A 72,089-nucleotide genomic window follows, 5' to 3' on the forward strand; every position below is an offset into this window, starting at 1 on the left:
CAACTTATTCGAGTTACCTATGAAGTTGCGAAGAGTGTTTTAATGACTAAAGATTGAATCTTTGAATGAAACTACCTCAGTAAAGGTACTTATTTTGTTAGTAGACCTTTTTAATGTATAAAGACTGTATCTTTGAAAGAAAATGAGAGTTTTGAGTTAAACTTATTCACGTTCCCTGTAACGTCCCAAAGAGTGTTTTAATGAGTAAATATTGAATCTTTGAATGTAATTACCTCATTCATGGTAGTTGTTATGTCACTAGGCCTTTTTAATGTACAAAGATTGAATCTTGGAAAGAAAGTGAGAGTTTTGAGTTTAACTTATTCGAGTTACCTATGAAGTCGCGAAGAGTGTTTTAATGAATAAAGATTGAATCTTTGAATGAAAACACCTCAATAAAGGTACCTATTATGTTACTAGACCTTTTTAATGTCTAAAGATTGAATCTTTGGAATAAAATGATAGTTCTGAGTTCAACTTATTCGATTTACCTATGAAGTCGTGAACAGTGTTTTAATGACTAAATAATGAATCTTTGAATGAAAATACCGTAGTAAAGGTACCTATTATGTTACAAGACCTTTTTAATGTATAAAGATTGAATCTTGGAAAGAAAATGACTGTTTTGAGTTAAACTTATTCGAGTTCCCTATGACATCCCGAAGAGTATTTCAACGAGTAAAGATTGAATCTTTGATTGAAATTACTTGAATCAAGGACTTATTTTGTCCCTGGACCTTTTATATATAAAGATTGAATCTTTAAAAAGAAATGAGCGTTATGAGTTGAACCTATCCGAGTTCCCTATGACGCCCCGAATAGTGTTTTAACGCGTAAGGATTGAATCTTTGTATGAAATTACCTCAATAGAGGTACTTATTATGTCACTAGACCTTTTGAATGTATAAAGGTTCAAGCTTTGAAAGAAAATGAGAGTTTTGAGTTAAACATATTCGAGTTCCCTGCGACATCTCGAAGAGAGTTTTAAGGAGTAAATATTGAATCTTTGAATGAAATTACCTCAATCAAGGTACCTATTATGTCACTAGACCTTTTTAATGTATAAAGATTGAATATTTGTAAAGAACTACGAGTTTTGAGTTAAAGTTATTTGAGTTCCCTTTGACGTCACGAAGCGTGTTTTAATGAGTAAAGATTGAAACTTTGAACGAAATTATCTCAATCAATGTACCTATTATGTCAGTAGACCTTTTTAATGTATAAAGATGGAATCTTTGAAAAAAAATGAGAGTATTGAGTTTAACTTATTCGAGTTACCTATGAAGTCGCGAAGAGTGTTTTAATGACCAAAGATTGAATCTTCGAATGAAAATTCCTCAATACAGGAACCTATTTTGTTACTAGATCTTTTTGATGTATAAAGATTGAATCTTTGAAAGAAAATTAGAGTTTTGAGTTAAACTTATTCGAGTTCCTTTTGACATCCCGAAGAGTGTTTTAATGAATAAAGATTGAATCTTTGAATGAAATTACCTCAATCGAGGTACCTATTAAGTCACTAGAAATTTTTATTGTATAAAGATTGAATCTTTGAAAAGAAATGAGAGTTTTGAGTTAAAGTTATTCGAGTTCCCTTTGACGTCACGAAGAGTGTTTTGATGAGAAAAGATTCAATCTTTGAATGAAATTACCTCAATCAAGGTACCTATTCTACCACTAGACCTTTGTAATGTATAAAGATTGAATCTTTGAAAGAAAATGAGTGTTTTGAGTTTAACTTATTCGAGTTACCTATGAAATCGCGAAGAGTGTTTTAATGACTGAAGATGGAATCTTTGAATGAAAAATACCACAATAAAGGTACCAATTCTGTTACTAGACCTTCCCAATGTATAAAGATTGAATCTTTGAAAGAAAATAAGATTTTTGAGTTAAACTTATTCGAGTTCCCTGTAACGTCCCGGAGATTGTCTTAATGAGTAAAGATTGAATCATTGAATGAAATTACCTCAATCAAGATAGCTATTACATCACTAGACCTTTTTTATTTATAAAGATTGACGTTTTGAAAAGAAATGAGTGTTTCGAGTTAAAGTTATTCAAGTTCCCTTTGACGTCACGAAGAGTGTTTTAATGAGTAAAGATTGAATCTTTGAATTAAATTACCTCAATCAAGGTACCTATTCTGTCACTAAACCTTTTTGATGTATAAAGATTGAATCTTTGAAAGAACATGAGGGTTTTGAGTTCAACTTATTCGAGTTACCAATGAAGTTGCGAAGAGTGTTTTAATGACTAAAGATTGAATCTTTGAATGAAAATGCCTCAATAAAGGTACTTATTTTGTTAGTAGACCTTTTTAATTTATAAAGACTGTATGTTTGAAAGAAAATGAGAGTTTTGAGTTAAACTTATTCACGTTCCCTGTAACGTCCCAAAGAGTGTTTTAATGAGTAAATATTGAATCTTTGAATGTAATTACCTCAATCAAGGTAGCTGTTATGTCACTAGGCCTTTTTAATGTACAAAGATTGAATCTTGGATAGAAAGTGAGAGTTTTGAGTTTAACTTATTCGAGTTACCTATGAAGTCGCGAAGAGTGTTTTAATGAATAAAGAATGAATCTTTGAATGAAAACACCTCAATAAAGGTACCTATTATGTTACTAGACCTTTTTAATGTCTAAAGATTGAATCTTTGGAATAAAATGATAGTTCTGAGTTCAACTTATTCGATTTACCTATGAAGTCGTGAACAGTGTTTTAATGACTAAATAATGAATCTTTGAATGAAAATACCGTAGTAAAGGTACCTATTATGTTACAAGACCTTTTTAATGTATAAAGATTGAATTTTGGAAAGAAAATGACTGTTTTGAGTTAAACTTATTCGAGTTCCCTATGACATCCCGAAGAGTATTTCAACGAGTAAAGATTGAATCTTTGATTGAAATTACTTGAATCAAGGGACTTATTTTGTCCCTGGACCTTTTATATATAAAGATTGAATCTTTAAAAAGAAATGAGCGTTATGAGTTGAACCTCTCCGAGTTCCCTATGACGTCCCGAATAGTGTTTTAACGCGTAAGGATTGAATCTTTGTATGAAATTACCTCAATAGAGGTACTTATTATGTCACTAGACCTTTTTAATGTATAAAGGTTCAAGCTTTGAAAGAAAATGAGAGTTTTGAGTTAAACATATTCGAGTTCCCTGCGACGTCTCGAAGTGTGTTTTAAAGAGTAAATATTAAATCTTTGAATGAAATTACGTCAATCAAGGTACCTATTATATCACTAGACCTTTTCAATGTATAAAGATTGAATATTTGTAAAGAACTACGAGTTTCGAGTTAAAGTTATTTGAGTTCCCTTTGACGTCACGAAGCGTGTTTTAATGAGTAAAGATTGAATCTTTGAACGAAATTATCTCAATCAATGTACCTATTATGTCAGTAGACCTTTTTAATGTATAAAGATGGAATCTTTGAAAAAAATGAGAGTATTGAGTTTAACTTATTCGAGTTACCTATGAAGTCGCGAAGAGTGTTTTAATGACCAAAGATTGAATCTTCGAATGAAAATTCCTAAATACAGGAACCTATTATGTTACTAGATCTTTTTGATGTATAAAGAATGAATCTTTGAAAGAAAATTTGAGTTTTGAGTTAAACTTATTCGAGTTCCTTTTGACATCCCGAAGAGTGTTTTAATGAATAAAGATTGAATCTTTGAATGAAATTACCTCAATCGAGGTACCTATTAAGTCACTAGAAATTTTTATTGTATAAAGATTGAATCTTTGAAAAGAAATGAGAGTTTTGAGTTAAAGTTATTCGAGTTCCCTTTGACGTCACGAAGAGTGTTTTAATGAGTAAAGATTGAATCTTTGAATGAAATTACCTCAATCATGGTACCTATTCTACCACTAGACCTTTGTAATGTATAAAGATTGAATCTTTGAAAGAAAATGAGTGTTTTGAGTTTAACTTATTCGAGTTACCTATGAAATCGCGAAGAGTGTTTTAATGACTGAAGATGGAATCTTTGAATGAAAAATACCACAATAAAGGTACCAATTCTGTTACTAGACCTTCCCAATGTATAAAGATTGAATCTTTGAAAGAAAATGTGATTTTTGAGTTAAACTTATTCGAGTTCCCTGTAACATCCCGAAGAGTGTCTTAATGAGTAAAGATTGAATCATTGAATGAAATTACCTGAATCAAGGTAGCTATTACATCACTAGACCATTTTAATTTATAAAGATTGACGTTTTGAAAAGAAATGAGTGTTTCGAGTTAAAGTTATTCAAGTTTCCTTTGACGTCACGAAGAGTGTTTTAATGAGTAAAGATTGAATCTTTGAATGAAATTACCTCAATCAAGGTACCTATTCTGTCACTAAACCTTTTTAATGTATAAAGATTGAATCTTTGAAAGAACATGAGAGTTTTGAGTTCAACTTATTCGAGTTACCTATGAAGTCGCGAAGAGTGTTTTAATGACTAAAGATTGAATCTTTGAATGAAACTACCTCAATAAAGGTACTTATTTTGTTAGTAAACCTTTTTAATGTATAAAGACTGTATCTTTGAAAGAAAATGAGAGTTTTGAGTTAAACTTATTCACGTTCCCTGTAACGTCCCAAAGAGTGTTTGAATGAGTAAATATTGAATCTTTGAATGTAATTACCTCAATCAAGGTAGCTGTTATGTCACTAGGCCTTTTTAATGTACAAAGATTGAATCTTGGAAAGAAAGTGAGAGTTTTGAGTTTAACTTATTCGAGTTACCTATGAAGTCGCGAAGAGTGTTTTAATGAATAAAGATTGAATCTTTGAATGAAAACACCTCAATAAAGGTACCTATTATGTTACTAGACCTTTTTAGTGTCTAAAGATTGAATCTTTGGAATAAAATGATAGTTCTGAGTTCAACTTATTCGATTTACCTATGAAGTCGTGAACAGTGTTTTAATGACTAAATAATGAATCTTTGAATGAAAATACCGTAGTAAAGGTACCTATTATGTTACAAGACCTTTTTAATGTATAAAGATTGAATCTTGGAAAGAAAATGACTGTTTTAAGTTAAACTTATTCGAGTTCCCTATGACATCCCGAAAAGTATTTCAACGAGTAAAGATTGAATATTTGATTGAAATTACTTGAATCAAGGGACTTATTTTGTCCCTGGACCTTTTATATATAAAGATTGAATCTTTAAAAAGAAATGAGCGTTATGAGTTGAACCTATCCGAGTTCCCTATGACGTCCCGAATAGTGTTTTAACACGTAAGGATTGAATCTTTGTATGAAATTACCTCAATGAGGTACTTATTATGTCACTAGACCTTTTTAATGTATAAAGGTTCAAGCTTTGAAAGAAAATGAGAGTTTTGAGTTAAACATATTCGAGTTCCCTGCGACGTCTCGAACAGTGTTTTAAAGAGTAAATATTGAATCTTTGAATGAAATTACCTCAATCAAGGTACCTATTATGTCACTAGACCTTTTTAATGTATTAAGATTGAATATTTGTAAAGAACTACGAGTTTTGAGTTAAAGTTATTTGAGTTCCCTTTGACGTCACGAAGCGTGTTTTAATGAGTAAAGATTGAATCTTTGAACGAAATTATCTCAATCAATGTACCTATTATGTCAGTAGACCTTTTTAATGTATAAAGATGGAATCTTTGAAAAAAATGAGAGTATTGAGTTTAACTTATTCGAGTTACCTATGAAGTCGCGAAGAATGTTTTAATGACCAAAGATTGAATCTTCGAATGAAAATTCCTCAATACAGGAACCTATTATGTTACTAGATCTTTTTGATGTATAAAGATTGAATCTTTGAAAGAAAATTAGAGTTTTGAGTTAAACTTATTCGAGTTCCTTTTGACATCTCGAAGAGTGTTTTAATGAATAAAGATTGAATCTTTGAATGAAATTACCTCAATCGAGGTACCTATTAAGTCACTAGAAATTCTTATTGTATAAAGATTGAATCTTTGAAAAGAAATGAGAGTTTTGAGTTAAAGTTATTCGAGTTCCCTTTGACGTCACGAAGGGTGTTTTAATGAGTAAAGATTGAATCTTTGAATGGAATTACCTCAATCAAGGTACCTATTCTACCACTAAACCTTTGTAATGTATTAAGATTGAATCTTTGAAAGAAAATAAGTGTTTTGAGTTTAACTTATTCGAGTTACCTATGAAATCGCGAAGTGTGTTTAAATGACTGAAGATGGAATCTTTGAATGAAAAATACCACAATAATGGTACCAACTCTGTTACTAGACCTTCCCAATGTATAAAGATTGAATCTTTAAAAGAAAATGAGATTTTTGAGTTAAACTTATTCGAGTTCCCTGTAACGTCCCGAAGAGTGTCTTAATGAGTAAAGATTGAATCATTGAATGAAATTACCTCAATCAAGGTAGCTATTACATCACTAGACCTTTTTAATTTATAAAGATTGACGTTTTGAAAAGAAATGAGTGTTCCGAGTTAAAGTTATTCAAGTTCCCTTTGACGTCACGAAGAGTGTTTTAATGAGTAAAGATTGAATCTTTGAATGAAATTACCTCAATCAAGGTACCTATTCTGTCACTAAACCTTTTTAATGTTTAAAGATTGAATCTTTGAAAGAACATGTGAGTTTTGAGTTCAACTTATTCGAGTTACCTATGAAGTTGCGAAGAGTGTTTTAATGACTAAAGATTGAATCTTTGAATGAAACTACCTCAATAAAGGTACTTATTTTGTTAGTAGACCTTTTTAATGTATAAAGACTGTATCTTTGAAAGAAAATGAGAGTTTTGAGTTAAACTTATTCACGTTCCCTATAACGTCCCAAAGAGTGTTTTAATGAGTAAATATTGAATCTTTGAATGTAATTACCTCAATCAGGGTAGCTATTATGTCACTAGTCCTTTTTAATGTACAAAGATTGAATCTTGGAAAGAAAGTGAGAGTTTTGAGTTTAACTTATTCGAGTTACCTATGAAGTCGCGAAGAGTGTTTTAATGAATAAAGATTGAATCTTTGAATGAAAACACCTCAATAAAGGTACCTATTATGTTACTAGACCTTTTTAATGTCTAAAGATTGAATCTTTGGAATAAAATGATAGTTCTGAGTTCAACTTATTCGATTTACCTATGAAGTCGTGCACAGTGTTTTAATGACTAAATAATGAATCTTTGAATGAAAATACCGTAGTAAAGGTACCTCTTATGTTACAAGACCTTTTTAATATATTAAGATTGAATCTAGGAAAGAAAATGGCTGTTTTGAGTTAAACTTATTCGAGTTCCCAATGACATCCCGAAGAGTATTTCAACCAGTAAAGATTTAATCTTTGATTGAAATTACTTAAATTAAGGGACTTATTTTGTCCCTGGACCTTTTATATATAAAGATTGAATCTTTAAAAAGAAATGAGCGTTATGAGTTAAACCTATCCGAGTTCCCTATGACGTCCCAAATAGTGTTTTAACGCGTAAGGATAGAATCTTTGTGTGAAATTACCTCAATAGAGGTACTTATTATGTCACTGGACCGTTTTAATGTATAAAGGTTCAAGCTTTGAAAGAAAATGAGAGTTTTGAGTTAAACATATTCGAGTTCCCTACGACGTCTCGAAGAGTGTTTTAAAGAGTAAATATTGAATCTTTGAATGAAATTACCTCAATCAAGGTACCTATTATGTCACTAGACCTTTTTAATGTATAAAGATTGAATATTTGTAAAGAACTACGAGTTTTGAGTTAAAGTTATTTGAGTTCCCTTTGACGTCACGAAGCGTGTTTTATTGAGTAAAGATTGAATATTTGAACGAAATTATCTCAATCAACGTACCTATTATGTCAGTAGACCTTTTTAATGTATAAAGATGGAATCTTTGAAAAAAATGAGAGTATTGAGTTTAACTTATTTGAGTTACCTATGAAGTCGCGAAGAGTGTTTTAATGACCAAAAATTGAATCTTTGAATGAAAATTCCTCAATACAGGAACCTATTATGTTACTAGATCTTTTTGATGTATAAAGATTGAATATTTGAAAGAAAATTAGAGTTTTGAGTTAAACTTATTCGAGTTCCTTTTGACATCCCGAAGAGTGTTTTAATGAATAAAGATTGAATCTTTGAATGAAATTCCCTCAATCGAGGTACCTATCAAGTCACTAGAAATTTTTATTGTATAAAGATTGAATCTTTGAAAAGAAATGAGAGTTTTGGGTTAAAGTTATTCGAGTTTCCTTTGACGTCACGAAGAGTGTTTTAATGAGTAAAGATTGAATCTTTGAATGAAATTACCTCAATCAAGGTACCTATTCTACCACTAGACCTTTGTAATGTATAAAGATTGAATCTTTGAAAGAAAATGAGTGTTTTGAGTTTAACTTATTCGAGTTACCCATGAAATCGCGAAGAGTGTTTTAAAGACTGAAGATGGAATCTTTGAATGAAAAATACCACAATAAAGGTACCAATTCTGTTACTAGACCTTCCCAATGTATAAAGATTGAATCTTTGAAAGAAAATGAGATTTTTGAGTTAAACTTATTCGAGTTCCCTGTAACGTCCCGAAGAGTGTCTTAATAAGTAAAGATTGAATCATTGAATGAAATTACCTCAATCAAGGTAGCTATTACATCACTAGACCTTTTTAATTTATAAAGATTGACGTTTTGAAAAGAAATGAGTGTTCCGAGTTAAAGTTATTCAAGTTCCCTTTGACGTCACGAAGAGTGTTTTAATGAGTAAAGATTGAATCTTTGAATTAAATTACCTCAATCAAGGTACTTATTCTGTCACTAAACCTTTTTAATGTATAAAGATTGAATCTTTGAAAGAACATGAGAGTTTTGAGTTCAACTTATTCGAGTTACCTATGAAGTTGCGAAGAGTGTTTTAATGACTAAAGATTGAATCTTCTAATGAAACAACCTCAATAAAGGTACTCATTTTGTTAGTCGACCTTTTTAATGTATAAAGACTGTATCTTTGAAAGAAAATGAGAGTTTTGAGTTAAACTTATTCACGTTCCCTGTAACGTCCCAAAGGGTGTTTTAATGAGTAAATATTGAATCTTTGAATGTAATTACCTCAATCAAGGTAGCTATTATGTCACTAGACCTTTTTAATGTACAAAGATTGAATCTTGGAAAGAAAGTGAGAGTTTTGAGTTTAACTTATTCGAGTTACCTATGAAGTCGCGAAGAGTGTTTTAATGAATAAAGATTGAATCTTTGAATGAAAACACCTCAATAAAGGTACCTATTATGTTACTAGACCTTTTTAATGTCTAAAGATTGAATCTTTGGAATAAAATGATAGTTCTGAGTTTAACTTATTCGATTTACCTATGAAGTCGTGAACAGTGCTTTAATGACTAAATAATGAATCTTTGAATGAAAATACCTTAGTAAAGGTACCTATTATGTTACTAGACCTTTTTAATGTATAAAGATTGAATCTTGGAAAGAAAATGACTGTTTTGAATTAAACTTATTCGAGTTCCCTATGACATCCCGAAGAGTATTTCAACGAGTAAAGATTGAATCTTTGATTGAAATTACTTGAATCAAGGACTTATTTTGTCCCTGGACCTTTTATATATAAAGATTGAATCTTTAAAAAGAAATGAGCGTTATGAGTTGAACCTATCCGAGTTCCCTATGACGCCCCGAATAGTGTTTTAACGCGTAAGGATTGAATCTTTGTATGAAATTACCTCAATAGAGGTACTTATTATGTCACTAGACCTTTTTAATGTATAAAGGTTCAAGCTTTGAAAGAAAATGAGAGTTTTGAGTTAAACATATTCGAGTTCCCTGCGACATCTCGAAGAGAGTTTTAAGGAGTAAATATTGAATCTTTGAATGAAATTACCTCAATCAAGGTACCTATTATGTCACTAGACCTTTTTAATGTATAAAGATTGAATATTTGTAAAGAACTACGAGTTTTGAGTTAAAGTTATTTGAGTTCCCTTTGACGTCACGAAGCGTGTTTTAATGAGTAAAGATTGAATCTTTGAACGAAATTATCTCAATCAATGTACCTATTATGTCAGTAGACCTTTTTAATGTATAAAGATGGAATCTTTGAAAAAAAATGAGAGTATTGAGTTTAACTTATTCGAGTTACCTATGAAGTCGCGAAGAGTGTTTTAATGACCAAAGATTGAATGTTCGAATGAAAATTCCTCAATACAAGAACCTATTTTGTTACTAGATCTTTTTGATGTATAAAGATTGAATCTTTGAAAGAAAATTAGAGTTTTGAGTTAAACTTATTCGAGTTCCTTTTGACATCCCGAAGAGTGTTTTAATGAATAAAGATTGAATCTTTGAATGAAATTACCTCAATCGAGGTACCTATTAAGTCACTAGAAATTTTTATTGTATAAAGATTGAATCTTTGAAAAGAAATGAGAGTTTTGAGTTAAAGTTATTCGAGTTCCCTTTGACGTCACGAAGAGTGTTTTGATGAGTAAATATTCAATCTTTGAATGAAATTACCTCAATCAAGGTACCTATTCTACCACTAGACCTTTGTAATGTATAAAGATTGAATCTTTGAAAGAAAATGAGTGTTTTGAGTTTAACTTATTCGAGTTACCTATGAAATCGCGAAGAGTGTTTTAATGACTGAAGATGGAATCTTTGAATGAAAAATACCACAATAAGGGTACCAATTCTGTTACTAGACCTTCCCAATGTATAAAGATTGAATCTTTGAAAGAAAATGAGATTTTTGAGTTAAACTTATTCGAGTTCCCTGTAACGTCCCGAAGAGTGTCTTAATGAGTAAAGATTAAATCATTGAATGAAATTACCTCAATCAAGGTAGCTATTACATCGCTAGACCTTTTTAATTTATAAAGATTGATGTTTTGAAAAGAAATGAGTGTTTCGAGTTAAAGTTATTCAAGTTCCCTTTGACGTCACGAAGAGTGTTTTAATGAGTAAAGATTGAATCTTTGAATGAAATTACCTCAATCAAGGTACCTATTCTATCACTAAACCTTTTTAATGTATAAAGATTGAATCTTTGAAAGAACATGAGAGTTTTGAGTTCAACTTATTCGAGTTACCTATGAAGTTGCGAAGAGTGTTTTAATGACTAAAGATTGAATCTTTGAATGAAACTACCTCAATAAAGGTACTTATTTTGTTAGTAGACCTTTTTAATGTATAAAGACTGTATCTTTGAAAGAAAATGAGAGTTTTGAGTTAAACTTATTCACGTTCCCTGTAACGTCCCAAAGAGTGTTTTAATGAGTAAATATTGAATCTTTGAATGTAATTACCTCATTCATGGTAGTTGTTATGTCACTAGACCTTTTTAATGTACAAAGATTGAATCTTGGAAAGAAAGTGAGAGTTTTGAGTTTAACTTATTCGAGTTACCTATGAAGTTGCGAAGAGTGTTTTAATGAATAAAGATTGAATCTTTGAATGAAAACACCTCAATAAAGGTACCTATTATGTTACTAGACCTTTTTAATGTCTAAAGATTGAATCTTTGGAATAAAATGATAGTTCTGAGTTCAACTTATTCGATTTACCTATGAAGTCGTGAACAGTGTTTTAATGACTAAATAATGAATCTTTGAATGAAAATACCGTAGTAAAGGTACCTATTATGTTACAAGACCTTTTTAATGTATAAAGATTGAATCTTGGAAAGAAAATGACTGTTTTGAGTTAAACTTATTCGAGTTCCCTATGACATCCCGAAGAGTATTTCAACGAGTAAAGATTGAATCTTTGATTGAAATTACTTGAATCAAGGACTTATTTTGTCCCTGGACCTTTTATATATAAAGATTGAATCTTTAAAAAGAAATGAGCGTTATGAGTTGAACCTATCCGAGTTCCCTATGACGCCCCGAATAGTGTTTTAACGCGTAAGGATTGAATCTTTGTATGAAATTACCTCAATAGAGGTACTTATTATGTCACTAGACCTTTTTAATGTATAAAGGTTCAAGCTTTGAAAGAAAATGAGAGTTTTGAGTTAAACATATTCGAGTTCCCTGCGACATCTCGAAGAGAGTTTTAAGGAGTAAATATTGAATCTTTGAATGAAATTACCTCAATCAAGGTACCTATTATGTCACTAGACCTTTTTAATGTATAAAGATTGAATATTTGTAAAGAACTACGAGTTTTGAGTTAAAGTTATTTGAGTTCCCTTTGACGTCACGAAGCGTGTTTTAATGAGTAAAGATTGAAACTTTGAACGAAATTATCTCAATCAATGTACCTATTATGTCAGTAGACCTTTTTAATGTATAAAGATGGAATCTTTGAAAAAAAATGAGAGTATTGAGTTTAACTTATTCGAGTTACCTATGAAGTCGTGAAGAGTGTTTTAATGACCAAAGATTGAATCTTCGAATGAAAATTCCTCAATACAGGAACCTATTTTGTTACTAGATCTTTTTGATGTATAAAGATTGAATCTTTGAAAGAAAATTAGAGTTTTGAGTTAAACTTATTCGAGTTCCTTTTGACATCCCGAAGAGTGTTTTAATGAATAAAGATTGAATCTTTGAATGAAATTACCTCAATCGAGGTACCTATTAAGTCACTAGAAATTTTTATTGTATAAAGATTGAATCTTTGAAAAGAAATGAGAGTTTTGAGTTAAAGTTATTCGAGTTCCCTTTGACGTCACGAAGAGTGTTTTGATGAGAAAAGATTCAATCTTTGAATGAAATTACCTCAATCAAGGTACCTATTCTACCACTAGACCTTTGTAATGTATAAAGATTGAATCTTTGAAAGAAAATGAGTGTTTTGAGTTTAACTTATTCGAGTTACCTATGAAATCGCGAAGAGTGTTTTAATGACTGAAGATGGAATCTTTGAATGAAAAATACCACAATAAAGGTACCAATTCTGTTACTAGACCTTCCCAATGTATAAAGATTGAATCTTTGAAAGAAAATAAGATTTTTGAGTTAAACTTATTCGAGTTCCCTGTAACGTCCCGGAGATTGTCTTAATGAGTAAAGATTGAATCATTGAATGAAATTACCTCAATCAAGATAGCTATTACATCACTAGACCTTTTTTATTTATAAAGATTGACGTTTTGAAAAGAAATGAGTGTTCCGAGTTAAAGTTATTCAAGTTCCCTTTGACGTCACGAAGAGTGTTTTAATGAGTAAAAATTGAATCTTTGAATGAAATTACCTCAATCAAGGTACCTATTCTGTCACTAAACCTTTTTAATGTAAAAAGATTGAATCTTTGAAAGAACATGAGAGTTTTGAGTTCAACTTATTCGAGTTACCTATGAAGTTGCGAAGAGTGTTTTAATGACTAAAGATGGAATATTTGAATGAAACTACCTCAATAAAGGTACTTATTTTGTTAGTAGACCTTTTTAATGTATAAAGACTGTATCTTTGAAAGAAAATGAGAGTTTTGAGTTAAACTTATTCACGTTCCCTGTAACGTCCCAAAGAGTGTTTTAATGAGTAAATATTGAATCTTTGAATGTACTTACCTCAATCAAGGTAGCTATTATGTCACTAGACCTTTTTAATGTACAAAGATTGAATCTTGGAAAGAAAGTGAGAGTTTTGAGTTTAACTTATTCGAGTTACCTATGAAGTCGCGAAGAGTGTTTTAATGAATAAAGATTGAATCTTTGAATGAAAACACCTCAATAAAGGTACCTATTATGTTACTAGACCTTTTTAATGTGTAAAGATTGAATCTTTGGAATAAAATGATAGTTCTGAGTTCAACTTATTCGATTTACCTATGAAGTCGTGAACAGTGTTTTAATGACTAAATAATGAATCTTTGAATTAAAATACCGTAGTAAAGGTACCTATTATGTTACAAGACCTTTTTAATGTATAAAGATTGAATCTTGGAAAGAAAATGACTGTTTTGAGTTAAACTTATTCGAGTTCCCTATGACATCCCGAAGAGTATTTCAACGAGTAAAGATTGAATCTTTGATTGAAATTACTTGAATCAAGGGACTTATTTTGTCCCTGGACCTCTTATATATAAAGATTGAATCTTTAAAAAGAAATGAGCGTTATGAGTTGAACCTATCCGAGTTCCTTATGACGTCCCGAATAGTGTTTTAACGCGTAAGGATTGAATCTTTGTATGAAATTACCTCAATAGAGGTACTTATTATGTCACTAGACCTTTTTAATGTATAAAGGTTCAAGCTTTGAAAGAAAATGAGAGTTTTGAGTTAAACATATTCGAGTTCCCTGCGACGTCTTGAAGAGTGTTTTAAAGAGTAAATATTGAATCTTTGAATGAAATTACGTCAGTCAAGGTACCTATTATGTCACTAGACCTTTTTAATGTATAAAGATTGAATATTTGTAACGAACTACGAGTTTTGAGTTAAAGTTATTTGAGTTCCCTTTGACGTCACGAAGCGTGTTTTAATGAGTAAAGATTGAATCTTTGAACGAAATTATCTCAATCAATGTACCTATTATGTCAGTAGACCTTTTTAATGTATAAAGATGGAATCTTTGAAAAAAAATGAGAGTATTGAGTTTAACTTATTCGAGTTACCTATGAAGTCGCGAAGAGTGTTTTAATGACCAAAGATTGAATCTTCGAATGAAAATTCCTCAATACAGGAACCTATTATGTTACTAGATCTTTTTGATGTATAAAGATTGAATCTTTGAAAGAAAATTAGAGTTTTGAGTTAAACTTATTCGAGTTCCTTTTGACATCCCGAAGAGTGTTTTAATGAATAAAGATTGAATCTTTGAATGAAATTCCCTCAATCGAGGTACCTATTAAGTCACTAGAAATTTTTATTGTATAAAGATTGAATCTTTGAAAAGAAATGAGAGTTTTGAGTTAAAGTTATTCGAGTTCCCTTTGACGTCACGAAGAGTGTGTTAATGAGTAAAGATTGAATCTTTGAATGAAATTACCTCAATCAAGGTACCTATTCTACCACTAGACCTTTGTAATGTATAAAGATTGAATCTTTGTAAGAAAATGAGTGTTTTGAGTTTAACTTATTCGAGTTACCTATGAAATCGCGAAGAGTGTTTTAATGACTGAAGATGGAATCTTTGAATGAAAAATACCACAATAAAGGTACCAATTCTGTTACTAGACCTTCCCAATGTATAAAGATTGAATCTTTGAAAGAAAATGAGATTTTTGAGTTAAACTTATTCGAGTTCCCTGTAACGTCCCGAAGAGTGTCTTAATGAGTAAAGATTGAATCATTGAATGAAATTACCTTTATCAAGGTAGCTATTACATCACTAGACCTTTTTAATTTATAAAGATTGACGTTTTGAAAAGAAATGAGTGTTCCGAGTTAAAGTTATTCAAGTTCCCTTTGACTTCACGAAGAGTGTTTTAATGAGTAAAGATTGAATCTTTGAATGAAATTACCTCAATCAAGGTACCTATTCTGTCACGAAACCTTTTTAATGTATAAAGATTGAATCTTTGAAAGAACATGAGAGTTTTGACTTCAACTTATTCGAGTTACCTATGAAGTTGCGAAGAGTGTTTTAATGACTAAAGATTGAATCTTTGAATGAAACTACCTCAATAAAGGTACTTATTTTGTTAGTAGACCTTTTTAATGTATAAAGACTGTATCTTTGAAAGAAAATGAGAGTTTTGAGTTAAACTTATTCACGTTCCCTGTAACGTCCCAAAGAGTGTTTTAATGAGGAAATATTGAATCTTTGAATGTAATTACCTCAATCAAGGTAGCTATTATGTCACTAGACCTTTTTAATGTACAAAGATTGAATCTTGGAAAGAAAGTGAGAGTTTTGAGTTTAACTTATTCGAGTTACCTATGAAGTCGCGAAGAGTGTTTTAATGAACAAAGATGGAATCTTTGAATGAAAACACCTCAATAAAGGTACCTATTATGTTACTAGACCTTTTTAATGTCTAAAGATTGAATCTTTGGAATAAAATGATAGTTCTGAGTTCAACTTATTCGATTTACCTATGAAGTCGTGAACAGTGTTTTAATGACTAAATATTGAATCTTTGAATGAAAATACCGTAGTAAAGGTACCTATTATGTTACAAGACCTTTTTAATGTATAAAGATTGAATCTTGGAAAGAAAATGACTGTTTTGAGTTAAACTTATTCGAGTTCCCTATGACATCCCGTAGAGTATTTCAACGAGTAAAGATTGAATCTTTGATTGAAATTACTTGAATCAAGGGACTTATTTTGTCCCTGGACCTTTTATATATAAAGATTGAATCTTTAAAAAGAAATGAGCGTTATGAGTTGAACCTATCCGAGTTCCCTATGACGTCCCGAATAGTGTTTTAACGCGTAAGGATTGAATCTTTGTATGAAATTACCTCAATAGAGTTACTTATTATGTCACTAGACCTTTTTAATGTATAAAGGTTCAAGCTTTGAAAGAAAATGAGAGTTTTGAGTTAAACATATTCGAGTTCCCTGCGACGTCTCGAAGAGTGTTTTAAAGAGTAAATATTGAATCTTTGAATGAAATTACCTCAATCAAGGTACCTATTATGTCACTAGACCTTTTTAATGTATAAAGATTGAATATTTGTAAAGAACTACGAGTTTTGAGTTAAAGTTATTTGAGTTCCCTTTGACGTCACGAAGCGTGTTTTAATGAGTAAAGATTGAATCTTTGAACGAAATTATCTCAATCAATGTACCTATTATGTCAGTAGACCTTTTTAATGTATAAAGATGGAATCTTTGAAAAAAAATGAGAGTATTGAGTTTAACTTATTCGAGTTACCTATGAAGTCGCGAAGAGTGTTTTAATGACCAAAGATTGAATCTTCGAATGAAAATTCCTCAATACAGGAACCTATTATGTTACTAGATCTTTTTGATGTATAAAGATTGAATCTTTGAAAGAAAATTAGAGTTTTGAGTTAAACTTATTCGAGTTCCTTTTGACATCCCGAAGAGTGTTTTAATGAATAAAGATTGAATCTTTGAATGAAATTACCTCAATCGAGGTACCTATTAAGTCACTAGAAATTTTTATTGTATAAAGATTGAATCTTTGAAAAGAAATGAGAGTTTTGAGTTAAAGTTATTCGAGTTCCGTTTGACGTCACGAAGAGTGTTTTAATGAGTAAAGATTGAATCTTTGAATGAAATTACCTCAATCAAGGGACCTATTCTACCACTAGACCTTTGTAATGTATAAAGATTGAATCTTTGAAAGAAAATGAGTGTTTTGAGTTTAACTTATTCGAGTTACCTATGAAATCGCGAAGAGTGTTTTAATGACTGAAGATGGAATCTTTGAATGAAAAATACCACAATAAAGGTACCAATTCTGTTACTAGACCTTCCCAATGTATAAAGATTGAATCTTTGAAAGAAAATGAGATTTTTGAGTTAAACTTATTCGAGTTCCCTGTAACGTCCCGAAGAGTGTCTTAATGAGTAAAGATTGAATCATTGAATGAAATTACCTCAATCAGGGTAGCTATTACATCACTAGACCTTTTTAATTTATAAAGATTGACGTTTTGAAAAGAAATGAGTGTTCCGAGTTAAAGTTATTCATGTTCCCTTTGACGTCACGAAGAGTGTTTTAATGAGTAAAGATTGAATCTTTGAATGAAATTACCTCAATCAAGGTACCTATTCTGTCACTAAACCTTTTTAATGTATAAAGATTGAATCTTTGAAAGAACATGAGAGTTTTGAGTTCAACTTATTCGAGTTACCTATGAAGTTGCGAAGAGTGTTTTAATGACTAAAGATCGAATCTTTGAATGAAACTACCTCAATAAAGGTACTTATTTTGTTAGTAGACCTTTTTAATGTATAAAGACTGTATCTTTGAAAGAAAATGAGAGTTTTGAGTTAAACTTATTCACGTTCCCTGTAATGTCCCAAAGAGTGTTTTAATGAGTAAATATTGAATCTTTGAATGTAATTACCTCAATCAAGGTTGCTATTATGTCACTAGACCTTTTTAATGTACAAAGATTGAATCTTGGAAAGAAAGTGAGAGTTTTGAGTTTAACTTATTCGAGTTACCTATGAAGTCGCGAAGAGTGTTTTAATGAATAAAGATTGAATCTTTGAATGAGAACACCTCAATAAAGGTACCTATTATGTTACTAGACCTTTTTAATGTCTAAAGATTGAATCTTTCGAATAAAATGATAGTTCTGAGTTCAACTTATTCGATTTACCTATGAAGTCATGAACAGTGTTTTAATGACTGAATAATGAATCTCTGAATGAAAATACCGTAGTAAAGGTACCTATTATGTTACAAGACCTTTTTAATGTATAAAAATTGAATCTTGGAAAGAAAATGACTCTTTTGAGTTAAACTTATTCGAGTTCCCAATGACATCCCGAAGAGTATTTCAACGAGTAAAGATTGAATCTTTCATTGAAATTACTTGAATCAAGGGACTTATTTTGTCCCTGGACCTTTTATATATAAAAATTGAATCTTTAAAAAGAAATGAGCGTTATGAGTTGAACCTATCCGAGTTCCCATTGACGTCCCGAATAGTGTTTTAACGCGTAAGGATTGAATCTTTGTATGAAATTACCTCAATAGAGGTACTTATTATGTCACTAGACCTTTTTAATGTATAAAGGTTCAAGCTTTGAAAGAAAATGAGAGTTTTGAGTTAAACATATTCGAGTTCCCTGCGACGTCTCGAAGAGTGTTTTAAAGAGTAAATATTGAATCTTTGAATGAAATTACGTCAATCAAGGTACCTATTATGTCACTAGACCTTTTTAGTGTATAAAGATTGAATATTTGTAAAGAACTACGAGTTTTGAGTTAAAGTTATTTGAGTTCCCTTTGACGTTACGAAGCGTGTTTTAATAAGTAAAGATTGAATCTTTGAACGAAATTATCTCAATCAATGTACCTATTATGTCAGTAGACCTTTTTAATGAATAAAGATGGAATCTTTGAAAAAAAATGAGAGTATTGAGTTTAACTTATTCGAGTTACCCATGAAGTCGCGAAGAGTGTTTTAATGACCAAAGATTGAATCTTCGAATGAAAATTCCTCAATACAGGAACCTATTATGTTACTAGATCTTTTTGATGTATAAAGATTGAATCTTTGAAAGAAAATTAGAGTTTTGAGTTAAACTTATTCGAGTTCCTTTTGACATCCCGAAGAGTGTTTTAATGAATAAAGATTGAATCTTTGAATGAAATTCCCTCAATCGAGGTACCTATTAACTCACTAGAAATTTTTATTGTATAAAGATTGAATCTTTGAAAAGAAATGAGAGTTTTGAGTCAAAGTTATTCGAGTTCCCTTTGACGTCACGAAGAGTGTGTTAATGAGTAAAGATTGAATCTTTGAATGAAATTACCTCAATCAAGGTTCCTATTCTACCACTAGACCTTTGTAATGTATAAAGATTGAATCTTTGTAAGAAAATGAGTGTTTTGAGTTTAACTTATTCGAGTTACCTATGAAATCGCGAAGAGTGTTTTAATGACTGAAGATGGAATCTTTGAATGAAAAATACCACAATAAAGGTACCAATTCTGTCACTAGACCTTCCCAATGTATAAAGATTGAATCTTTGAAAGAAAATGAGATTTTTGAGTTAAACTTATTCGAGTTCCCTGTAACGTCCCGAAGGGTGTCTTAATGAGTAAAGATTGAATCATTGAATGAAATTACCTTAATCAAGGTAGCTATTACATCACTAGACCTTTTTAATTTATAAAGATTGACGTTTTGAAAAGAAATGAGTGTTCCGAGTTAAAGTTATTCAAGTTCCCTTTGACGTCACGAAGAGTGTTTTAATGAGTAAAGATTGAATCTTTGAATGAAATTACCTCAATCAAGGTACCTATTCTGTCACTAAACCTTTTTAATGTATAAAGATTGAATCTTTGAAAGAACATGAGAGTTTTGACTTCAACTTATTCGAGTTACCTATGAAGTTGCGAAGAGTGTTTTAATGACTAAAGATTGAATCTTTGAATGAAACTACCTCAATAAAGGTACTTATTTTGTTAGTAGTCCTTTTTAATGTATAAAGACTGTATCTTTGAAAGAAAATGAGAGTTTTGAGTTAAACTTATTCACGTTCCCTGTAACGTCCCAAAGAGTGTTTTAATGAGGAAATATTGAATCTTTGAATGTAATTACCTCAATCAAGGTAGCTATTATGTTACTAGACCTTTTTAATGTACAAAGATTGAATCTTGGAAAGAAAGTGAGAGTTTTGAGTTTAACTTATTCGAGTTACCTATGAAGTCGCGAAGAGTGTTTTAATGAACAAAGATGGAATCTTTGAATGAAAACACCTCAATAAAGGTACCTATTATGTTACTAGACCTTTTTAATGTCTAAAGATTGAATCTTTGGAATAAAATGATAGTTCTGAGTTCAACTTATTCGATTTACCTATGAAGTCGTGAATAGTGTTTTAATGACTAAATATTGAATCTTTGAATGAAAATACCGTAGTAAAGGTACCTATTATGTTACAAGACCTTTTTAATGTATAAAGATTGAATCTTGGAAAGAAAATGACTGTTTTGAGTTAAACTTATTCGAGTTCCCTATGACATCCCGCAGAGTATTTCAACGAGTAAAGATTGAATCTTTGATTGAAATTACTTGAATCAAGGGACTTATTTTGTCCCTGGACCTTTTATATATAAAGATTGAATCTTTAAAAAGAAATGAGCGTTATGAGTTGAACCTATCCGAGTTCCCTATGACGTCCCGAATAGTGTTTTAACGCGTAAGGATTGAATCTTTGTATGAAATTACCTCAATAGAGTTACTTATTATGTCACTAGACCTTTTTAATGTATAAAGGTTCAAGCTTTGAAAGAAAATGAGAGTTTTGAGTTAAACATATTCGAGTTCCCTGCGACGTCTCGAAGAGTGTTTTAAAGAGTAAATATTGAATCTTTGAATGAAATTACCTCAATCAAGGTACCTATTATGTCACTAGACCTTTTTAATGTATAAAGATTGAATATTTGTAAAGAACTACGAGTTTTGAGTTAAAGTTATTTGAGTTCCCTTTGACGTCACGAAGCGTGTTTTAATGAGTAAAGATTGAATCTTTGAACGAAATTATCTCAATCAATGTACCTATTATGTCAGTAGACCTTTTTAATGTATAGAGATGGAATCTTTGAAAAAAAATGAGAGTATTGAGTTTAACTTATTCGAGTTACCTATGAAGTCGCGAAGAGTGTTTTAATGACCAAAGATTGAATCTTCGAATGAAAATTCCTCAATACAGGAACCTATTATGTTACTAGATCTTTTTGATGCATAAAGATTGAATCTTTGAAAGAAAATTAGAGTTTTGAGTTAAACTTATTCGAGTTCCTTTTGACATCCCGAAGAGTGTTTTAATGAATAAAGATTGAATCTTTGAATGAAATTACCTCAATCGAAGTACCTATTAAGTCACTAGAAATTTTTATTGTATAAAGATTGAATCTTTGAAAAGAAATGAGAGTTTTGAGTTAAAGTTATTCGAGTTCCGTTTGACGTCACGAAGAGTGTTTTAATGAGTAAAGATTGAATCTTTGAATGAAATTACCTCAATCAAGGTACCTATTCTACCACTAGACCTTTGTAATGTATAAAGATTGAATCTTTGAAAGAAAATGAGTGTTTTGAGTTTAACTTATTCGAGTTACCTATGAAATCGCGAAGAGTGTTTTAATGACTGAAGATGGAATCTTTGAATGAAAAATACCACAATAAAGGTACCAATTCTGTTACTAGACCTTCCCAATGTATAAAGATTGAATCTTTGAAAGAAAATGAGATTTTTGAGTTAAACTTATTCGAGTTCCCTGTAACGTCCCGAAGAGTGTCTTAATGAGTAAAGATTGAATCATTAAATGAAATTACCTCAATCAAGGTAGCTATTACATCACTAGACCTTTTTAATTTATAAAGATTGACGTTTTGAAACGAAATGAGTGTTCCGAGTTAAAGTTATTCATGTTCCCTTTGACGTCACGAAGAGTGTTTTAATGAGTAAAGATTGAATCTTTGAATGAAATTACCTCAATCAAGGTACCTATTCTGTCACTAAACCTTTTTAATGTATAAAGATTGAATCTTTGAAAGAACTTGAGAGTTTTGAGTTCAACTTATTCGACTTACCTATGAAGTTGCGAAGAGTGTTTTAATGACTAAAGATCGAATCTTTGAATGAAACTACCTCAATAAAGGTACTTATTTTGTTAGTAGACCTTTTTAATGTATAAAGACTGTATCTTTGAAAGAAAATGAGAGTTTTGAGTTAAACTTATTCACGTTCCCTGTAACGTCCCAAAGAGTGTTTTAATGAGTAAATATTGAATCTTTGAATGTAATTACCTCAATCAAGGTTGCTATTATGTCACTAGACCTTTTTAATATACAAAGATTGAATCTTGGAAAGAAAGTGAGAGTTTTGAGTTTAACTTATTCGAGTTACCTATGAAGTCGCGAAGAGTGTTTTAATGAATAAAGATTGAATCTTTGAATGAGAACACCTCAATAAAGGTACCTATTGTGTTACTAGACCTTTTTAATGTCTAAAGATTGAATCTTTCGAATAAAATGATAGTTCTGAGTTCAACTTATTCGATTTACCTATGAAGTCGTGAACAGTGTTTTAATGGCTGAATAATGAATCTCTGAATGAAAATACCGTAGTAAAGGTACCTATTATGTTACAAGACCTTTTTAATGTATAAAGATTGAATCTTGGAAAGAAAATGACTCTTTTGAGTTAAACTTATTCGAGTTCCCTATGACATCCCGAAGAGTATTTCAACGAGTAAAGATTGAATCTTTCATTGAAATTACTTGAATCAAGGGACTTATTTTGTCCCTGGACCTTTTATATATAAAAATTGAATCTTTAAAAAGAAATGAGCGTTATGAGTTGAACCTATCCGAGTTCCCTATGACGTCCCGAATAGTGTTTTAACGCATAAGGATTGAATCTTTGTATGAAATTACCTCAATAGAGGTACTTATTATGTCACTAGACCTTTTTAATGTATAAAGGTTCAAGCTTTGAAAGAAAATGAGAGTTTTGAGTTAAACATATTCGAGTTCCCTGCGACGTCTCGAAGAGTGTTTTAAAGAGTAAATATTGAATCTTTGAATGAAATTACCTCAATCAAGGTACCTATTATGTCACTAGACCTTTTTAATGTATTAAGATTGAATATTTGTAAAGAACTACGAGTTTTGAGTTAAAGTTATTTGAGTTCCCTTTGACGTCACGAAGCGTGTTTTAATGAGTAAAGATTGAATCTTTGAACGAAATTATCTCAATCAATGTACCTATTATGTCAGTAGACCTTTTTAATGTATAAAGATGGAATCTTTGAAAAAAATGAGAGTATTGAGTTTAACTTATTCGAGTTACCTATGAAGTCGCGAAGAATGTTTTAATGACCAAAGATTGAATCTTCGAATGAAAATTCCTCAATACAGGAACCTATTATGTTACGAGATCTTTTTGATGTATAAAGAATGAATCTTTGAAAGAAAATTAGAGTTTTGAGTTAAACTTATTCGAGTTCCTTTTGACATCCCGAAGAGTGTTTTAATGAATAAAGATTGAATCTTTGAATGAAATTACCTTAATCGAGGTACCTATTAAGTCACTAGAAATTTTTATTGTATAAAGATTGAATCTTTGAAAAGAAATGAGAGTTTTGAGTTAAAGTTATTCGAGTTCCCTTTGACGTCACGAAGAGTGTTTTAATGAGTAAAGATTGAATCTTTGAATGAAATTACCTCAATCATGGTACCTATTCTACCACTAGACCTTTGTAATGTATAAAGATTGAATCTTTGAAAGAAAATGAGTGTTTTGAGTTTAACTTATTCGAGTTACCTATGAAATCGCGAAGAGTGTTTTAATGACTGAAGATGGAATCTTTGAATGAAAAATACCACAATAAAGGTACCAATTCTGTTACTAGACCTTCCCAATATATAAAGATTAAATCTTTGAAAGAAAATGAGATTTTTGAGTTAAACTTATTCGAGTTCCCTGTAACATCCCGAAGAGTGTCTTAATGAGTAAAGATTGAATCATTGAATGAAATTACCTGAATCAAGGTAGCTATTACATCACTAGACCATTTTAATTTATAAAGATTGACGTTTTGAAAAGAAATGAGTGTTTCGAGTTAAAGTTATTCAAGTTCCCTTTGACGTCACGAAGAGTGTTTTAATGAGTAAAGATTGAATCTTTGAACGAAATTACCTCAATCAAGGTACCTATTCTGTCACTAAACCTTTTTAATGTATAAAGATTGAATCTTTGAAAGAACGTGAGAGTTTTGAGTTCAACTTATTCGAGTTACCTATGAAGTTGCGAAGAGAGTTTTAATGACTAAAGATTGAATCTTTGAATGAAACTACCTCAATAAAGGTACTTATTTTGTTAGCAGACCTTTTTAATGTATAAAGACTGTATCTTTGAAAGAAAATGAGAGTTTTGAGTTAAACTTATTCACGTTCCCTGTAACGTCCCAAAGAGTGTTTGAATGAGTAAATAATGAATCTTTGAATGTAATTACCTCAATCAAGGTAGCTGTTATGTCACTAGGCCTTTTTAATGTACAAAGATTGAATCTTGGAAAGAAAGTGAGAGTTTTGAGTTTAACTTATTCGAGTTACCTATGAAGTCGCGAAGAGTGTTTTAATGAATAAAGATTGAATCTTTGAATGAAAACACCTCAATAAAGGTACCTATTATGTTACTAGACCTTTTTAATGTCTAAAGATTGAATCTTTGGAATAAAATGATAGTTCTGAGTTCAACTTATTCGATTTACCTATGAAGTCGTGAACAGTGTTTTAATGACTAAATAATGAATCTTTGAATGAAAATACCGTAGTAAAGGTACCTATTATGTTACAAGACCTTTTTAATGTATAAAGATTGAATCTTGGAAAGAAAATGACTGTTTTGAGTTAAACTTATTCGAGTTCCCTATGACATCCCGAAGAGTATTTCAACGAGTAAAGATTGAATATTTGATTGAAATTACTTGAATCAAGGGACTTATTTTGTCCCTGGACCTTTTATATTTAAAGATTGAATCTTAAAAAAGAAATGAGCGTTATGAGTTGAACCTATCCGAGTTCCCTATGACGTCCCGAATAGTGTTTTAACGCGTAAGGATTGAATCTTTGTATGAAATTACCTCAATAGAGCTACTTATTATGTCACTAGACCTTTTTAACGTATAAAGGTTCAGGCTTTGAAAGAAAATGAGAGTTTTGAGTTAAATATATTCGAGTTCCCTGCAATGTCTCGAAGAGTGTTTTAAAGAGTAAATATTGAATCTTTGAATGAAATTACCTCAATCAAGGTACCTATTATGTCACTAGACCTTTTTAATGTATAAAGATTGAATATTTGTAAAGAACTACGAGTTTTGAGTTAAAGTTATTTGAGTTCCCTTTGACGTCACGAAGCGTGTTTTAATGTATAAAGATTGAATCTTTGAACGAAATTATCTCAATCAATGTACCTATTATGTCAGTAGACCTTTTTAATGTATAAAGATGGAATCTTTGAAAAAAATGAGAGTATTGAGTTTAACTTATTCGAGTTACCTATGAAGTCGCGAAGATTGTTTTAATGACCAAAAATTGAATCTTCAAATGAAAATTCCTCAATACAGGAACCTATTATGTTACTAGATCTTTTTGATGTATAAAGAATGAATCTTTGAAAGAAAATTAGAGTTTTGAGTTAAACTTATTCGAGTTCCTTTTGACATCCCGAAGAGTGTTTTAATGAATAAAGATTGAATCTTTGAATGAAATTACCTCAATCGAGGTACCTATTAAGTCACTAGAAATTTTTATTGTATAAAGATTGAATCTTTGAAAAGAAATGAGAGTTTTGAGTTAAAGTTATTCGAGTTCCCTTTGACGTCACGAAGAGTGTTTTAATGAGTAAAGATTGAATCTTTGAATGGAATTACCTCAATCAAGGTACCTATTCTACCACTAGACCTTTGTAATGTATAAAGATTGAATCTTTGAAAGAAAATGAGTGTTTTGAGTTTAACTTATTCGAGTTACCTATGAAATCGCGAAGAGTGTTTTAATGACTGAAGATGGAATCTTTGAATGAAAAATACTACAATAAAGGTACCAATTCTGTTACTAGACCTTCCCAATGTATAAAGATTGAATCTTTGAAAGAAAATGAGATTTTTGAGTTAAACTTATTCGAGTTCCCTGTAACGTCCCGAAGAGTGTCTTAATGAGTACAGATTGAATCATTGAATGAAATTATCTCAATCAAGGTAGCTATTACATCACTAGACCTTTTTTATTTATAAAGATTGACGTTTTGAAAAGAAATGAGTGTTCCGAGTTAAAGTTATTCAAGTTCCCTTTGACGTCACGAAGAGTGTTTTAATGAGTAAAGATTGAATCTTTGAATGAAATTACCTCAATCAAGGTACCTATTCTGTCACTAAACCTTTTTAATGTATAAAGATTGAATCTTTGAAAGAACATGAGAGTTTTGAGTTCAACTTATTCGAGTTACCTATGAAGTTGCGAAGAGTGTTTTAATGACTAGAGATTGAATCTTTGAATGAAACTACCTCAATAAAGGTACTTATTTTGTTAGTAGACCTTTTTAATGTATAAAGACTGTATCTTTGAAAGAAAATGAGAGTTTTGAGTTAAACTTATTAACGTTCCCTGTAACGTCCCAAAGAGTGTTTTAATGAGTAAATATTGAATCTTTGAATGTAATTAGCTCAATCAAGGTAGCTATTATGTCACTAGACCTTTTTAATGTACAAAGATTGAATCTTGGAAAGAAAGTGAGAGTTTTGAGTTTAACTTATTCGAGTTACCTATGAAGTCGCGAAGAGTGTTTTAATGAATAAAGATTGAATCTTTGAATGAAAGCACCTCAATAAAGGTACCAATTATGTTACTAGACCTTTTTAATGTCTAAAGATTGAATCTTTGGGATAAAATGATAGTTCTGAGTTCAACTTATTCGATTTACCTATGAAGTCGTGAACAGTGTTTTAATGACTAAATAATGAATCTTTGAATGAAAATACCGTAGTAAAGGTACCTATTATGTTACAAGACCTTTTTAATGTATAAAGATTGAATCTTGGAAAGAAAATGACTGTTTTAAGTTAAACTTATTCGAGTTCCCTATGTCATCCCGAAAAGTATTTCAACGAGTAAAGATTGAATCTTTGATTGAAATTACTTGAATCAAGGGACTTATTTTGTCCCTGGACCTTTTATATATAAAGATTGAATCTTTAAAAAGAAATGACCGTTATGAGTTGAACCTATCCGAGTTCCCTATGACGTCCCGAATAGTGTTTTAACGCATAATGATTGAATCTTTGTATGAGATTACCTCAATAGAGGTACTTATTATGTCACTAGACCTTTTTAATGTATAAAGGTTCAAGCTTTGAAAGAAAATGAGAGTTTTGAGTTAAACATATTCGAGTTCCCTGCGACGTCTCGAAGAGTGTTTTAAAGAGTAAATATTGAATCTTTGAATGAAATTACCTCAATCAAGGTACCTATTATGTCACTAGACCTTTTTAATGTATAAAGATTGAATATTTGTAAAGAACTACGAGTTTTGAGTTAAAGTTATTTGAGTTCCCTTTGACGTCACGAAGCGTGTTTTATTGAGTAAAGATTGAATCTTTGAACGAAATTATCTCAATCAACGTACCTATTATGTCAGTAGACCTTTTTAATGTATAAAGACGGAATCTTTGAAAAAAATGAGAGTATTGAGTTTAACTTATTTGAGTTACCTATGAAGTCGCGAAGAGTGTTTTAATGACCAAAAATTGAATCTTCGAATGAAAATTCCTCAATACAGGAACCTATTATGTTACTAGATCTTTTTGATGTATAAAGATTGAATCTTTGAAAGAAAATTAGAGTTTTGAGTTAAACTTATTCGAGTTCCTTTTGACATCCCGAAGAGTGTTTTAATGAATAAAGATTGAATCTTTGAATGAAATTCCCTCAATCGAGGTACCTATTAAGTCACTAGAAATTTTTATTGTATAAAGATTGAATCTTTGAAAAGAAATGAGAGTTTTGGGTTAAAGTTATTCGAGTTCCCTTTGACGTCACGAAGAGTGTTTTAATGAGTAAAGATTGAATCTTTGAATGAAATTACCTCAATCAAGGTACCTATTCTACCACTAGACCTTTGTAAGGTATAAAGATTGAATCTTTGAAAGAAAATGAGTGTTTTGAGTTTAACTTATTCGAGTTACCTATGAAATCGCGAAGAGTGTTTTAATGACTGAAGATGGAATCTTTGAATGAAAAATACCACAATAAAGGTACCAATTCTGTTACTAGACCTTCCCAATGTATAAAGATTGAATCTTTGAAAGAAAATGAGATTTTTGAGTTAAACTTATTCGAGTTCCCTGTAACGTCCCGAAGAGTGTCTTAATGAGTAAAGATTGAATCATTGAATGAAATTACCTCAATCAAGGTAGCTATTACATCACTAGACCTTTTTAATTTATAAAGATTGATGTTTTGAAAAGAAATGAGTGTTCCGAGTTAAAGTTATTCAAGTTCCCTTTGACGTCACGAAGAGTGTTTTAATGAGTAAAGATTGAATCTTTGAATTAAATTACCTCAATCAAGGTACTTATTCTGTCACTAAACCTTTTTAATGTATAAAGATTGAATCTTTGAAAGAACATGAGAGTTTTGAGTTCAACTTATTCGAGTTACCTATGAAGTTGCGAAGAGTGTTTTAATGACTAAAGATTAAATCTTTGAATGAAACTACCTCAATAAAGGTACTTATTTTGTTAGTCGACCTTTTTAATGTATAAAGACTGTATCTTTGAAAGAAAATGAGAGTTTTGAGTTAAACTTATTCACGTTCCCTGTAACGTCCCAAAGGGTGTTTTAATGAGTAAATATTGAATCTTTGAATGTAACTACCTCAATCAAGGTAGCTATTATGTCACTAGACCTTTTTAATGTACAAAGATTGAATCTTGGAAAGAAAGTGAGAGTTTTGAGTTTAACTTATTCGAGTTACCTATGAAGTCGCGAAGAGTGTTTTAATGAATAAAGATTGAATCTTTGAATGAAAACACCTCAATAAAGGTACCTATTATGTTACTAGACCTTTTTAATGTCTAAAGATTGAATCTTTGGAATAAAATGATAGTTCTGAGTTCAACTTATTCGATTTACCTATGAAGTCGTGAACAGTGTTTTAATGACTAAATAATGAATCTTTGAATGAAAATACCGTAGTAAAGGTACCTATTATGTTACAAGACCTTTTTAATGTATAAAGATTGAATCTTGGAAAGAAAATGACTGTTTTGAGTTAAACTTATTCGAGTTCCCTATGACATCCCGCAGAGTATTTCAACGAGTAAAGATTGAATCTTTGATTGAAATTACTTGAATCAAGGGACTTATTTTGTCCCTGGACCTTTTATATATAAAGATTGAATCTTTAAAAAGAAATGAGCGTTATGAGTTGAACCTATCCGAGTTCCCTATGACGTCCCGAATAGTGTTTTAACGCGTAAGGATTGAATCTTTGTATGAAATTACCGCAATAGAGGTACTTATTATGTCACTAGACCTTTTTAATGTATAAAGGTTCAAGCTTTGAAAGAAAATGAGAGTTTTGAGTTAAACATATTCGAGTTCCCTGCGACGTCTCGAAGAGTGTTTTAAAGAGTAAATATTGAATCTTTGAATGAAATTACCTCAATCAAGGTACCTATTGTGTCACTAGACCTTTTTAATGTATAAAGATTGAATATCTTTAAAGAACTACGAGTTTTGAGTTAAAGTTATTTGAGTTCCCTTTGACGTCACGAAGCGCGTTTTAATGAGTAAAGATTGAATCTTTGAACGAAATTATCTCAATCAATGTACCTATTATGTCTGTAGACCTTTTTAATGTATAAAGATGGAATCTTTGAAAAAAATGAGAGTATTGAGTTTAACTTATTCGAGTTACCTATGAAGTCGCGAAGAGTGTTTTAATGACCAAAGATTGAATCTTCGAATGAAAATTCCTCAATATAGGAACCTATTATGTTACTAGATCTTTTTGATGTATAAAGATTGAGTCTTTGAAAGAAAATTAGAGTTTTGAGTTAAACTTATTCGAGTTCCTTTTGACATCCCGAAGAGTGTTTTAATGAATAAAGATTGAATCTTTGAATGAAATTCCCTCAATCGAGGTACCTATTAAGTCACTAGAAATTTTTATTGTATAAAGATTGAATCTTTGAAAAGAAATGAGAGTTTTGAGTTAAAGTTATTCGAGTTCCCTTTGACGTCACAAAGAGTGTTTTAATGAGTAAAGATTGAATCTTTGAATGAAATTACCTCAATCAAGGTACCTATTCTACCACTAGACCTTTGTAATGTATAAAGATTGAATCTTTGAAAGAAAATGAGTGTTTTGAGTTTAACTTATTCGAGTTACCTATGAAATCGCGAAGAGTGTTTTAATGACTGAAGATGGAATCTTTGAATGAAAAATACCACAATAAAGGTACCAATTCTGTTACTAGACCTTCCCAATGTATAAAGATTGAATCTTTGAAAAAAAATGAGATTTTTGAGTTAAACTTATTCGAGTTCCCTGTACGTCCCAAAGAGTGTCTTAATGAGTAAAGATTGAATCATTGAATGAAATTACCTCAATCAAGGTAGCCATTACATCACTAGATCTTTTTAATTTATAAAGATTGACGTTTTGAAAAGAAATGAGTGTTTCGAGTTAAAGTTATTCAAGTTCCCTTTGACGTCACGAAGAGTGTTTTAATAAGTAAAGATTGAATCTTTGAATGAAATTACCTCAATCAAGGTACCTATTCTGTCACTAAACCTTTTTAATGTATAAAGATTGAATCTTTGAAAGAACATGAGAGTTTTGAGTTCAACTTATTCGAGTTACCTATGAAGTTGCGAAGAGTGTTTTAATGACTAAAGATTGAATCTTTGAATGAAACTACCTCAATAAAGGTACTTATTTTGTTAGTAGACCTTTTTAATGTATAAAGACTGTATCTTTGAAAGAAAATGAGAGTTTTTAGTTAAACTTATTCACGTTCCCTGTAACGTCCCAAAGAGTGTTTTAATGAGTAAATATTGAATCTTTGAATGTAATTACCTCAATCAAGGTAGCTATTATGTCACTAGACCTTTTTAATGTACAAAGATTGAATCTTGGAAAGAAAGTGATAGTTTTGAGTTTAACTTATTCGAGTTACCTATGAAGTCGCGAAGAGTGTTTTAATGAATAAAGATTGAATCTTTGAATGAAAACACCTCAATAAAGGTACCTATTATGTTCCTAGACCTTTTTAATGTCTAAAGATTGAATCTTTGGAATAAAATGATAGTTCTGAGTTCAACTTATTCGATTTACCTATGAAGTCGTGAACAGTGTTTTAATGACTAAATAATGAATCTTTGAATGAAAATACCGTAGTAAAGGTACCTATTATGTTACAAGACCTTTTTAATGTATAAAGATTGAATCTTGGAAAGAAAATGACTCTTTTGAGTTAAACTTATTCGAGTTCCCTATGACATCCCGAAGAGTATTTCAACGAGTAAAGATTGAATCTTTGATTGAAATTACTTGAATCAAGGGACTTATTTTGTCCCTGGACCTTTTATATATAAAGATTGAATCTTTAAAAAGAAATGAGCGTTATGAGTTGAACCTATCCGAGTTCCCTATGACGTCCCGATTAGTGTTTTAACGCGAAAGGATTGAATCTTTGTATGAAATTACCTCAATAGAGGTACTTATTATGTCACTAGACCTTTTTAATGTATAAAGGTTCAAGCTTTGAAAGAAAATGAGAGTTTTGAGTTAAACATATTCGAGTTCCCTGCGACGTCTCGAAGAGTGTTTTAAAGAGTAAATATTGAATCTTTGAATGAAATTACCTCAATCAAGGTACCTATTTTGTCACTAGACCTTTTTAATGTATAAAGATTGAATATTTGTAAAGAACTACGAGTTTTGAGTTAAAGTTATTTGAGTTCCCTTTGACGTCACGAAGCGTATTTTAATGAGTAAAGATTGAATCTTTGAACGAAATTATCTCAATCAATGTACCTATTATGTCAGTAGACCTTTTTAATGAATAAAGATGGAATCTTTGAAAAAAAATGAGAGTATTGAGTTTAACTTATTCGAGTTACCCATGAAGTCGCGAAGAGTGTTTTAATGACCAAAGATTGAATCTTCGAATGAAAATTCCTCAATACAGGAACCTATTATGTTACTAGATCTTTTTGATGTATAAAGATTGAATCTTTGAAAGAAAATTAGAGTTTTGAGTTAAACTTATTCGAGTTCCTTTTGACATCCCGAAGAGTGTTTTAATGAATAAAGATTGAACCTTTGAATGAAATTTCCTCAATCGAGGTACCTATTAATTCACTAGAAATTTTTATTGTATAAAGATTAAATCTTTGAAAAGAAATGAGAGTTTTGAGTTAAAGTTATTCGAGTTCCCTTTGACGTCACGAAGAGTGTGTTAATGAGTAAAGATTGAATCTTTGAATGAAATTACCTCAATCAAGGTACCTATTCTGCCACTAGACCTTTGTAATGTATAAAGATTGAATCTTTGTAAGAAAATGAGTGTTTTGAGTTTAACTTATTCGAGTTACCTATGAAATCGCGAAGAGTGTTTTAATGACTGAAGATGGAATCTTTGAATGAAAAATACCACAATAAAGGTACCAATTCTGTTACTAGACCTTCCCAATGTATAAAGATTGAATCTTTGAAAGAAAATGAGATTTTTGAGTTAAACTTATTCGAGTTCCCTGTAACGTCCCGAAGAGTGTCTTAATGAGTAAAGATTGAATCATTGAATGAAATTACCTTAATCAAGGTAGCTATTACATCACTAGACCTTTTTAATTTATAAAGATTGACGTTTTGAAAAGAAATGAGTGTTCCGAGTTAAAGTTATTCAAGTTCCCTTTGACTTCACGAAAAGTGTTTTAATGAGTAAAGATTGAATCTTTGAATGAAATTACCTCAATCAAGGTACCTATTCTGTCACTAAACCTTTTTAATGTATAAAGATTGAATCTTTGAAAGAACATGAGAGTTTTGACTTCAACTTATTCGAGTTACCTACGAAGTTGCGAAGAGTGTTTTAATGACTAAAGATTGAATCTTTGAATGAAACTACCTCAATAAAGGTACTTATTTTGTTAGTAGACCTTTTTAATGTATAAAGACTGTATCTTTGAAAGAAAATGAGAGTTTTGAGTTAAACTTATTCACGTTCCCTGTAACGTCCCAAAGAGTGTTTTAATGAGGAAATATTGAATCTTTGAATGTAATTACCTCAATCAAGGTAGCTATTATGTCACTAGACCTTTTTAATGTACAAAGATTGAATCTTGGAAAGAAAGTGAGAGTTTTGAGTTTAACTTATTCGAGTTACCTATGAAGTCGCGAAGAGTGTTTTAATGAACAAAGATGGAATCTTTGAATGAAAACACCTCAATAACGGTACCTATTATGTTACTAGACCTTTTTAATGTCTAAAGATTGAATCTTTGGAATAAAATGATAGTTCTGAGTTCAACTTATTCGATTTACCTATGAAGTCGTGAACAGTGTTTTAATGACTAAATATTGAATCTTTGAATGAAAATACCATAGTAAAGGTACCTATTATGTTACAAGACCTTTTTAATGTATAAAGATTGAATCTTGGAAAGAAAATGACTGTTTTGAGTTAAACTTATTCGAGTTCCCTATGACATCCCGCAGAGTATTTCAACGAGTAAAGATTGAATCTTTGATTGAAATTACTTGAATCAAGGGACTTATTTTGTCCCTGGACCTTTTATATATAAAGATTGAATCTTTAAAAAAAATTGAGCATTATGAGTTGAACCTATCCGAGTTCCCTATGACGTCCCGAATAGTGTTTTAACGCGTAAGGATTGAATCTTTGTATGAAATTACCTCAATAGAGTTACTTATTATGTCACTAGACCTTTTTAATGTATAAAGGTTCAAGCTTTGAAAGAAAATGAGAGTTTTGAGTTAAACATATTCGAGTTCCCTGCGACGTCTCGAAGAGTGTTTTAAAGAGTAAATATTGAATCTTTGAATGAAATTACCTCAATCAAGGTACCTATTCTGTCACTAAACCTTTTTAATGTATAAAGATTGAATCTTTGAAAGAACATTAGTGTTTTGACTTCAACTTATTCGAGTTACCTACGAAGTTGCGAAGAGTGTTTTAATGACTAAAGATTGAATCTTTGAATGAAACTACCTCAATAAAGGTACTTATTTTGTTAGTAGACCTTTTTAATGTATAAAGACTGTATCTTTGAAAGAAAATGAGAGTTTTGAGTTAAACTTATTCACGTTCCCTGTAACGTCCCAAAGAGTGTTTTAATGAGGAAATATTGAATCTTTGAATGTAATTACCTCAATCAAGGTAGCTATTATGTCACTAGACCTTTTTAATGTACAAAGATTGAATCTTGGAAAGAAAGTGAGAGTTTTGAGTTTAACTTATTCGAGTTACCTATGAAGTCGCGAAGAGTGTTTTAATGAACAAAGATGGAATCTTTGAATGAAAACACCTCAATAACGGTACCTATTATGTTACTAGACCTTTTTAATGTCTAAAGATTGAATCTTTGGAATAAAATGATAGTTCTGAGTTCAACTTATTCGATTTACCTATGAAGTCGTGAACAGTGTTTTAATGACTAAATATTGAATCTTTGAATGAAAATACCGTAGTAAAGGTACCTATTATGTTACAAGACCTTTTTAATGTATAAAGATTGAATCTTGGAAAGAAAATGACTGTTTTGAGTTAAACTTATTCGAGTTCCCTATGACATCCCGCAGAGTATTTCAACGAGTAAAGATTGAATCTTTGATTGAAATTACTTGAATCAAGGGACTTATTTTGTCCCTGGACCTTTTATATATAAAGATTGAATCTTTAAAAAGAAATGAGCGTTATGAGTTGAACCTATCCGAGTTCCCTATGACGTCCCGAATAGTGTTTTAACGCGTAAGGATTGAATCTTTGTATGAAATTACCTCAATAGAGTTACTTATTATGTCACTAGACCTTTTTAATGTATAAAGGTTCAAGCTTTGAAAGAAAATGAGAGTTTTGAGTTAAACATATTCGAGTTCCCTGCGACGTCTCGAAGAGTGTTTTAAAGAGTAAATATTGAATCTTTGAATGAAATTACCTCAATCAAGATACCTATTATGTCACTAGACCTTTTTAATGTATAAAGATTGAATATTTGTAAAGAACTACGAGTTTTGAGTTAAAGTTATTTGAGTTCCCTTTGACATCACGAAGCGTGTTTTAATGAGTAAAGATTGAATCTTTGAACGAAATTATCTCAATCAATGTACCTATTATGTCAGTAGACCTTTTTAATGTATAAAGATGGAATCTTTGAAAAAAAATGAGAGTATTGAGTTTAACTTATTCGAGTTACCTATGAAGTCGCGAAGAGTGTTTTAATGACCAAAGATTGAATCTTCGAATGAAAATTCCTCAATACAGGAACCTATTATGTTACTAGATCTTTTTGATGTATAAAGATTGAATCTTTGAAAGAAAATTAGAGTTTTGAGTTAAACTTATTCGAGTTCCTTTTGACATCCCGAAGACTGTTTTAATGAATAAAGATTGAATCTTTGAATGAAATTACCTCAATCGAGGTACCTATTAAGTCACTAGAAATTTTTATTGTATAAAGATTGAATCTTTGAAAAGAAATGAGAGTTTTGAGTTAAAGTTATTCGAGTTCCGTTTGACGTCACGAAGAGTGTTTTAATGAGTAAAGATTGAATCTTTGAATTAAATTACCTCAATCAAGGTACCTATTCTACCACTAGACCTTTGTAATGTATAAAGATGGAATCTTTGAATGAAAAATACCACAATAAAGGTACCAATTCTGTTACTAGACCTTCCCAATGTATAAAGATTGAATCTTTGAAAGAAAATGAGATTTTTGAGTTAAACTTATTCGAGTTCCCTGTAACGTCCCGAAGAGTGTCTTAATGAGTAAAGATTGAATCATTGAATGAAATTACCTCAATCAAGGTAGCTATTACATCACTAGACCTTTTTAATTTATAAAGATTGACGTTCTGAAAAGAAATGAGTGTTCCGAGTTAAAGTTATTCATGTTCCCTTTGACGTCACGAAGAGTGTTTTAATGAGTAAAGATTGAATCTTTGAATGAAATTACCTCAATCAAGATACCTATTCTGTCACTAAACCTTTTTAATGTATAAAGATTGAATCTTTGAAAAAAATGAGAGTTTTGAGTTCAACTTATTCGAGTTACCTATGAAGTTACGAAGAGTGTTTTAATGACTAAAGATCGAATCTTTGAATGAAACTACCTCAATAAAGGTACTTATTTTGTTAGTAGACCTTTTTAATGTATAAAGATTGTATCTTTGAAAGAAAATGAGAGTTTTGAGTTAAACTTATTCACGTTCCCTGTAACGTCCCAAAGAGTGTTTTAATGAGTAAATATTGAATCTTTGAATGTAATTACCTCAATCAAGGTTGCTATTATGTCACTAGACCTTTTTAATGTACAAAGATTGAATCTTGGAAAGAAAGTGAGAGTTTTGAGTTTAACTTATTCGAGTTACCTATGAAGTCGCGAAGAGTGTTTTAATGAATAAAGATTGAATCTTTGAATGAAAACACCTCAATAAAGGTACCTATTATGTTACTAGACCTTTTTAATGTCTAAAGATTGAATCTTTGGAATAAAATGATAGTTCTGAGTTCAACTTATTCGATTTACCTATGAAGTCGTGAACAGTGTTTTAATGACTGAATAATGAATCTTTGAATGAAAATACCGTAGTAAAGGTACCTATTATGTTACAAGACCTTTTTAATGTATAAAGATTGAATCTTGGAAAGAAAATGACTCTTTTGAGTTAAACTTATTCGAGTTCCCTATGACATCCCGAAGAGTATTTCAACGAGTAAAGATTGAATCTTTCATTGAAATTACTTGAATCAAGGGACTTATTTTGTCCCTGGACCTTTTATATATAAAGATTGAATCTTTAAAATGAAATGAGCGTTATGAGTTGAACCTATCCGAGTTCCCTATGACGTCCCGAATAGTGTTTTAACGCGTAAGGATTGAATCTTTGTATGAAATTACCTCAATAGAGGTACTTATTATGTCCCTAGACCTTTTTAATGTATAAAGGTTCAAGCTTTGAAAGAAAATGAGAGTTTTGAGTTAAACATATTCGAGTTCCCTGCGACATCTCGAAGAGTGTTTTAAAGAGTAAATATTGAATCTTTGAATGAAATTACGTCAATCAAGGTACCTATTATGTCACTAGACCTTTTTAATGTATAAAGATTGAATATTTGTAAAGAACTACGAGTTTTGAGTTAAAGTTATTTGAGTTCCCTTTGACGTCACGAAGCGTGTTTTAATGAGTAAAGATTGAATCTTTGAATGAAATTATCTCAATCAATGTACCTATTATGTCAATAGACCTTTTTAATGAATAAAGATGGAATCTTTGAAAAAAAATGAGAGTATTGAGTTTAACTTATTCGAGTTACCCATGAAGTCGCGAAGAGTGTTTTAATGACCAAAGATTGAATCTTCGAATGAATATTCCTCAATACAGGAACCTATTATGTTACTAGATCTTTTTGATGTATAAAGATTGAATCTTTGAAAGAAAATTAGAGTTTTGAGTTAAACTTATTCGAGTTCCTTTTGACATCCCGAAGAGTGTTTTAATGAATAAAGATTGAATCTTTGAATGAAATTCCCTCAATCGAGGTACCTATTAACTCACTAGAAATTTTTATTGTATAAAGATTGAATCTTTGAAAAGAAATGAGAGTTTTGAGTTAAAGTTATTCGAGTTCCCTTTGACGTCACGAAGAGTGTGTTAATGAGTAAAGATTGAATCTTTGAATGAAATTACCTCAACCAAGGTACCTATTCTACCACTAGACCTTTGTAATGTATAAAGATTGAATCTTTGTAAAAAAATGAGTGTTTTGAGTTTAACTTATTCGAGTTACCTATGAAATCGCGAAGAGTGTTTTAATGACTGAAGATGGAATCTTTGAATGAAAAATACCACAATAAAGGTACCGATTCTGTTACTAGACCTTCCCAATGTATAAAGATTGAATCTTTGAAAGAAAATGAGATTTTTGAGTTAAACTTATTCGAGTTCCCTGTAACGTCCCGAAGAGTGTCTTAATGAGTAAAGATTGAATCATTGAATGAAATTACCTTAATCAAGGTAGCTATTACATCACTAGACCTTTTTAATTTATAAAGATTGACGTTTTGAAAAGAAATGAGTGTTCCGAGTTAAAGTTATTCAAGTTCCCTTTGACGTCACGAAGAGTGTTTTAATGAGTAAAGATTGAATCTTTGAATGAAATTACCTCAATCAAGGTACCTATTCTGTCACTAAACCTTTTTAATGTATAAAGATTGAATCTTTGAAAGAACATGAGAGTTTTGACTTCAACTTATTCGAGTTACCTATGAAGTTGCGAAGAGTGTTTTAATGACTAAAGATTGAATCTTTGAATGAAACTACCTCAATAAAGGTACTTATTTTGTTAGTAGACCTTTTTAATGTATAAAGACTGTATCTTTGAAAGAAAATGAGAGTTTTGAGTTAAACTTATTCACGTTCCCTGTAACGTCCCAAAGAGTGTTTTAATGAGGAAATATTGAATCTTTGAATGTAATTACCTCAATCAAGGTAGCTATTATGTCACTAGACCTTTTTAATGTACAAAGATTGAATCTTGGAAAGAAAGTGAGAGTTTTGAGTTTAACTTATTCGAGTTACCTATGAAGTCGCGAAGAGTGTTTTAATGAACAAAGATGGAATCTTTGAATGAAAACACCTCAATAAAGGTACCTATTATGTTACTAGACCTTTTGAATGTCTAAAGATTGAATCTTTGGAATAAAATGATAGTTCTGAGTCCAACTTATTCGATTTACCTATGAAGTCGTGAACAGTGTTTTAATGACTAAATATTGAATCTTTGAATGAAAATACTGTAGTAAAGGTACCTATTATGTTACAAGACCTTTTTAATGTATAAAGATTGAATCTTGGAAAGAAAATGACTGTTTTGAGTTAAACTTATTCGAGTTCCCTATGACATCCCGCAGGGTATTTCAACGAGTAAAGATTGAATTTTTGATTGAAATTACTTGAATCAAGGGACTTATTTTGTCCCTGGACCTTTTATATATAAAGATTGAATCTTTAAAAAGAAATGAGCGTTATGAGTTGAACCTATCCGAGTTCCCTATGACGTCCCGAATAGTGTTTTAACGCGTAAGGATTGAATCTTTGTATGAAATTACCTCAATAGAGTTACTTATTATGTCACTAGACCTTTTTAATGTATAAAGGTTCAAGCTTTGAAAGAAAATGAGAGTTTTGAGTTAAACATATTCGAGTTCCCTGCGACGTCTCGAAGAGTGTTTTAAAGAGTAAATATTGAATCTTTGAATGAAATAACCTCAATCAAGGTACCTATTATGTTACTAGACCTTTTTAATGTATAAAGATTGAATATTTGTAAAGAACTACGAGTTTTGAGTTAAAGTTATTTGAGTTCCCTTTGACATCACGAAGCGTGTTTTAATGAGTAAAGATTGAATCTTTGAACGAAATTATCTCAATCAATGTACCTATTATGTCAGTAGACCTTTTTAATGTATAAAGATGGAATCTTTGAAAAAAAATGAGAGTATTGAGTTTAACTTATTCGAGTTACCTATGAAGTCGCGAAGAGTGTTTTAATGACCAAAGATTGAATCTTCGAATGAAAATTCCTCAATACAGGAACCTATTATGTTACTAGATCTTTTTGATGTATAAAGATTGAATCTTTGAAAGAAAATTAGAGTTTTGAGTTAAACTTATTCGAGTTCCTTTTGACATCCCGAAGAGTGTTTTAATGAATAAAGATTGAATCTTTGAATGAAATTACCTCAATCGAGGTACCTATTAAGTCACTAGATATTTTTATTGTATAAAGATTGAATCTTTGAAAAGAAATGAGAGTTTTGAGTTAAAGTTATTCGAGTTCCCTTTGACGTCACGAAGAGTGTTTTAATGAGTAAAGATTGAATCTTTGAATGTAATTACCTCAATCAAGGTAGCTATTATGTCAGTAGACCTTTTTAATGTACAAAGATTGAATCTTGGAAAGAAAGTGAGAGTTGTAAGTTTAACTTATTCGAGTTACCTATGAAGTCGCGAAGAGTGTTTTAATGAATAAAGATTGAATCTTTGAATGAAAACACCTCAATAAAGGTACCTATTATGTTACTAGACCTTTTTAATGTCTAAAGATTGAATCTTTGGAATAAAATGATAGTTCTGAGTTCAACTTATTCGATTTACCTATGAAGTCGTGAACAGTGTTTTAATGACTAAATAATGAATCTTTGAATGAAAATACCGTAGTAAAGGTACCTATTATGTTACAAGACCTTTTTAATGTATAAAGATTGAATCTTGGAAAGAAAATGACTGTTTTGAGTTAAACTTATTCGAGTTCCCTATGACATCCCGAAGAGTATTTCAACGAGTAAAGATTGAATCTTTGATTGAAATTACTTGAATCAAGGGACTTATTTTGTCCCTGGACCTTTTATATATAAAGATTGAATATTTAAAAAGAAATGAGCATTATGAGTTGAACCTATCTGAATTCCCTATGACGTCCCGAATAGTGTTTTAACGCGTAAGGATTGAATCTTTGTATGAAATTACCTCAATAGAGGTACTTATTATGTCACTAGACCTTTTTAATGTATAAAATTTCAAGCTTTGAAAGAAAATGAGAGTTTTGAGTTAAACATATTCGAGTTCCCTGCGACGTCTCGAAGAGTGTTTTAAAGAGTAAATATTGAATCCTTGAATGAAATTACCTCAATCAAGGTACCTATTATGTCACTAGACCTTTTTAAAGTATAAAGATTGAATATTTGTAAAGAACTACGAGTTTTGAGTTAAAGTTATTTGAGTTCCCTTTGACGTCACGAAGCGTGTTTTAATGAGTAAAGATTGAATCTTTGAACGAAATTATCTCAATCAATGTACCTATTATGTCAGTAGACCTTTTTAATGTATAAAGATGGAATCTTTGAAAAAAAATGAGAGTATTGAGTTTAACTTATTCGAGTTACCTATGAAGTCGCGAAGAGTGTTTTAATGACCAAAGATTGAATCTTCGAATGAAAATTCCTCAATACAGGAACCTATTATGTTACTAGATCTTTTTGATATATAAAGATTGAATCTTTGAAAGAAAATTAGAGTTTTGAGTTAAACTTATTCGAGTTCCTTTTGACATCCCGAAGAGTGTTGTAATGAATAAAGATTGAATCTTTGAATGAAATTACCTCAATCGAGGTACCTATTAAGTCATTAGAAGTTTTTATTGTATAAAGATTGAATCTTTGAAAAGAAATGAGAGTTTTGAGTTAAAGTTATTCGAGTTCCCTTTGACGTCACGAAGAGTGTTTTAATGAGTAAAGATTGAATCTTTGAATGAAATTACCTCAATCAATGTACCTATTCTACCACTAGACCTTTGTAATGTATAAAGATTGAATCTTTGAAAGAAAATGAGTGTTTTGAGTTTAACTTATTCGAGTTACCTATGAAATCGCGAAGAGTGTTTTAATGACTGAAGATGGAATCTTTGAATGAAAAATACCACAATAAAGGTACCAATTCTTACTAGACCTTCCCAATGTATAAAGATTGAATCTTTGAAAGAAAATGAGATTTTTGAGTTAAACTTATTCGAGTTCCCTGTAACGTCCCGAAGAATGTCTTAATGAGTAAAGATTGAATCATTGAATGAAATTACCTCAATCAAGGTAGCTATTACATCACTAGACCTTTTTAATTTATAAAGATTGACGTTTTGAAAAGAAATGAGCGTTCCGAGTTAAAGTTATTCAAGTTCCCTTTGACGTCACGAAGAGTGTTTTAATGAGTAAAGATTGAATCTTTGAATGAAATTACCTCAATCAAGGTACCTATTCTGTTACTAAACCTTTTTAATGTATAAAGATTGAATCTTTGAAAGAACATGAAAGTTTTGAGTTCAACTTATTCGAGTTACCTATGAAGTTGCGAAGTGTGTTTTAATGACTAATGATTGAATCTTTGAATGAAACTACCTCAATAAAGGTACTTATTTTGTTAGTAGACCTTTTTAATGTATAAAGACTGTATCTTTGAAAGAAAATGAGAGTTTTGAGTTAAACTTATTCACGTTCCCTGTAACGTCCCAAAGGGTGTTTTAATGAGTAAATATTGAATCTTTGAATGTAATTATCTCAATCAAGTTAGCTATTACGTCACTAGAACTTTTTAGTGTACAAAGATTGAATCTTGGAAAGAAAGTGAGAGTTTTGAGTTTAACTTATTCGAGTTACCTATGCAGTCGCGAAGAGTGTTTTAATGAATAAAGATTGAATCTTTGAATGAAAACACCTCAATAAAGGTACCTATTATGTTACTAGACCTTTTTAATGTCTAAAGATTGAATCTTTGGAATAAAATGATAGTTCTGAGTTCAACTTATTCGATTTACCTATGAAGTCGTGAACAGTGTTTTAATGACTAAATAATGAATCTTTGAATGAAAATACCGTAGTAAAGGTACCTATTATGTTACAAGACCTTTTTAATGTATAAAGATTGAATCTTGGAAAGAAAATGACTGTTTTGAGTTAAACTTATTCGAGTTCCCTATGACATCCCGAAGAGTATTTCAACGAGTAAAGATTGAATCTTTGATTGAAATAACTTGAATCAAGGGACTTATTTTGTCCCTGGACCTTTTATATATAAAGATTGAATCTTTAAAAAGAAATGAGCGTTGTGAGTTGAACCTATCCAAGTTCCCTATGATGTCCCGAATAGTGTTTTAACGCGTAAGGATTGAATCTTTGTATGGAATTACCTCAATAGAGGTACTTATTATGTCACTAGACCTTTTTAATGTATAAAGGTTCAAGCTTTGAAAGAAAATGAGAGTTTTGAGTTAAACATATTCGAGTTCCCTGCGACGTCTCGAAGAGTGTTTTAAAGAGTAAATATTGAATCTTTGAATGAAATTACCTCAATCAAGGTACCTATTATATCACTAGACCTTTTTAATGTATAAAGATTGAATATTTGTAAAGAACTACGAGTTTTGAGTTAAAGTTATTTGAGTTCCCTTTGACGTCACGAAGCGTGTTTTAATGAGTAAAGATTGAATTTTTGAATGAAATTATCTCAATCAATGTACCTATTATGTCAGTAGACCTTTTTAATGAATAAAGATGGTATCTTTGAAAAAAATGAGAGTATTGAGTTTAACTTATTCGAGTTACCTATGAAGTCGCGAAGAGTGTTTTAATGACCAACGATTGAATCTTCGAATGAATATTCCTCAATACAGGAACCTATTATGTTACTAGATCTTTTTGATGTATAAAGATTGAATCCTTGAAAGAAAATTAGAGTTTTGAGTTAAACTTATTCGAGTTCCTTTTGAAATCCCGAAGAGTGTTTTAATGAATAAAGATTGAATCTTTGAATGAAAATACCTCTATCGAGGTACCTATTAAGTCACTTGAAATTTTTATTATATAAAGATTGAATCTTTGAAAAGAAATGAGAGTTTTGAGTTAAAGTTATTCGAGTTCCCTTTGACGTCACGAAGAGTGTTTTAATGAGTAAAGATTGAATCTTTAAATGAAATTACCTCAATCAAGGTACCTATTCTACCACTAGACCTTTGTAATGTATAAAGATTGAATCTTTGAAAGAAAATGAGTGTTTTGAGTTTAACTTATTCGAGTTACCTATGAAATCGCGAAGAGTGTTTTAATGACTGAAGATGGAATCTTTGAATGAAAAATACCACAATAAAGGTACCAATTCTGTTACTAGACCTTCCCAATGTATAAAGATTGAATCTTTGAAAGAAAATGAGATTTTTGAGTTAAACTTATTCGAGTTCCCTGTAACGTCCCGAAGAGTGTCTTAATGAGTAAATATTGAATCATTGAATGAACTTACCTCAATCAAGGTAGCTATTACATCACTAGACCTTTTTAATTTATAAAGATTGACGTTTTGAAAAGAAATGAGTGTTCCGAGTTAAAGTTATTCAAGTTCCCTTTGACGTCACGAAGAGTGTTTTAAAGAGCAAAGATTGAATCTTTGAATGAAATTACCTCAATCAAGGTACCTATTCTGTCACTAAACCTTTTTAATGTATAAAGATTGAATCTTTGAAAGAACATGAGAGTTTTGAGTTCAACTTATTCGAGTTACATATGAAGTTGCGAAGAGTGTTTTAATGACTAAAGATTGAATCTTTGAATGAAACTACCCCAATAAAGGTACTTATTTTGTTAGTAGACCTTTTTATTGTATAAAGACTGTATCTTTGAAAGAAAATGAGAGTTTTGAGTTAAACTTATTCACGTTCCCTGTAACGTCCCAAAGAGTGTTTTAATGAGTAAATATTGAATCTTTGAATGTAATTACCTCAATCAAGGTTGCTATTATGTCACTAGACCTTTTTAATGTACAAAGATTGAATCTTGGAAAGAAAGTGAGAGTTTTGAGTTTAACTTATTCGAGTTACCTATGAAGTCGCGAAGAGTGTTTTAATGAATAAAGATTGAATCTTTGAATGAAAACACCTTAATAAAGGTGTCCTATTATGTTACTAGACCTTTTTAATGTCTAAAGATTGAATCTTTAGAATAAAATGATAGTTCTGAGTTCAACTTATTCGATTTACCTATGAAGTCGTGAACAGTGTTTTAATGACTGAATAAATCTTTGAATGAAAATACCGTAGTAAAGGTACCTATTATGTTACAAGATCTTTTTAATGTATAAAGATTGAATCTTGGAACGAAAATGACTATTTTGAGTTAAACTTATTCGAGTTCCCTATGACATCCCGAAGAGTATTTCAACGAGTAAAGATTGAATCTTTGATTGAAATTACTTGAATCAAGGGACTTATTTTGTCCCTGGACCTTTTATATATAAAGATTGAATCTTTAAAAAGAAATGAGCGTTATGAGTTGAACCTATCCGAGTTCCCTATGACGTCCCGAATAGTGTTTTAACGTGTAAGGATTGAATCTTTGTATAAAATTACCTCAATAGAGGTACTTATTATGTCACTAGACCATTTTAATGTATAAAGGTTCAAGCTTTGAAAGAAAATGAGAGTTTTGAGTTAAACATATTCGAGTTCCCTGCGACGTCTCGAAGAGTGTTTTAAAGAGTAAATATTGAATCTTTGAATGAAATTACCTCAATCAAGGTACCTATTATGTCACTAGACCTTTTTAATGTATAAAGATTGAATATTTGTAAAGAACTACGAGTTTTGAGTTAAAGTTATTTGAGTTCCCTTTGACGTCACGAAGCGTGTTTTAATGAGTAAAGATTGAATCTTTGAACGAAATTATCTCAATCAATGTACCTATTATGTCAGTAGACCTTTTTAATGTATAAAGATGGAATCTTTGAAAAATATGAGAGTATTGAGTTTAACTTATTCGAGTTACCTATGAAGTCGCAAAGAGTGTTTTAATGACCAAAGATTGAATCTTCGAATGAAAATTCCTCAATACAGGAACCTATTATGTTACTAGATCTTTTTGATGTATAAAGATTGAATCTTTGAAAGAAAATTAGAGTTTTGAGTTAAACTTATTCGAGTTCCTTTTGACATCCCGAAGAGTGTTTTAATGAATAAAGATTGAATCTTTGAATGAAATTACCTCAATCGAGGTACCTATTAAGTCACTAGAAATTTTAATTGTATAAAGATTGAATCTTTGAAAAGAAATGAGAGTTTTGAGTTAAAGTTATTCGAGTTCCCTTTGACGTCACGAAGAGTGTTTTAATAAGTAAAGATTGAATCTTTGAATGTAATTACCTCAATCAAGGTAGCTATTATGTCACTAGACCTTTTTAATGTACAAAGATTGAATCTTGGAAAGAAAGTGAGAGTTTTAAGTTTAACTTATTCGAGTTACCTATGAAGTCGCGAAGAGTGTTTTAATGAATAAAGATTGAATCTTTGAATGAAAACACCTCAATAAAGGTACCTATTATGTTACTAGACCTTTTTAATGTCTAAAGATTGAATCTTTGGAATAAAATGATAGTTCTGAGTTCAACTTATTCGATTTACCTATGAAGTCGTGAACAGTGTTTTAATGACTAAATAATGAATCTTTGAATGAAAATACCGTAGTAAAGGTACCTATTATGTTACAAGACCTTTTTAATGTATAAAGATTGAATCTTGGAAAGAAAATGACTGTTTTGAGTTAAACTTATTCGAGTTCCCTATGACATCCCGAAGAGTATTTGAACGAGTAAAGATTGAATCTTTGATTGAAATTACTTGAATCAAGGGACTTATTTTGTCCCTGGACCATTTATATATAAAGATTGAATCTTTAAAAAGAAATGAGCGTTATGAGTTGAACCTATCTGAGTTCCCTATGACGTCCCGAATAGTGTTTTAACGCGTAAGGATTGAATCTTTGTATGAAATTACCTCAATAGAGGTACTTATTATGTCACTAGACCTTTTTAATGTATAAAGGTTCAAGCCTTGAAAGAAAATGAGAGTTTTGAGTTAAACATATTCGAGTTCCCTGCGACGTCTCAAAGAGTGTTTTAAAGAGTAAATATTGAATCTTTGAATGAAATTACCTCAATCAAGGTACCTATTATGTCACTAGACCTTTTTAATGTATAAAGATTGAATATTTGTAAAGAACTACGAGTTTTGAGTTAAAGTTATTTGAGTTCCCTTTGACGTCACGAAGCGTGTTTTAATGAGTAAAGATTGAATCTTTGAACGAAATTATCTCAATCAATGTACCTATTATGTCAGTAGACCTTTTTAATGTATAAAGATGGAATCCATGAAAAAAAATGAGAGTATTGGGTTTAACTTATTCGAGTTACCTATGAAGTCGCGAAGAGTGTTTTAATGACCAAAGATTGAATCTTCGAATGAAAATTCCTCAATACAGGAACCTATTATGTTACTAGATCTTTTTGATGTATAAAGATTGAATCTTTGAAAGAAAATTAGAGTTTTGAGTTAAACTTATTCGAGTTCCTTTTGACATCCCGAAGAGTGTTTTAATGAATAAAGATTGAATCTTTGAATGAAATTACCTCAATCGAGGTACCTATTAAGTCACTAGAAATTTTTGTTGTATAAAGATTGAATCTGTGAAAAAAATGAGAGTTTTGAGTTAAAGTTATTCGAGTTCCCTTTGACGTCACGAAGAGTGTTATAATGAGTAAAGATTGAATCTTTGAATGAAATTACCTCAATCAAGGTACCTATTCTACCACTAGACCTTTGTACTGTATAAAGATTAAATCTTTGAAAGAAAATGAGTGTTTTGAGTTTAACTTATTCGAGTTACCTATGAAATCGTGAAGAGTGTTTTAATGACAGAAGATGGAATCTTTGAATGAAAAATACCACAATAAAGGTACCAATTCTTACTAGACCTTCCCAATGTATAAAGATTGAATCTTTGAAAGAAAATGAGATTTTTTAGTTAAACTTATTCGAGTTCCCTGTAACGTCCCGAAGAGTGCCTTAATGAGTAAAGATTGAATCATTGAATGAAATTACCTCAATCAAGGTAGCTATTACATCACTAGACCTTTTTAATTTATAAAGATTGACGTTTTGAAAAGAAATGAGTGTTCCGAGTTAAAGTTATTCAAGTTCCCTTTGACGTCACGAAGAGTGTTTTAATGAGTAAAGATTGAATCTTTGAATGAAATTACCTCAATCAAGGTACCTATTCTGTCACTAAACCTTTTTAATGTATAAAGATTGAATCTTTGAAAGAACATGAGAGTTTTGACTTCAACTTATTCGAGTTACCTATGAAGTTGCGAAGAGTGTTTTAATGACTAAAGATTGAATCTTTGAATGAAACTACCTCAATAAAGGTACTTATTTTGTTAGTAGACCTTTTTAATGTATAAAGACTGTATCTTTGAAAGAAAATGAGAGTTTTGAGTTAAACTTATTCACGTTCCCTGTAACGTCCCAAAGAGTGTTTTAATGAGGAAATATTGAATCTTTGAATGTAATTACCTCAATCAAGGTAGCTATTATGTCACTAGACCTTTTTAATGTACAAAGATTGAATCTTGGAAAGAAAGTGAGAGTTTTGAGTTTAACTTATTCGAGTTACCTATGAAGTCGCGAAGAGTGTTTTAATGAACAAAGATGGAATCTTTGAATGAAAACACCTCAATAAAGGTACCTATTATGTTACTAGACCTTTTGAATGTCTAAAGATTGAATCTTTGGAATAAAATGATAGTTCTGAGTTCAACTTATTCGATTTACCTATGAAGTCGTGAACAGTGTTTTAATGACTAAATATTGAATCTTTGAAGGAAAATACTGTAGTAAAGGTACCTATTATGTTACAAGACCTTTTTAATGTATAAAGATTGAATCTTGGAAAGAAAATGACTGTTTTGAGTTAAACTTATTCGAGTTCCCTATGACATCCCGCAGGGTATTTCAACGAGTAAAGATTGAATTTTTGATTGAAATTACTTGAATCAAGGGACTTATTTTGTCCCTGGACCTTTTATATATAAAGATTGAATCTTTAAAAAGAAATGAGCGTTATGAGTTGAACCTATCCGAGTTCCCTATGACGTCCCGAATAGTGTTTTAACGCGTAAGGATTGAATCTTTGTATGAAATTACCTCAATAGAGTTACTTATTATGTCACTAGACCTTTTTAATGTATAAAGGTTCAAGCTTTGAAAGAAAATGAGAGTTTTGAGTTAAACATATTCGAGTTCCCTGCGACGTCTCGAAGAGTGTTTTAAAGAGTAAATATTGAATCTTTGAATGAAATAACCTCAATCAAGGTACCTATTATGTTACTAGACCTTTTTAATGTATAAAGATTGAATATTTGTAAAGAACTACGAGTTTTGAGTTAAAGTTATTTGAGTTCCCTTTGACGTCACGAAGCGTGTTTTAATGAGTAAAGATTGAATCTTTGAACGAAATTATCTCAATCAGTGTACCTATTATGTCAGTAGACCTTTTTAATGTATAAAGATGGAATCTTTGAAAAAAAAATGAGAGTACTGAGTTTAACTTATTCGAGTTACCTATGAAGTCGCGAAGAGTGTTTTAATGACCAAAGATTGAATCTTCGAATGAAAATTCCTCAATACAGGAACCTATTATGTTACTAGATCTTTTTGATGTATAAAGATTGAATCTTTGAAAGAAAATTAGAGTTTTGAGTTAAACTTATTCGAGTTCCTTTTGACATCCCGAAGAGTGTTTTAATGAATAAAGATTGAATCTTTGAATGAAATTACCTCAATCGAGGTACCTATTAAGTCACTAGATATTTTTATTGTATAAAGATTGAATCTTTGAAAAGAAATGAGAGTTTTGAGTTAAAGTTATTCGAGTTCCCTTTGACGTCACGAAGAGTGTTTTAATGAGTAAAGATTGAATCTTTGAATGTAATTACCTCAATCAAGGTAGCTATTATGTCAGTAGACCTTTTTAATGTACAAAGATTGAATCTTGGAAAGAAAGTGAGAGTTGTAAGTTTAACTTATTCGAGTTACCTATGAAGTCGCGAAGAGTGTTTTAATGAATAAAGATTGAATCTTTGAATGAAAACACCTCAATAAAGGTACCTATTATGTTACTAGACCTTTTTAATGTCTAAAGATTGAATCTTTGGAATAAAATGATAGTTCTGAGTTCAACTTATTCGATTTACCTATGAAGTCGTGAACAGTGTTTTAATGACTAAATAATGAATCTTTGAATGAAAATACCGTAGTAAAGGTACCTATTATGTTACAAGACCTTTTTAATGTATAAAGATTGAATCTTGGAAAGAAAATGACTGTTTTGAGTTAAACTTATTCGAGTTCCCTATGACATCCCGAAGAGTATTTCAACGAGTAAAGATTGAATCTTTGATTGAAATTACTTGAATCAAGGGACTTATTTTGTCCCTGGACCTTTTATATATAAAGATTGAATATTTAAAAAGAAATGAGCATTATGAGTTGAACCTATCTGAATTCCCTATGACGTCCCGAATAGTGTTTTAACGCGTAAGGATTGAATCTTTGTATGAAATTACCTCAATAGAGGTACTTATTATGTCACTAGACCTTTTTAATGTATAAAATTTCAAGCTTTGAAAGAAAATGAGAGTTTTGAGTTAAACATATTCGAGTTCCCTGCGACGTCTCGAAGAGTGTTTTAAAGAGTAAATATTGAATCCTTGAATGAAATTACCTCAATCAAGGTACCTATTATGTCACTAGACCTTTTTAAAGTATAAAGATTGAATATTTGTAAAGAACTACGAGTTTTGAGTTAAAGTTATTTGAGTTCCCTTTGACGTCACGAAGCGTGTTTTAATGAGTAAAGATTGAATCTTTGAACGAAATTATCTCAATCAATGTACCTATTATGTCAGTAGACCTTTTTAATGTATAAAGATGGAATCTTTGAAAAAAAATGAGAGTATTGAGTTTAACTTATTCGAGTTACCTATGAAGTCGCGAAGAGTGTTTTAATGACCAAAGATTGAATCTTCGAATGAAAATTCCTCAATACAGGAACCTATTATGTTACTAGATCTTTTTGATATATAAAGATTGAATCTTTGAAAGAAAATTAGAGTTTTGAGTTAAACTTATTCGAGTTCCTTTTGACATCCCGAAGAGTGTTGTAATGTATAAAGATTGAATCTTTGAATGAAATTACCTCAATCGAGGTACCTATTAAGTCATTAGAAGTTTTTATTGTATAAAGATTGAATCTTTGAAAAGAAATGAGAGTTTTGAGTTAAAGTTATTCGAGTTCCCTTTGACGTCACGAAGAGTGTTTTAATGAGTAAAGATTGAATCTTTGAATGAAATTACCTCAATCGAGGTACCTATTAAGTCACTAGAAATTTTTATTGTATAAAGATTGAATCTTTGAAAAGAAATGAGAGTTTTGAGTTAAAGTTATTCGAGTTCCCTTTGACGTCACGAAGAGTGTTTTAATCTGTAAAGATTGAATCTTTGAATGAAATTACCTCAATCAAGGTACCTATTCTACCACTAGACCTTTGTAATGTATAAAGATTGAATCTTTGAAAGAAAATGAGTGTTTTGAGTTTAACTTATTCGAGTTACCTATGAAAACGCGAAGAGTGTTTTAATGACTGAAGATGGAATCTTTGAATGAAAAATACCACAATAAAGGTACCAATTCTGTTACTAGACCTTCCCAATGTATAAAGATTGAATCTTTGAAAGAAAATGAGATTTTTGAGTTAAACTTATTCGAGTTCCCTGTAACGTCCCGAAGAGTGTCTTAATGAGTAAAGATTGAATCATTTAATGAAATTACCTCAATCAAGGTAGCTATTACATCACTAGACCTTTTTAATTTATAAAGATTGACGTTTTGAAAAGAAATGAGTGTTCCGAGTTAAAGTTATTCAAGTTCCCTTTGACGTCACGAAGAGTGTTTTAATGAGTAAAGATTGAATCTTTGAATGAAATTACCTCAATCAAGGTACCTATTCTGTCACTAAACCTTTTTAATGTATAAAGATTGAATCTTTGAAAGAACATGAGAGTTTTGAGTTCAACTTATTCGAGTTACTTATGAAGTTGCGAAGAGTGTTTTAATTACTAAAGATTGAATCTTTGAATAAAACTACCTCAATAAAGGTACTTATTTTGTTAGTAGACCTTTTTAATGTATAAAGACTGTATCTTTGAAAGAAAATGAGAGTTTTGAGTTAAACTTATTCACATTCCCTGTAACGTCCCAAAGGGTGTTTTAATGAGTAAATATTGAATCTTTCAATGTAATTACCTCAATCAAGGTAGCTATTATGTCACTAGACCTTTTTAATGCACAAAGATTGAATCTTGGAAAGAAAGTGAGAGTTTTGAGTTTAACTTATTCGAGTTACCTATGAAGTCGCGAAGAGTGTTTTAATGAATAAAGATTGAATCTTTGAATGAAAACACCTCAATAAAGGTACCTATTATGTTACTAGACCTTTTTAATGTCTAAAGATTGAATCTTTGGAATAAAATGATAGTTCTGAGTTCAACTTATTCGATTTACCTATGAAGTCGTGAACAGTGTTTTAATGACTAAATAATGAATCTTTGAATGAAAATACCGTAGTAAAGGTACCTATTATGTTACAAGACCTTTTTAATGTATAACGATTGAATCTTGGAAAGAAAATGACTCTTTTGAGTTAAACTTATTCGAGTTCCCTATGACATCCCGAAGAGTATTTCAACGAGTAAAGATTGAATCTTTGATTGAAATTACTTGAATCAAGGGACTTATTTTGTCCCTGGACCTTTATATATAAAGATTGAATCTTTAAAAAGAAATGAGCGCTATGAGTTGAACCTATCTGAGTTCCCTATGACGTCCCGAATAGTGTTTTAACGCGTAAGGATTGAATCTTTGTATGAAATTACCTTAATAGAGGTACTTATTATGTCACTAGACCTTTTTAATGTATAAAGGTTCAAGCTTTGAAAGAAAATGAGAGTTTTGAGTTAAACATATTCGAGTTCCCTGCGACGTCTCGAAGAGTGTTTTAAAGAGTAAATATTGAATCTTTGAATGAAATTACGTCAATCAAGGTACCTATTATGTCACTAGACCTTTTTAATGTATAAAGATTGAATATTTGTAAAGAACTACTAGTTTTGAGTTAAAGTTATTTGAGTTCCCTTTGACGTCACGAAGCGTGTTTTAATGAGTAAAGATTGAATCTTTGAACGAAATTATCTCAATCAATGTACCTATTATGTCAGTAGACCTTTTTAATGTATAAAGATGGAATCTTTGAAAAAAATGAGAGTATTGAGTTTAACTTATTCGAGTTACCTATGAAGTCGCGAAGAGTGTTTTAATAACCAAAGATTGAATCTTCGAATGAAAATTCCTCAATACAGGAACCTATTATGTTACTAGATCTTTTTAATGTATAAAGATTGAATCTTTGAAAGAAAATGAGTGTTTTGAGTTAAACATATTCGAGTTCCCTGCGACGTCTCGAAGAGTGTTTTAAAGAGTAAATATTGAATCTTTGAATGAAATTACCTCAATCAAGGTACCTATTATGTCACTTGACCTTTTTAATGTATAAAGATTGAATATTTGTAAAGAACTACGAGTTTTGAGTTAAAGTTATTTGAGTTCCCTTTGACGTCACGAAGCGTGTTTTAATGAGTAAAGATTGAATCTTTGAACGAAATTATCTCAATCAATGTACCTATTATGTCAGTAGACCTTTTTAATGTATAAAGATGGAATCTTTGAAAAAAATGAGAGCATTGAGTTTAACTTATTCGAGTTACCTATGAAGTCGCGAAGAGTGTTTTAATGACCAAAGATTGAATCTTCGAATGAAAATTCCTCAATACAGGAACCTATTATGTTACTAGATCTTTTTGATGTATAAAGATTGAAACCTTGAAAGAAAATTAGAGTTTTGAGTTAAACTTATTCGAGTTCCTTTTGACATCCCGAAGAGTGTTTTAATGAATAAAGATTGAATCTTTGAATGAAAACACCTCAATAAAGGTACCTATTATGTTACTAGACCTTTTTAATGTCTAAAGATTGAATCTTTGGAATAAAATGATAGCTCTGAGTTCAACTTATTCGATTTACCTATGAAGTCGTGAACAGTGTTTTAATGACTAAATAATGAATCTTTGAATGAAAATACCGTAGTAAAGGTACCTATTTTGTTACAAGACCTTTTTAATGTATAAAGATTGAATCTTGGAAAGAAAATGAGTGTTTTGAGTTAAACTTATTCGAGTTCCCTATGACATCCCGAAGAGTATTTCAACGAGTAAAGATTGAATCTTTGATTGAAATTACTTGAGTCAAGGGACTTATTTTGTCCCTGGACCTTTTATATATAAAGATTGAATCTTTAAAAAGAAATGAGCGTTTTGAGTTGAACCTATCCGAGTTCCCTATGACGTCCCGAATAGTGTTTTAACGCGTAAGGATTGAATCTTTGTATGAAATTACCTCAATAGAGGTACTTATTATGTCACTAGACCTTTTTAATGTATAAAGGTTCAAGCTTTGAAAGAAAATGAGAGTTTTGAGTTAAACATATTCGAGTTCCCTGCGACATCTCGAAGAGTGTTTTAAAGAGTAAATATTGAATCTTTGAATGAAATTACGTCAATCAAGGTACCTATTATGTCACTAGACCTTTTTAATGTATAAAGATTGAATATTTGTAAAGAACTACTAGTTTTGAGTTAAAGTTATTTGAGTTCCCTTTGACGTCACGAAGCGTGTTTTAATGAGTAAAGATTGAATCTTTGAACGAAATTATCTCAATCAATGTACCTATTATGTCAGTAGACCTTTTTAATGTATAAAGATGGAATCTTTGAAAAAAATGAGAGTATTGAGTTTAACTTATTCGAGTTACCTATGAAGTCGCGAAGAGTGTTTTAATAACCAAAGATTGAATCTTCGAATGAAAATTCCTCAATACAGGAACCTATTATGTTACTAGATCTTTTTAATGTATAAAGATTGAATCTTTGAAAGAAAATGAGTGTTTTGAGTTTAACTTATTCGAGTTACCTATGAAATCGCGAAGAGTGTTTTAATGATTGAAGATGGAATCTTTGAATGAAAAATACCACAATAAAGGTACCAATTCTGTTACTAGACCTTCCCAATGTATAAAGATAAAATCTTTGAAAGAAAATGAGATTTTTGAGTTAAACTTATTCGAGTTCCCTGTAACGTCCCGAAGAGTGTCTTAATGAGTAAAGATTGAATCATTGAATGAAATTACCTCAATCAAGGTAGCTATTACATCACTAGACCTTTTTAATTTATAAAGATTGACGTTTTGAAATGAAATGAGTGTTCCGAGTTAAAGTTATTCAAGTTCCCTTTGACGTCACGAAGAGTGTTTTCATGAGTAAAGATTGAATCTTTGAATGAAATTACCTCAATCAAGGTACCTATTCTGTCACTAAACCTTTTTAATATATAAAGATTGAATCTTTGAAAGAACATGAGAGTTTTGAGTTCAACTTATTCGAGTTACCTATGAAGTTGCGAAGAGTGTTTTAATGACTAAAGATTGAATCTTTGAATGAAACTACCTCAATAAAGGTACTTATTTTGTTAGTAGACCTTTTTAATGTATAAAGACTGTATCTTTGAAAGAAAATGAGAGTTTTGAGTTAAACTTATTCACGTTCCCTGTAACGTCCCAAAGGGTGTTTTAATGAGTAAATATTGAATCTTTGAACGTAATTACCTCAATCAAGGTAGCTATTATGTCACTAGACCTTTTTAATGTACAAAGATTGAATCTTGGAAAGAAAGTTAGAGTTTTGAGTTTAACTTATTCGAGTTACCTATGAAGTCGCGAAGAGTGTTTTAATGAATAAAGATTGAATCTTTGAATGAAAACACCTCAATAAAGGTACCTATTATGTTACTAGACCTTTTTAATGTCTAAAGACTGAATCTTTGGAATAAAATGATAGTTCTGAGTTCAACTTATTCGATTTACCTATGAAGTCGTGAACAGTGTTTTAATGACTAAAAAATGAATCTTTGAATGAAAATACCATAGTAAAGGTACCTATTATGTTACAAGACCTTTTTAATGTATAAAGATTGAATCTTGGAAAGAAAATGACTGTTTTGAGTTAAACTTATTCGAGTTCCCTATGACATCCCCAAGAGTATTTCAACGAGTAAAGATTGAATCTTTGATTGAAATTACTTGAATCAAGGGACTTATTTTGTCCCTGGACCTTTTATATATAAAGATTGAATCTTTAAAAAGAAATGAGCGTTATGAGTTGAACATATCCGAGTTCCCTGTGACGTCCCGAATAGTGTTTTAACGCGTAAGGATTGAATCTTTGTATGAAATTACCTCAATAGAGGTACTTATTATGTCACTAGACCTTTTTAATGTATAAAGGTTCAAGCTTTGAAAGAAAATGAGAGTTTTAAGTTAAACATATTCGAGTTCCCTGCGACGTCTCGAAGAGTGTTTTAAAGGGTAAATATTGAATCTTTGAATGAAATTACCTCAATCAAGGTACCTATTATGTCACTAAACCTTTTTAATGTATAAAGATTGAATATTTGTAAAGAACTACGAGTTTTGAGTTAGAGTTATTTGAGTTTCCTTTGACGTCACGAAGCATGTTTTAATGAGTAAAGAATGAATCTTTGAACGAAATTATCTCAATCAATGTACCTATTATGTCAGTAGACCTTTTTAATGTATAAAGATGGAATCTTTGAAAAAAAATGAGAGTATTGAGTTTAACTTATTCGAGTTACCTATGAAGTCGCGAAGAGTGTTTTAATAACCAAAGATTGAATCTTCGAATGAAAATTCCTCAATACAGGAACCTATTATGTTACTAGATCTTTTTAATGTATAAAGATTGAATCTTTGAAAGAAAATGAGTGTTTTGAGTTAAACATATTCGAGTTCCCTGCGACGTCTCGAAGAGTGTTTTAAAGAGTAAATATTGAATCTTTGAATGAAATTACCTCAATCAAGGTACCTATTATGTCACTTGACCTTTTTAATGTATAAAGATTGAATATTTGTAAAGAACTACGAGTTTTGAGTTAAAGTTATTTGAGTTCCCTTTGACGTCACGAAGCGTGTTTTAATGAGTAAAGATTGAATCTTTGAACGAAATTATCTCAATCAATGTACCTATTATGTCAGTAGACCTTTTTAATGTATAAAGATGGAATCTTTGAAAAAAATGAGAGCATTGAGTTTAACTTATTCGAGTTACCTATGAAGTCGCGAAGAGTGTTTTAATGACCAAAGATTGAATCTTCGAATGAAAATTCCTCAATACAGGAACCTATTATGTTACTAGATCTTTTTGATGTATAAAGATTGAAACCTTGAAAGAAAATTAGAGTTTTGAGTTAAACTTATTCGAGTTCCTTTTGACATCCCGAAGAGTGTTTTAATGAATAAAGATTGAATCTTTGAATGAAAACACCTCAATAAAGGTACCTATTATGTTACTAGACCTTTTTAATGTCTAAAGATTGAATCTTTGGAATAAAATGATAGCTCTGAGTTCAACTTATTCGATTTACCTATGAAGTCGTGAACAGTGTTTTAATGACTAAATAATGAATCTTTTTTATGAAAATACCGTAGTAAAGGTACCTATTTTGTTACAAGACCTTTTTAATGTATAAAGATTGAATCTTGGAAAGAAAATGAGTGTTTTGAGTTAAACTTATTCGAGTTCCCTATGACATCCCGAAGAGTATTTCAACGAGTAAAGATTGAATCTTTGATTGAAATTACTTGAGTCAAGGGACTTATTTTGTCCCTGGACCTTTTATATATAAAGATTGAATCTTTAAAAAGAAATGAGCGTTTTGAGTTGAACCTATCCGAGTTCCCTATGACGTCCCGAATAGTGTTTTAACGCGTAAGGATTGAATCTTTGTATGAAATTACCTCAATAGAGGTACTTATTATGTCACTAGACCTTTTTAATGTATAAAGGTTCAAGCTTTGAAAGAAAATGAGAGTTTTGAGTTAAACATATTCGAGTTCCCTGCGACGTCTCGAAGAGTGTTTTAAAGAGTAAATATTGAATCTTTGAATGAAATTACGTCAATCAAGGTACCTATTATGTCACTAGACCTTTTTAATGTATAAAGATTGAATATTTGTAAAGAACTACTAGTTTTGAGTTAAAGTTATTTGAGTTCCCTTTGACGTCACGAAGCGTGTTTTAATGAGTAAAGATTGAATCTTTGAACGAAATTATCTCAATCAATGTACCTATTATGTCAGTAGACCTTTTTAATGTATAAAGATGGAATCTTTGAAAAAAATGAGAGTATTGAGTTTAACTTATTCGAGTTACCTATGAAGTCGCGAAGAGTGTTTTAATAACCAAAGATTGAATCTTCGAATGAAAATTCCTCAATACAGGAACCTATTATGTTACTAGATCTTTTTAATGTATAAAGATTGAATCTTTGAAAGAAAATGAGTGTTTTGAGTTTAACTTATTCGAGTTACCTATGAAATCGCGAAGAGTGTTTTAATGATTGAAGATGGAATCTTTGAATGAAAAATACCACAATAAAGGTACCAATTCTGTTACTAGACCTTCCCAATGTATAAAGATAAAATCTTTGAAAGAAAATGAGATTTTTGAGTTAAACTTATTCGAGTTCCCTGTAACGTCCCGAAGAGTGTCTTAATGAGTAAAGATTGAATCATTGAATGAAATTACCTCAATCAAGGTAGCTATTACATCACTAGACCTTTTTAATTTATAAAGATTGACGTTTTGAAATGAAATGAGTGTTCCGAGTTAAAGTTATTCAAGTTCCCTTTGACGTCACGAAGAGTGTTTTCATGAGTAAAGATTGAATCTTTGAATGAAATTACCTCAATCAAGGTACCTATTCTGTCACTAAACCTTTTTAATATATAAAGATTGAATCTTTGAAAGAACATGAGAGTTTTGAGTTCAACTTATTCGAGTTACCTATGAAGTTGCGAAGAGTGTTTTAATGACTAAAGATTGAATCTTTGAATGAAACTACCTCAATAAAGGTACTTATTTTGTTAGTAGACCTTTTTAATGTATAAAGACTGTATCTTTGAAAGAAAATGAGAGTTTTGAGTTAAACTTATTCACGTTCCCTGTAACGTCCCAAAGGGTGTTTTAATGAGTAAATATTGAATCTTTGAACGTAATTACCTCAATCAAGGTAGCTATTATGTCACTAGACCTTTTTAATGTACAAAGATTGAATCTTGGAAAGAAAGTTAGAGTTTTGAGTTTAACTTATTCGAGTTACCTATGAAGTCGCGAAGAGTGTTTTAATGAATAAAGATTGAATCTTTGAATGAAAACACCTCAATAAAGGTACCTATTATGTTACTAGACCTTTTTAATGTCTAAAGACTGAATCTTTGGAATAAAATGATAGTTCTGAGTTCAACTTATTCGATTTACCTATGAAGTCGTGAACAGTGTTTTAATGACTAAATAATGAATCTTTGAATGAAAATACCATAGTAAAGGTACCTATTATGTTACAAGACCTTTTTAATGTATAAAGATTGAATCTTGGAAAGAAAATGACTGTTTTGAGTTAAACTTATTCGAGTTCCCTATGACATCCCCAGGAGTATTTCAACGAGTAAAGATTGAATCTTTGATTGAAATTACTTGAATCAAGGGACTTATTTTGTCCCTGGACCTTTTATATATAAAGATTGAATCTTTAAAAAGAAATGAGCGTTATGAGTTGAACATATCCGAGTTCCCTGTGACGTCCCGAATAGTGTTTTAACGCGTAAGGATTGAATCTTTGTATGAAATTACCTCAATAGAGGTACTTATTATGTCACTAGACCTTTTTAATGTATAAAGGTTCAAGCTTTGAAAGAAAATGAGAGTTTTAAGTTAAACATATTCGAGTTCCCTGCGACGTCTCGAAGAGTGTTTTAAAGGGTAAATATTGAATCTTTGAATGAAATTACCTCAATCAAGGTACCTATTATGTCACTAAACCTTTTTAATGTATAAAGATTGAATATTTGTAAAGAACTACGAGTTTTGAGTTAGAGTTATTTGAGTTTCCTTTGACGTCACGAAGCATGTTTTAATGAGTAAAGAATGAATCTTTGAACGAAATTATCTCAATCAATGTACCTATTATGTCAGTAGACCTTTTTAATGTATAAAGATGGAATCTTTGAAAAAAAATGAGAGTATTGAGTTTAACTTATTCGAGTTACCTATGAAGTCGCGAAGAGTGTTTTAATGACCAAAGATTGAATCTTCGAATGAAAATTCCTCAATACAGGAACCTATTATGTTACTAGATCTTTTTGATATATAAAGATTGACTCTTTGAAAGAAAATTAGAGTTTTGAGTTAAACTTATTCGAGTTTCTTTTGACATCCCGAAGAGTGTTTTAATGAATAAAGATTGAATCTTTGAATGAAATTACCTCAATCGAGGTACCTATTAAGTCACTAGAAATTTTTATTGTATAAAGATTGAATCTTTGAAAAGAAATGAGAGTTCTGAGTTAAAGTTATTCGAGTTCCCTTTGACGTCACGAAGAGTGTTTTAATGAGTAAAGATTGAATCTTTGAATGAAATTACCGTAATCAAGGTACCTATTCTACCACTAGACCTTTGTAATGTACAAAAATTGAATCTTTGAAAGAAAATGAGTGTTTTGAGTTTAACTTATTCGAGTTACCTATGAAATCGCAAAGAGTGTTTTAATGACTGAAGATGGAATCTTTGAATGAAAAATACCACAATAAAGGTACCAATTCTGTTACTAGACCTTCCCAATGCATAAAGATTGAATCTTAGAAAGAAAACGAGATTTTTGAGTTAAACTTATTCGAGTTCCCTGTAACGTCCCGAAGAGTGTCTTAACGAGTAAAGATTGAATCATTGAATGAAATTACCTCAATCAAGGTAGCTATTACATCACTAGACCTTTTTAATTTATAAAGATTGACGTTTTGAAAAGAAATGAGTGTTCCGAATTAAAGTTATTCAAGTTCCCTTTGACGTCACGAAGAGTGTTTTAATGTATAAAGATTGAATCTTTGAAAGAACAAGAGAGTTTTGAGTTCAACTTATTCGAGTTACCTATGAAGTTGCGGAGAGTGTTTTAATGACTAAAGATTGAATCTTTGAATGAAACTACCTCAATAAAGGTACTTATTTTGTTAGTAGACCTTTTTAATGTATAAAGACTGTATCTTTGAAAGAAAATGAGAGTTTTGAGTTAAACTTATTCACGTTCCCTGTAACGTCCCAAAGAGTGTTTTCATGAGTAAATATTGAATCTTTGAATGTAATTACCTCAATCAAGGTAGCTATTATGTCACTAGACCTTTTTAATGTACAAAGATTGAATTTTGGAAAGAAAGTTAGAGTTTTGAGTTTAACTTATTCGAGTTACCTATGAAGTCGCGAAGAGTGTTTTAATGAATAAAGATTGAATCTTTGAATGAAAACACCTCAATAAAGGTACCTATTATGTTACTAGACCTTTTTAATGTCTAAAGATTGAATCTTTGGAATAAAATGATAGTTCTGAGTTCAACTTATTCGATTTACCTATGAAGTCGTGAACAACGTTTTAATGACTAAATAGTGAATCTTTGAATGAAAATACCGTAGTAAAGGTACCTATTATGTTACAAGACCTTTTTAATGTATAAAGATTGAATCTTGGAAAGAAAATGACTGTTTTGAGTTAAACTTATTCGAGTTCCCTATGACATCCCGAAGAGTATTTCAACGAGTAAAGATTGAATCTTTGATTGAAATTACTTGAATCAAGGGACTTATTTTGTCCCTGGACCTTTTATATATAAAGATTGAATCTTTAAAAAGAAATGAGCGTTATGAGTTGAACCTATCCGAGTTCCCTATGACGTCCCGAATAGTGTTTTAACGCGTAAGGATTGAATCTTTGTATGAAATTACCTCAATAGAGGTACTTATTATGTCACTAGACCTTTTTAATGTATAAAGGTTCAAGCTTTGAAAGAAAATGAGAGTTTTGAGTTAAACATATTCGAGTTCCCTGCGACGTCTCGAAGAGTGTTTTAAAGAGTAAATATTGAATCTTTGAATGAAATTACCTCAATCAAGGTACCTATTATATCACTAGACCTTTTTAATGTATAAAGATTGAATATTTGTAAAGAACTACGAGTTTTGAGTTAAAGTTATTTGAGTTCCCTTTGACGTCACGAAGCGTGTTTTAATGAGTAAAGATTGAATTTTTGAATGAAATTATCTCAATCAATGTACCTATTATGTCAGTAGACCTTTTTAATGAATAAAGATGGTATCTTTGAAAAAAATGAGAGTATTGAGTTTAACTTATTCGAGTTACCTATGAAGTCGCGAAGAGTGTTTTAATGACCAACGATTGAATCTTCGAATGAATATTCCTCAATACAGGAACCTATTATGTTACTAGATCTTTTTGATGTATAAAGATTGAATCCTTGAAAGAAAATTAGAGTTTTGAGTTAAACTTATTCGAGTTCCTTTTGACATCACGAAGAGTGTTTTAATGAATAAAGATTGAATCTTTGAATGAAAATACCTCTATCGAGGTACCTATTAAGTCACTTGAAATTTTTATTATATAAAGATTGAATCTTTGAAAAGAAATGAGAGTTTTGAGTTAAAGTTATTCGAGTTCCCTTTGACGTCACGAAGAGTGTTTTAATGAGTAAAGATTGAATCTTTAAATGAAATTACCTCAATCAAGGTACCTATTCTACCACTAGACCTTTGTAATGTATAAAGATTGAATCTTTGAAAGAAAATGAGTGTTTTGAGTTTAACTTATTCGAGTTACCTATGAAATCGCGAAGAGTGTTTTAATGACTGAAGATGGAATCTTTGAATGAAAAATACCACAATAAAGGTACCAATTCTGTTACTAGACCTTCCCAATGTATAAAGATTGAATCTTTGAAAGAAAATGAGATTTTTGAGTTAAACTTATTCGAGTTCCCTGTAACGTCCCGAAGAGTGTCTTAATGAGTAAAGATTGAATCATTGAATGAACTTACCTCAATCAAGGTAGCTATTACATCACTAGACCTTTTTAATTTATAAAGATTGACGTTTTGAAAAGAAATGAGTGTTCCGAGTTAAAGTTATTCAAGTTCCCTTTGACGTCACGAAGAGTGTTTTAAAGAGTACAGATTGAATCTTTGAATGAAATTACCTCAATCAAGGTACCTATTCTGTCACTAAACCTTTTTAATGTATAAAGATTGAATCTTTGAAAGAACATGAGAGTTTTGAGTTCAACTTATTCGAGTTACATATGAAGTTGCGAAGAGTGTTTTAATGACTAAAGATTGAATCTTTGAATGAAACTACCCCAATAAAGGTACTTATTTTGTTAGTAGACCTTTTTATTGTATAAAGACTGTATCTTTGAAAGAAAATGAGAGTTTTGAGTTAAACTTATTCACGTTCCCTGTAACGTCCCAAAGAGTGTTTTAATGAGTAAATATTGAATCTTTGAATGTAATTACCTCAATCAAGGTTGCTATTATGTCACTAGACCTTTTTAATGTACAAAGATTGAATCTTGGAAAGAAAGTGAGAGTTTTGAGTTTAACTTATTCGAGTTACCTATGAAGTCGCGAAGAGTGTTTTAATGAATAAAGATTGAATCTTTGAATGAAAACACCTTAATAAAGGTGTCCTATTATGTTACTAGACCTTTTTAATGTCTAAAGATTGAATCTTTAGAATAAAATGATAGTTCTGAGTTCAACTTATTCGATTTACCTATGAAGTCGTGAACAGTGTTTTAATGACTGAATAAATCTTTGAATGAAAATACCGTAGTAAAGGTACCTATTATGTTACAAGATCTTTTTAATGTATAAAGATTGAATCTTGGAACGAAAATGACTGTTTTGAGTTAAACTTATTCGAGTTCCCTATGACATCCCGAAGAGTATTTCAACGAGTAAAGATTGAATCTTTGATTGAAATTACTTGAATCAAGGGACTTATTTTGTCCCTGGACCTTTTATATATAAAGATTGAATCTTTAAAAAGAAATGAGCGTTATGAGTTGAACCTATCCGAGTTCCCTATGACGTCCCGAATAGTGTTTTAACGTGTAAGGATTGAATCTTTGTATAAAATTACCTCAATAGAGGTACTTATTATGTCACTAGACCATTTTAATGTATAAAGGTTCAAGCTTTGAAAGAAAATGAGAGTTTTGAGTTAAACATATTCGAGTTCCCTGCGACGTCTCGAAGAGTGTTTTAAAGAGTAAATATTGAATCTTTGAATGAAATTACCTCAATCAAGGTACCTATTATGTCACTAGACCTTTTTAATGTATAAAGATTGAATATTTGTAAAGAACTACGAGTTTTGAGTTAAAGTTATTTGAGTTCCCTTTGACGTCACGAAGCGTGTTTTAATGAGTAAAGATTGAATCTTTGAACGAAATTATCTCAATCAATGTACCTATTATGTCAGTAGACCTTTTTAATGTATAAAGATGGAATCTTTGAAAAATATGAGAGTATTGAGTTTAACTTATTCGAGTTACCTATGAAGTCGCAAAGAGTGTTTTAATGACCAAAGATTGAATCTTCGAATGAAAATTCCTCAATACAGGAACCTATTATGTTACTAGATCTTTTTGATGTATAAAGATTGAATCTTTGAAAGAAAATTAGAGTTTTGAGTTAAACTTATTCGAGTTCCTTTTGACATCCCGAAGAGTGTTTTAATGAATAAAGATTGAATCTTTGAATGAAATTACCTCAATCGAGGTACCTATTAAGTCACTAGAAATTTTAATTGTATAAAGATTGAATCTTTGAAAAGAAATGAGAGTTTTGAGTTAAAGTTATTCGAGTTCCCTTTGACGTCACGAAGAGTGTTTTAATAAGTAAAGATTGAATCTTTGAATGTAATTACCTCAATCAAGGTAGCTATTATGTCACTAGACCTTTTTAATGTACAAAGATTGAATCTTGGAAAGAAAGTGAGAGTTTTAAGTTTAACTTATTCGAGTTACCTATGAAGTCGCGAAGAGTGTTTTAATGAATAAAGATTGAATCTTTGAATGAAAACACCTCAATAAAGGTACCTATTATGTTACTAGACCTTTTTAATGTCTAAAGATTGAATCTTTGGAATAAAATGATAGTTCTGAGTTCAACTTATTCGATTTACCTATGAAGTCGTGAACAGTGTTTTAATGACTAAATAATGAATCTTTGAATGAAAATACGGTAGTAAAGGTACCTATTATGTTACAAGACCTTTTTAATGTATAAAGATTGAATCTTGGAAAGAAAATGACTGTTTTGAGTTAAACTTATTCGAGTTCCCTATGACATCCCGAAGAGTATTTCAACGAGTAAAGATTGAATCTTTGATTGAAATTACTTGAATCAAGGGACTTATTTTGTCCCTGGACCATTTATATATAAAGATTGAATCTTTAAAAAGAAATGAGCGTTATGAGTTGAACCTATCCGAGTTCCCTATGACGTCCCGAATAGTGTTTTAACGCGTAAGGATTGAATCTTTGTATGAAATTACCTCAATAGAGGTACTTATTATGTCACTAGACCTTTTTAATGTATAAAGGTTCAAGCTTTGAAAGAAAATGAGAGTTTTGAGTTAAACATATTCGAGTTCCCTGCGACGTCTCGAAGAGTGTTTTAAAGAGTAAATATTGAATCTTTGAATGAAATTACCTCAATCAAGGTACCTATTATGTCACTAGACCTTTTTAATGTATAAAGATTGAATATTTGTAAAGAACTACGAGTTTTGAGTTAAAGTTATTTGAGTTCCCTTTGACGTCACGAAGCGTGTTTTAATGAGTAAAGATTGAATCTTTGAACGAAATTATCTCAATCAATGTACCTATTATGTCAGTAGACCTTTTTAATGTATAAAGATGGAATCCATGAAAAAAAATGAGAGTATTGGGTTTAACTTATTCGAGTTACCTATGAAGTCGCGAAGAGTGTTTTAATGACCAAAGATTGAATCTTCGAATGAAAATTCCTCAATACAGGAACCTATTATGTTACTAGATCTTTTTGATGTATAAAGATTGAATCTTTGAAAGAAAATTAGAGTTTTGAGTTAAACTTATTCGAGTTCCTTTTGACATCCCGAAGAGTGTTTTAATGAATAAAGATTGAATCTTTGAATGAAATTACCTCAATCGAGGTACCTATTATGTCACTAGACCTTCCCAATGTATAAAGATTGAATCTTTGAAAGAAAATAAGATTTTTTAGTTAAACTTATTCGAGTTCCCTGTAACGTCCCGAAGAGTGCCTTAATGAGTAAAGATTGAATCATTGAATGAAATTACCTCAATCAAGGTAGCTATTACATCACTAGACCTTTTTAATTTATAAAGATTGACGTTTTGAAAAGAAATGAGTGTTCCGAGTTAAAGTTATTCAAGTTCCCTTTGACGTCACGAAGAGTGTTTTAACGAGTAAAGATTGAATCTTTGAATGAAATTACCTCAATCAAGGTGCCTATTCTGTCACTAAACCTTTTTAATGTATAAAGATTGAATCTTTGAAAGAACATGAGAGTTTTCAGTTCAACTTATTCGAGTTACCTATGAAGTTCCGAAGAGTGTTTTAATGACTAAAGATTGAATCTTTGAATGAAACTACCTCAATAAAGGTACTTATTTTGTTAGTAGGCCTTTTTAATGTATAAAGACTGTATCATTGAAAGAAAATGAGAGTTTTGAGTTAAACTTATTCACGTTCCCTGTAACGTCCCAAAGAGTGTTTTAATGAGTAAATATTGAATCTTTGAATGTAATTACCTCAATTAAGGTAGCTATTATCTCACTAGACCTTTTTAATGTACAAAGATTGAATCTGGGAAAGAAAGTGAGAGTTTTGAGTTTAACTTATTCGAGTGACATATGAAGTCGCGAAGAGTGTTTTAATGAATAAAGATTGAATCTTTGAATGAAAACACCTCAATAAAGGTACCTATTATGTTACTAGACCTTTTCAATGTCTAAAGATTGAATCTTTGGAATAAAATGATAGTTCTGAGTTCAACTTATTCGATTTACCTATGAAGTCGTGAACAGTGTTTTAATGACTAAATAATGAATCTTTGAATGAAAATACCGTTGTAAAGGTACCTATTATGTTACAAGACCTTTTTAATGTATAAAGATTGAATCTTGGAAAGAAAATGACTGTTTTGAGTTAAACTTATTCGAGTTCCCTATGACATCCCGAAGAGTATTTCAATGAGTAAAGATTGAATCTTTGATTGAAATTACTTGAATCAAAGGACTTATTTTGTCCCTGGACCTTTTATATATAAAGATTGAATCTTTAAAAAGAAATGAGCGTTATGAGTTGAACCTATCCGAGTTCCCTATGACGTCCCGAATAGTGTTTTAACGCGTAAGGATTGAATCTTTGTATGAAATTACCTCAATAGAGGTACTTATTATGTCACTAGACCTTTTTAATGTATAAAGGTTCAAGCTTTGAAAGAAAATGAGAGTTTTGAGTTAAACATATTCGAGTTCCCTGCGACGTCTCGAAGAGTGTTTTAAAGAGTAAATATTGAATCTTTGAATGAAATTACCTCAATCAAGGTACCTATTATGTCACTAGACCTTTTTAATGTATAAAGATTGAATATTTGTAAAGAACTACGAGTTTTGAGTTAAAGTTATTTGAGTTCCCTTTGACGTCACGAAGCGTGTTTTAATGAGTAAAGATTGAATCTTTGAACGAAATTATCTTAATCAATGTACCTATTATGTCAGTAGACCTATTTAATGTATAAAGATGGAATCTTTGAAAAAAATGAGAGTATTGAGTTTAACTTATTCGAGTTACCTATGAAGTCGCGAAAAATGTTTTAATGACCAAAGATTGAATCTTCGAATGAAAATTCCTCAATACAGGAACCTATTATGTTATTAGATCTTTTTGATGTATAAAGATTGAATCCTTGAAAGAAAATTAGAGTTTTGAGTTAAACTTATTCGAGTTTCTTTTGACATCCCGAAGAGTGTTTTAATGAATAAAGATTGAATCTTTGAATGAAATTACCTCAATCGAGGTACCTATTAAGTCACTAGAAATTTTTATTGTATAAAGATTGAATCTTTGAAAAGAAATGAGAGTTTTGAGTTAAAGTTATTCGAGTTCCCTTTGACGTCACGAAGAGTGTTTTAATCTGTAAAGATTGAATCTTTGAATGAAATTACCTCAATCAAGGTACCTATTCTACCACTAGACCTTTGTAATGTATAAAGATTGAATCTTTGAAAGAAAATGAGTGTTTTGAGTTTAACTTATTCGAGTTACCTATGAAATCGCGAAGAGTGTTTTAATGACTGAAGATGGAATCTTTGAATGAAAAATACCACAATAAAGGTACCAATTCTGTTACTAGACCTTCCCAATGTATAAAGATTGAATCTTTGAAAGAAAATGAGATTTTTGAGTTAAACTTATTCGAGTTCCCTGTAACGTCCCGAAGAGTGTCTTAATGAGTAAAGATTGAATCATTGAATGAAATTACCTCAATCAAGGTAGCTATTACATCACTAGACCTTTTTAATTTATAAAGATTGACGTTTTGAAAAGAAATGAGTGTTCCGAGTTAAAGTTATTCAAGTTCCCTTTGACGGCACGAAGAGTGTTTTAATGAGTAAAGATTGAATCTTTGAATGAAATTACCTCAATCAAGGTACCTATTCTGTCACTAAACCTTTTTAATGTATAAAGATTGAATCTTTGAAAGAACATGAGAGTTTTGAGTTCAACTTATTCGAGTTACCTATGAAGTTGCGAAGAGTGTTTTAATTACTAAAGATTGAATCTTTGAATGAAACTACCTCAATAAAGGTACTTATTTTGTTAGTAGACCTTTTTAATGTATAAAGACTGTATCTTTGAAAGAAAATGAGAGTTTTGAGTTAAACTTATTCACATTCCCTGTAACGTCCCAAAGGGTGTTTTAATGAGTAAATATTGAATCTTTCAATGTAATTACCTCAATCAAGGTAGCTATTATGTCACTAGACCTTTTTAATGCACAAAGATTGAATCTTGGAAAGAAAGTGAGAGTTTTGAGTTTAACTTATTCGAGTTACCTATGAAGTCGCGAAGAGTGTTTTAATGAATAAAGATTGAATCTTTGAATGAAAACACCTCAATAAAGGTACCTATTATGTTACTAGACCTTTTTAATGTCTAAAGATTGAATCTTTGGAATAAAATGATAGTTCTGAGTTCAACTTATTCGATTTACCTATGAAGTTGTGAACAGTGTTTTAATGACTAAATAATGAATCTTTGAATGAAAATACCGTAGTAAAGGTACCTATTATGTTACAAGACCTTTTTAATGTATAACGATTGAATCTTGGAAAGAAAATGACTCTTTTGAGTTAAACTTATTCGAGTTCCCTATGACATCCCGAAGAGTATTTCAACGAGTAAAGATTGAATCTTTGATTGAAATTACTTGAATCAAGGGACTTATTTTGTCCCTGGACCTTTATATATAAAGATTGAATCTTTAAAAAGAAATGAGCGCTATGAGTTGAACCTATCCGAGTTCCCTATGACGTCCCGAATAGTGTTTTAACGCGTAAGGATTGAATCTTTGTATGAAATTACCTTAATAGAGGTACTTATTATGTCACTAGACCTTTTTAATGTATAAAGGTTCAAGCTTTGAAAGAAAATGAGAGTTTTGAGTTAAACATATTCGAGTTCCCTGCGACGTCTCGAAGAGTGTTTTAAAGAGTAAATATTGAATCTTTGAATGAAATTACGTCAATCAAGGTACCTATTATGTCACTAGACCTTTTTAATGTATAAAGATTGAATATTTGTAAAGAACTACTAGTTTTGAGTTAAAGTTATTTGAGTTCCCTTTGACGTCACGAAGCGTGTTTTAATGAGTAAAGATTGAATCTTTGAACGAAATTATCTCAATCAATGTACCTATTATGTCAGTAGACCTTTTTAATGTATAAAGATGGAATCTTTGAAAAAAATGAGAGTATTGAGTTTAACTTATTCGAGTTACCTATGAAGTCGCGAAGAGTGTTTTAATAACCAAAGATTGAATCTTCGAATGAAAATTCCTTAATACAGGAACCTATTATGTTACTAGATCTTTTTAATGTATAAAGATTGAATCTTTGAAAGAAAATGAGTGTTTTGAGTTAAACATATTCGAGTTCCCTGCGACGTCTCGAAGAGTGTTTTAAAGAGTAAATATTGAATCTTTGAATGAAATTACCTCAATCAAGGTACCTATTATGTCACTTGACCTTTTTAATGTATAAAGATTGAATATTTGTATAAAGTTATTTGAGTTCCCTTTGACGTCACGAAGCGTGTTTTAATGAGTAAAGATTGAATCTTTGAACGAAATTATCTCAATCAATGTACCTATTATGTCAGTAGACCTTTTTAATGTATAAAGATGGAATCTTTGAAAAAAATGAGAGCATTGAGTTTAACTTATTCGAGTTACCTATGAAGTCGCGAAGAGTGTTTTAATGACCAAAGATTGAATCTTCGAATGAAAATTCCTCAATACAGGAACCTATTATGTTACTAGATCTTTTTGATGTATAAAGATTGAAACCTTGAAAGAAAATTAGAGTTTTGAGTTAAACTTATTCGAGTTCCTTTTGACATCCCGAAGAGTGTTTTAATGAATAAAGATTGAATCTTTGAATGAAAACACCTCAATAAAGGTACCTATTATGTTACTAGACCTTTTTAATGTCTAAAGATTGAATCTTTGGAATAAAATGATAGCTCTGAGTTCAACTTATTCGATTTACCTATGAAGTCGTGAACAGTGTTTTAATGACTAAATAATGAATCTTTGAATGAAAATACCGTAGTAAAGGTACCTATTTTGTTACAAGACCTTTTTAATGTATAAAGAATGAATCTTGGAAAGAAAATGAGTGTTTTGAGTTAAACTTATTCGAGTTCCCTATGACATCCCGAAGAGTATTTCAACGAGTAAAGATTGAATTTTGATTGAAATTACTTGAGTCAAGGGACTTATTTTGTCCCTGGACCTTTTATATATAAAGATTGAATCTTTAAAAAGAAATGAGCGTTTTGAGTTGAACCTATCCGAGTTCCCTATGACGTCCCGAATAGTGTTTTAACGCGTAAGGATTGAATCTTTGTATGAAATTACCTCAATAGAGGTACTTATTATGTCACTAGACCTTTTTAATGTATAAAGGTTCAAGCTTTGAAAGAAAATGAGAGTTTTGAGTTAAACATATTCGAGTTTCCTGCGACGTCTCGAAGAGTGTTTTAAAGAGTAAATATTGAATCTTTGAATGAAATTACGTCAATCAAGGTACCTATTATGTCACTAGACCTTTTTAATGTATAAAGATTGAATATTTGTAAAGAACTACTAGTTTTGAGTTAAAGTTATTTGAGTTCCCTTTGACGTCACGAAGCGTGTTTTAATGAGTAAAGATTGAATCTTTGAACGAAATTATCTCAATCAATGTACCTATTATGTCAGTAGACCTTTTTAATGTATAAAGATGGAATCTTTGAAAAAAATGAGAGTATTGAGTTTAACTTATTCGAGTTACCTATGAAGTCGCGAAGAGTGTTTTAATAACCAAAGATTGAATCTTCGAATGAAAATTCCTCAATACAGGAACCTATTATGTTACTAGATCTTTTTAATGTATAAAGATTGAATCTTTGAAAGAAAATGAGTGTTTTGAGTTTAACTTATTCGAGTTACCTATGAAATCGCGAAGAGTGTTTTAATGATTGAAGATGGAATCTTTGAATGAAAAATACCACAATAAAGGTACCAATTCTGTTACTAGACCTTCCCAATGTATAAAGATAAAATCTTTGAAAGAAAATGAGATTTTTGAGTTAAACTTATTCGAGTTCCCTGTAACGTCCCGAAGAGTGTCTTAATGAGTAAAGATTGAATCATTGAATGAAATTACCTCAATCAAGGTAGCTATTACATCACTAGACCTTTTTAATTTATAAAGATTGACGTTTTGAAATGAAATGAGTGTTCCGAGTTAAAGTTATTCAAGTTCCCTTTGACGTCACGAAGAGTGTTTTCATGAGTAAAGATTGAATCTTTGAATGAAATTACCTCAATCAAGGTACCTATTCTGTCACTAAACCTTTTTAATATATAAAGATTGAATCTTTGAAAGAAC

Source organism: Cornus florida, unplaced genomic scaffold (assembly GCF_030987335.1).
Source record: "Cornus florida cultivar Cherokee Brave unplaced genomic scaffold, ASM3098733v1 CherokeeBrave_3.0.0_Hap2_Chr03, whole genome shotgun sequence".
In the NCBI taxonomy this organism is placed as follows: domain Eukaryota; kingdom Viridiplantae; phylum Streptophyta; class Magnoliopsida; order Cornales; family Cornaceae; genus Cornus; species Cornus florida.